Source organism: Humulus lupulus, chromosome 2, assembly GCF_963169125.1.
Source record: "Humulus lupulus chromosome 2, drHumLupu1.1, whole genome shotgun sequence".
Classification (NCBI taxonomy): Eukaryota; Viridiplantae; Streptophyta; class Magnoliopsida; order Rosales; family Cannabaceae; genus Humulus; species Humulus lupulus.
This window is the reverse complement of record NC_084794.1, coordinates 117,101,144-117,173,232: the sequence shown is the minus strand read 5'-3', so window position 1 is coordinate 117,173,232 and position 72,089 is coordinate 117,101,144. Positions and strand designations below refer to the sequence as shown.

At 36.4% G+C, this 72,089-nt stretch overlaps 1 protein-coding gene and 1 long non-coding RNA gene across 3 annotated transcripts; both read right to left on the bottom strand.

Moving 5' to 3' along the window:
* Window positions 1-42,614: 42,614 nt before the first annotated feature.
* LOC133814653 (uncharacterized) lies at window positions 42,615-48,541 on the bottom strand. The gene is made up of 6 exons (XM_062247587.1): window positions 48,269-48,541; window positions 44,062-44,329; window positions 43,872-43,968; window positions 43,665-43,789; window positions 42,841-42,967; window positions 42,615-42,760 (listed from the first exon to the last, which is right to left on the bottom strand). The coding sequence occupies exons 1-5, from the start codon at window positions 48,539-48,541 to the stop codon at window positions 42,933-42,935; spliced, it is 798 nt and encodes a 265-aa protein (XP_062103571.1). The 3' UTR covers window positions 42,615-42,760; window positions 42,841-42,932.
* A 3,330-nt stretch (window positions 48,542-51,871) lies between these two features.
* LOC133818404 (uncharacterized) lies at window positions 51,872-54,196 on the bottom strand. 2 transcript variants are annotated; one of them, XR_009885896.1, is made up of 3 exons: window positions 54,039-54,196; window positions 52,446-52,517; window positions 51,872-52,158 (listed from the first exon to the last, which is right to left on the bottom strand). It is a non-coding gene; the product is annotated as an uncharacterized LOC133818404 (long non-coding RNA). The 2 variants fall into 2 exon arrangements; XR_009885895.1 differs by having other exon boundaries at window positions 52,446-52,514; window positions 54,039-54,191.
* Window positions 54,197-72,089: the final 17,893 nt, after the last annotated feature.

Sequence of the window (72,089 nt, the reverse complement as noted above, 5' to 3'; positions counted from 1 at the left end):
GAACTCAATTAATACAATCAATTAGAATACTAACCACTCAGACTTGAGATTGAATTGACCCATGGTCAACTATATGATATGACTAGAATAGATAATAACGGTAGGTTTACTTATCCTATCTACTGTCAATATCAGTCCAGTCCGATGTAACAAATACATCCGATCTTATCTACTTTGCTTATGTTCTAGAAAGAACATAACACTACAATGTGTAAGTAGATCATATCGTAGATTGGAAAGTTAGTGTAAATCTTGTGCACTGACTAATCTTAGGACTAACTTATTTTGAACATATAATCATATTTATAATTCACTGTGATTACGTCACTATAAATAAGATTTGCTATATGCTCGGGATTTAATAGAAGTTTATATTAAACAAATAATCATTAAAATAAAACATGTGAGCAAAGTTATTGACCAAGTCAAAAATTGATTTCAATTCTTTTATTAATAATAAATGAGATTACAACCAAATTGGATTTTAATTAGGGCATAAAACCCCAACAAATAAATGTGTGAGTACATGGCCTACATGATTTATATGGTAATATGAATATATGTGCATGTTTATGTGTATTAAATATACATGTGGGCTCGTTCTTGTTAATAAGGGCATATTTGTAATTTTGACCCATTGAGGGTATAAATGTGATTTAATGTGTTATGTGATTGAGGCTGCAATATTATGTGGATATATTTGCAATAATAGGCTCGATGCGATTCTAGTGAGCGGGATAGCGGAAAAGTCAAAACGAGGTCAAATACCCGGCTCGGGTGAGCCTAGGGGTATTTTAGGAAACTTAGTATGTATTCGAGATTTTTCGGGTAATGGGTAGTTATTAAATGATTATTTGGGTATGTTGGGATTAATTGGGAATTTCTAGGACTACTCAAGGATTAGCAAGAAATGTGGCAAATGATGCTATCGCCCTTGGGGCAGTAGAGAGTAAGGCATTGAGTTAGGGGTACTTAGGTATTTTGGTGTTAAGGATAGCCTTAGGCCACCTTGAGAAACCACCAGAAACATTTAGATCACTGTAAGATCACATCTTCTCTCTCTCTCTCTCTCTCTCTCTCTCTCTCTCAAACCTTTGGAGGACTTTGATTATTTTGACGAAAAGGCTTGGGAATTGAAGCTAGGAAGTGATTAACAGCAGCACAGGGGCGTGATTCTTCATTGAGGTAAGGTTATGCTCTGTTTTTCTGATGAATTCCTACAGTGGTTTACGTTTTAAGATATGGTTGGGTTTTGATTTGGGTTTGAGATTTGGGTCAGCTTTAGAGGTCTTTGTACTGCTTATGTTGTGTTATTTAGAGTCTTGGACTCATTTGGGACCTTGGTGCAAGTTTGGGATGAGATTTGGGAGTTTTGGCTTGGAAAAAAATTGTGGAAAAATCCAATTTTTTTGGGTTCACGCAAGGGCGCTGCGGCACTATTCGTCCAAGTCTCGGCGATGGGGTGGTCTAGGGCAAGGTGGCCCTGGCTAGGGGTCGCGGGGCCTGATAGGCTGTGCCATGGCGCTAGGCCATTTTCAAGGGCCTTTGTTTTGTAAATTTTAGGGCATAGGCCCTAGGGCTCGGGGGACGATTTCACCACCTCGAGTGGGGAAATTGGAGGTCCCGAGAGCATGAGATTAGTCCCCGGGTTTAATTATGGAATTGAATGGTAGCAAGAACGTTATTTGTAGGTTTAGACTAGGTTACAACTAGGGCTCGGGAGAGGATCGTTCTCGGGAGTCGTGTTTGCTTGCACTTGGACCAAAGGTAAGAAAACGGGACCCTAGTTGTGTTCAAGGCTTGGAGCCCTGTTAGAGAGTGTGATTATGATTATATCTATATTTGAATATATCTGGTTAGGAATGCTTGTTTATCGTGCAACTGATTGCGTGTTATGCAATCTAATTGTTTTATTATACTTGATTTGAAAGTCCGGCCTAAGGGAGTCGGGGTTGGCGTTAATCGTGAGGAACGCATCTCGTCCTAAGCGTGTCGGGGTTATCCATAAGTCTAGGGGGCTCAGCCTAAGGGCGTCGAGCCTGAACATCACCAAAAAAAATAGAAGTGTCATTTGCGCTTAACTAACTCTATTGAATGCTGAGACTGAATTATGTGTTGGATTGAGCAGATTATTACTCCATAGCTCCTTGCTTATATTTTGTTGCTGGTTGAATTTATCGATCTAAGGTTACTGTTTGTATACTATTGCTCATTTGTATACTATTCCTAAGCGTGTCGGGGTCAGCCATAAGTCTAGGGGACTTAGCCTAAGGGCGTCGAGTCTTGGCTAACGTGTGCTATGTGGTGCAGGTAAGGGAAAGGAAATGTTGGACCAGCTATTAGTTGGAGAGCTTCAGGGTCGGTGTATACATATGCAACCTACTCGACCGCCACGACCGGGATAGCTTGGGAGGAACTAGGGGTTAACCCTGTTTTGCCGTTTAGGCGGCTAATTTGTATTTTACTTGTCTTTTACCAGTTTGTAAACACTTTTTGGGATCCCATGTGTAAACTTAATATTTTTAATGAAAAGTAATTACTTTGTTGACCAAATTTTATAATACCTAACCATTATTTAGTCTTTTATTACACATTTAAGTCCAAATGACTCGCTTAGCAAATTAAACATTATTTTAAACACACAGTGTAACGGTCCTGGCTAACCAGGTCGTTACTACTTGGTGTCAGAGAGGTATAGGGTTAGGGGTTCCTGAAGACTGGCTAGGCATGTACACTCACTGCTAAAGATAAGCTCGACTCACGGTTTGGTATCCAATAACGTGACTATATGTTTAATTGTGTAAATTGAACCTATGTGCCTTATCTACATGCTAGAATAAAGAGCATGATGCATATAAATGTATTTTGTGGGAGTAAAGCTTGATAATTGAAGCATGAATGTTATAGACTTGTGTCTTAATATGCATATTGTATGTGGCTATTATGTTGTTTGGCCCTGCTCGTGGTATAGTTCTTGATATGAATATCATGCCTGATAGGTTAAGCCATTGACTGCAGACAGATTTAGAAGTTATGTATCCAAGGCAGTCAATTGGACTAGGCATGGTTAATAATGGGGTTGCAGATGACAGTCAGGGCCAAACATTTCATCTGCCCCCTAGAATTGGCAGAAGATGTTTCTTGGCATGCAAGCAAGATTGCAAGAGCAAGGGGAAGAGATTAGATGGTTAAGACAGTGGGTTCCGTCAGGGAACGCTACTTCATATGTTGTTACAGCAATGGCACCAATTCCGAACCAACTTGAGGGTGGGAACAAATAGGAATTGTTGTATGAAAGATTCCATAAGCATTATCCTCCAGTTTTCGAGGGAGGCTTGGATCCGTTCAGAGCTCCATCCTTGACAATATGGGAGTGGTAGGCAATGATAGAGTGACTTGTGCCACGTACATGCTATAGGAGGATGCCAAACGTGGTGGAAAGTGGTGTCCCAGACTCGGAATGTTGTCATGATGGGTTAGGAGCAATTCAGACAGTGAGTTTATGAACTTGGTTCAGATAGTAAGACAGTGACTGAGTATGTCAAAGAATTTGATGTGTTGGCCAAATTCGCTTTTGATTTGGTACCAATAGATGTGGTCGGGATGGAATGATTCATTCAAGGACTAAACTCTGGGGTAGCAAAAAGATTTAGGATCACTCCAGTACATGAGATTTCTACCTACACTCAGGCGGTAGGGAGTGCCCTTGCTATAGAGGACACAGAGATGAGATATGGAGTGAGAGTGTCATAGGGTAGAAAGCTCAGACAATGGTACCCCCATTTGAGGGATAAGGTAGGGGCGGAGGCCCTAGTGCCAGAAATGAAAGACCCCTGATAGTTCTACTATTCCTGGTCCTAACAGGAGGGGTCAAAATACTCAGTGTGGCTACCAGGGCAGCAACAAGGTCTGGAGAAGTTACCCAGTATGCACCAGGTGCAGGAGACACCATCTGGGAGAATGACGAATGAAGACATGTTTACTATGTGGAAAAGTTGGGCACTTCACGAAGGATTTCATGAGATCGAAGAAGGGAGAATCAAGGAGTGTGGATAGCTTGACTTAGGCTCGAGTGTCTGCCTTGATGCAGTCAAAGCCCAAGGCTAGTTCCACGGAGGTGACATGTTGGCTTTCTGGTTCTCATTTTTTACATTGTGTTGATTGAGTCCCGTGCTACGTATATCTTAGTAGAGACATAAATATGTGGTACATACAATATGATTATTACGCTATGGGGCTTGAGATCTTAGTGTCTGCCAGGGACAGTTGGTAATTTCCAGGAAATGGGTCAGAGTATTATTGGTAGAAAGTTGGCATCAATAATTGATTGAGTTGATTATATAAGGATTTAGATATGATCCCGAGTATGGATTAGTTTTCCAAATAAGGGACAACCATGGACAGTAAAAAAAGATGGTAACTTCTGAGTTTAAAGGGGAAGGACCCGGTTGTGTTCACGGGATGCCTAGCTACTGTTGTAGGTACCACTAGGGTTATATTAGTTAGACCATATGAAAACTGGATCGTCCAGTGAGGTTTCATATGGGTTTATGAGGATTCGCGGGGATTGTTGTAATGTCAAGGAATTGAGTGTACTACGGAATTAAGGTAGGGATGGAACCGGTATCAGAGACACCATGAAGAATGGCACTAGCTGAGTAGGAAGAATTAAGATTTAGTTGAAGAAGTTATTTTACTTGAGGGTTGATTAGACAGAGCATCTCACCATGGGACATGTCAACACCATTTGTTAAGAAGAAGGCCAAGTCAGCGAGAATGTGTATCGCATATGGACAACCAAATAAAGTAATTGCTAAGAATAGGTGTCCATTTCCAAGGATGGATGATTTATTTGTCTAGTTGTAGGGCAGGACAATGTTCTAAAGAATTGACCATCGACCTAGTTATTATTAGCTAAGAATCAAGAGAAGTGACATTTCAAGAATTACCTCTCGCACCAAGTATGATGTGATGGATTATTAGTGAAGGCTCTTGAACTCACCAATGCTCCAGCGACCCACGTAAATTGAGCAAGTAGAGAGTACAAGAATGGTGTAGACAAGTCGTATTTGGATCGATCGAGAATGTTTTGGATTACGTCCTGTTAGGAACAGAACACGAGTAACACTTTTGCTGATACTACCGAGGCTGAGGAAGCAGGGAATTACAGTTAAGGTTCCCGAAGGGATAAGTTATGATTTCTCTAGAGGATATTCAATGTCACATTATGGGAAATGATGGGGTTGCATATGATTTAGTTAAGATATAAGCCGTAAGGAAATTTCTAAAGGAATACCTTACGGGTTGGAAGCTCGGTGAGACCGGAAAAACACATCGGCTTTTACTTGAAGCATCTTCGAGGATTACCATACCCTTGACTGAAGTAAAGTAAGAACCTAAAGTTTGTTTGAATGGATTGCCATGTAATGGAATTTTAAAAGTTAAAAGAAGGGTTGATTATCATGCCATAGGTATCAGTATAGCATGTGGTGGACTGATACAAGAGGACGATACGATGTACATTGTCCTTGCTTGAAACATGGAGTAATAGTGCGGTGCGTCAAGGACTAGAGTGCGCCCGTTTGTAGACTGAAAATATCATTATTTGTGCTTCATGGTGCATATTGGAATAGAACATAGGTTCTCTACATGGGACTTTGAGTTGACAGTAATGTCAGGTAGCCATGGTTAGGGTGAGGTGATGGCACCTATGGAAAAGAAATGCGTACACTAGCATGAACGTTAAAATGTTTTGTCACCCATAGGGTTGTTGACCATAAGACAAAGGCGCTAGTGGGAACTAGTGAAGGACTCACATTGAAATCCTTTATTACTTAGAGGAGGTTGACATCTTTAGTTAGAAAGGTATGTGCTGGTTGTATGATTCACAATGGATTACAATAAAGTCAAATGAGGTAACAATCGAGATTCATATAGAACTTGGGATAGATAAGTGGTAGATATACCTCTACGAAATATGAAATACGGAAAGAAGATCTTGTAAGACTGGTTAAGAATCCTACTATCTTACCACGGATAGGTTATGTAACACCCTGGTTACTCCAAGACCGTTACTGTGACCTTTTAACCGTACTTAACTCGCTAATCGAGTTCTTTTGTTATAAACGTGCATCTAGGTGCTATTAATAGGTTAAGGTGAAAAACTAATCAAAAAAGGATATATTTATTTAAAACATAAAACTGTTCATATGCCCATAAAAATGTTTACATGTCATTTACAATACAAAATGGTCATTATGGTACAAAAGTTACAACCCCCCGACCTAAGCGGCAAAAATAGGGTTAACCCCTAGTCCCTCTGAGAAAATCCTTGGCCGTGGTGGTCAAGCGGCCGCATATGCACACATCACAACCTAATCCCTCCACTCAAGGCTGGGTGAGCTTTTCTTTCCCTTTACCTGCACCACATAGCACCCATGAGCCAAAGCCCAGCAAGAAAACTCATTACTGCATGTATATAATATCAAATGATGATCATGATAATCATCCAGAGCTTATAGCCCCAAACAAATGAGTGACTGATGTTGTAAGTCACTAATGTGGGTTCCACACCCGTGGTAAGTGAGTGACCATGGAGTCACTAGCTTTAACTTGGTGAGTGACTGATGAGCGAGTCACTAATGTAAACCAAATGAGTGACCATGGAATCACTAGCGTGGGTTCCGTACCCTTAGCCATGTGACGATGGAGTCACTTGGGCCTTCTGGCCCTGGCTCTGAGTGACTAGTCATGGAACTAGGCAAGTGCTTTCAGTTTTCATCAAACTTGGGATCAGTCTGGCATCAATGCTCATGATGATTCATTCAATGCTGATATCGATTAGATCTAATCGTTTCACCTCGGTGTTCATGAAGCTTATGCCGCTCCTGACTCATAGGTCAATAACATGCGACCAATGCTCAGTACTACAGTCGAACTTGACTAGTAAGTCACAACTTCACAGTCAGTTCTGACACCATTGTCGATTCTGACTAATAAGTCAGTGCCATTCACAAGAAAAATTTGTTATGCATTTGATATGCAATCAATGTCCACATTTAAACACTCAACATGCCTCAATAATAACCATGCATGTCACATATGGGGTGCAGTTTTCTTACCTCTGGTTTGAGCGAGAATTAATAAAAGAACAACCCTTGAGAACGATCGACATTTTGATTCCTTAGTGGTTACCTAGGCATAACCAAATATAACCACCATTAATGAAAATCAACAATAAAAGGGTCTTGACCTAAACCTCACTCCCGGGACCCCAAATTGTACCCAAACGGTGAGTAGATTCGATCGCGAGCCTTAGGAATTGAAAAATGCCCAAAACAGGAATCTGAGGAAACAGGGCCCCAGCACCCAAGACAGACAAGAATCCACCCTGAGTAGCGCTATAGCGCTACAACCAGCCAGACTTGCCCTTAAATTTTCCCCCTTCGACTCCACCATTTCCAACCTGAACCAAAAGCTTCCAAACCTCATTTTATGTCCCAAATGTACCCTGAAACCATCTACATAAGTCCTAGGTATCACAACCCAAATAACCCTAGCCAAAAATTCCCATCAATTCCCTTTAACCAACCTAGAAATCCAAGTTGAATTCCAAATAAAAAACAGAGAAAAGCTAAAGTTTTAATGGCTAGAACCTTACCTCAAGCTCATTTTAGGATCCTCTTCAATGGTGGAACACAATCCTAAGCCCTCAAGATCCACTTCCCTAGCTTGAATCCTCAAATGAAACTCAAAAATCCAAAAGAAAAAGGAGAAGAAAAGGATGTACGGGAGGAAATGTTTATGCTCTGTTTTGGCCTAAGCTCCACAACCTTCAATGGCTTAAATATATCATAAGGTGAAAAGACCTTTTTGCCCCTAGGTCAAATAAAGTTTTCTAAAGGCTCCCAAGGGTAAAACCATCCTTTCTCGCCTGTTTCGTTAATCATAATTAACACCCTCCAATTCCCGTTATTCTCAATATTCTCAAATACCAATAATTCATATCCCATTACCCTTTACTTCCCGGCAACACTCTAATCACCAAAATACCCTGAGACTCACCTTGAGCCCCGAACTTAATCCCGTTATGGCCAAACCGCTAACTTACACTCAAAGATCATCTCATGTCGAATGGCTCGAACAAATCCATATTATAATGTGGCATCACTAATGATTCACCAACATGCATAAAATATACATTTACGCCCTCAATAGGCCAAATTACAAAAATGCCACTATGATCAAATGTGGACCCGCATGCATGCATTTAACATCATATTATAATATAATTCACATAAACATGCATATAATAATTTAATGGCATAATAAATCCATTATGGCCCTCCCGGCCTACTAATCCAACCATTAAACCACATTAGGGATTTTGGGGCATTACAACTATCCCCTCCTTACAGAAATTTCATCCTGAAAATTTACTTGAACATCTCGGGATACTGATTCTGCATATCTGACTCCAGCTCCCAGGTCGCTTCCTCGACCATGCTATTCCTCCACAATACCTTAACCAAAGGTATCGTCTTATTCCTGAGGACCTTGTCCTTCCTGTCAAGTATCTGGACTGGTTGTTCCTCATAGGAGAGATCTGCCTCAAGCTCTAGATCTTCATAGCTCAAAACATGAGTCACATCAAATACATAACTCTGAAGAGCAGAAACGTGAAACGTGTTATGCATGGCTGAAAATGTCGGAGGTAAGGCCAACCTGTAAGCCACCTAACCAATCCTTTCCAGGATCTCAAATGGACCTACAAATCTAGGGCTCAACTTTCCCTTCTTCCACAATGTACTCACCCCTTTCCATGGCGAGACTCTAAGGAAAAAATAGTCTCCCACCTGGAACTCCAATTTCCTACGCTTGGGGTCTACATAACTTTTCTGTCTGCTCTGAGAAGTGAGCATCCGAGCTCTAATCTTCTCAATGGCCTCACTGGTCCTTTGAACTGCCTCAGGACCTAAATATCTCATTTCACCTGTCTTATCCCAATGAATGGGAGACCTGCACTTCTTACCATATAGCATCTTATAAAGTGCAATCCCAATGGTAGACTAATAACTGTTGTTGTAGGAAAATTCTATCAAAGGTTGATACTTACTCCAGGATCCACCAAAGTCCTACACACATGCTCGCAGCATGTCTTCTAATATCTGGATCGTCCTATCAGATTGTCCATCTGTCTGAGGATGATAAGCAGTACTGAACTTCAAATGTGATCTCATGGCCTTCTGTAAACTCCCCAGAACTTGGAAGTAAAAGTAGGGTCCCAATCTGACACGATTGACCTCGGTACTCCATGGAGGCGCACGATCTCTCTCACATAGAGATCTGCGTACTGATCAATTATAAAAGTAGTCCTCACTGGAAAGAAGTGAGCTCACTTGGTACAGCGATCCACTATAACCCAAATAGAATCATGTTGGCTAATAGTCCTAGTTAACCCCACCACAAAATCCATCGTGATGTCCTCCCATTTCCACTCTGGGATATCAAGAGGCTGCAATAACCCTGCCGGCCTCTGATGCTCAGCCTTGACCTGTTGACATGTTCAGCACTTAGCCACATACTCCACTACATCCATCTTCATCCCTAGCCACCAATACAACGATCTCACATCCTGATACATCTTCGTGGTTCCTGGATGCAAAGAATAAGGTGTAGTATAAGATTCTTCCAGATTCTCTCGCCTTAAAGTAGTGTCTAACGAAACACATATCCGACCCTTGTATCTCAACAAGCCCAAGTTAGACACTGTCTAATCTATGGATGCTCTAGCCAAAACATCCTCTCTGATCTTGATCAGCTGTGGATCACCCAACTGACCCTCCTTGATTCTCTCCGAAAGTGTAGACTATAGCGTAATATTGGCCATCTGGCCCACCAACAATTCTATACCAGCTCTGGTCATATCGTTTGCTAATTATTTGGCTATCAGCCTCGCACTATAAATCTTCCCAGGACTTTTCTGTCTTAAAGCATCAGCTACCACGTTAGTCTTTCCTGGATGATATAAAATCTCACAGTCATAATCTTTTACTAACTCCAGCCAACACCTTTGTCTCATATTCAAGTCTTTCTTTGTGAAGAAGTATTTCAGGCTCTTGTGGTCTATATAGATCTCACACTTCTCCCCATAAAGATAATGCCTCCATACCTTTAAAGCAAAGACCACAGCCGCCAACTCTAAATCATGAGTGTGATATCTTTGTTCATACTCCTTTAGCTGACGTGAGGTATAAGCAATTACCTTCTCTGACTGCATCAGAACACAGCCCAAACCTTAATGTGAAGCATCGCAGTGAATCACAAACTTCTCCTGATTTGTTGGAAGACTCAGAACCGGAGTTGTAATCAATCTTTGCTTTAGTTCCTGGAAGCTGTTCTCACACTTGTCTGACCATACAAACTTCTGATTCTTGCGTGTCAGCTCAGTCAATGAAGTAGCAATCTTAGAGAACCCTTCCACAAAATCCCTGTAATAACCTGCCAATCCAAGGAAACTTCTAACCTCGTAAGCATTCTTTGGCCTTGGCCAATCTCTGACTGCCTCGATCTTTGCTGGATCTACCTTAATCCCCTCCTTACTGACAATATGCCCAAGAAAAGATACCTGAGATAACCAAAACTAACATTTCTCTAACTTTGCATTCAATCTGTGTTCCCCCAGTCTCTGTAGAACTAATCTCAAATGTTGTTCATGCTCTAACTCTGACTGAGAATAAACAAGGATATCATCAATGAAGATGATCACAAACTAGTCCAGATAATCCTTAAACACTCTACTCATCAGATCCATAAAAGCAGCTAGGGCATTAGTCAATCCAAAATACATGACTAAGAACTCATAATGCCTATACCTGGTGCGAAAAGCAGTCTTTGGTATGTCTCTGTAACGCCCTAAACTCCAGGGACCGTTATGGTGTGCCTTTTAAACAGTGATAAACTCGCTAATCGAGTCATTTGGCCATAATCTTGTAACTAAGTATGATTAGCAGTTTAGGGATTAAAAATTTTCGTTAAGATATAACGTTTCACTAAAACATTTACTGTATATATTGGGATCCCAAAATATAATTTAAAGGTCTATTACAAGAAAATATTTACAACCAGCCGTTCTAAGCAGGAAAACAGGGTTTAACCCTAGTTCCTCTTTCCACCTTCGGTCATGGCGGTCAAGCAGCCCCATATGTACACATCGTCACCTAAGCTCTCCAACTCAAGGATGGTCCAGCTTTCATTTTGCCTTTACCTGCACCATATAGCACCCGTGAGCCAAAGCCCAGTAATAAAACTATATATGCTCATGACCAGTCATATCATGACATTAAATCACAAAGTGCATGCCTAGCAATAACCACCTTAATCACGCATGAAAATAAGTTCACATAATGAACGAGTGACTGATCAACAAGTCACTAACAGGGGGTCTGTACCTTTAAACAAGTGACTAATCATCAAGTCACTATCAGGGGGTCTGTACCTTTAAACGAGTGACTAGTCATCAAGTCACTATCAGGGGGTCTATACCTTTCACAAATAAGTGATCATTTCACTAGCTTAAACAAGGTAAGTATCTGATGAAATAGTCATCAACATAAACCTACCGAGTGACCACAGAGTCACTAACATGGGATTCCTCTCCCTTAGCCATGTGACAAAACAGTCACCTAGGCCTTTGGCCCTGGCTCTGAGTAACTAGTCAAGCGCTTATAGTTTTCATCGAACCTAGGGTCGGTCCAACATTAATACCCCATATGAGTCATTCAATGCCAATGTCGATTAGATCTAATCTTTTATCGGCTCTGCGTTCATGACGCTTATGTCGTTTCTGACTAGTTAGTCAGTGCCACACACAGGTAAGCAATGCTACCAGGCATATATCATATGTCAAATATCCGAATACAGGGCATTCAACATGCTTACTTAACAATTTCTAGCATAATTAGGATCATGCACAAACACAGAGACTCAAGCTTTTAACAATCTCATATTCAACATTCATGGCATGCCTTAATCACATGTTTCTCGTGCGTCACATGCATCACATTTAAACATCCAACATGCATCAAGAATAACCATGCATGTCACATATGTAGGGTGTAGTTTTCTTACCTTTGGTCCAAGTACAGGTTACCAATAAACGAGCCACAAGCACGATCCTGAATCCAAGCCTCTAGTGATAACCTAGTCATAACCATAATATAAAACCTCATCAAAATGAGTAAATAAATACTTCCAAACCCAACCCCAGCCTCCGGGACGTCAAATCCCACTCAACTAGGTAGTAGGATCGATCTCAGGCCCTTAGAGTTACGTTCCCATGACAAAAACATAATTATGGCCAACTTTTTCCTTAAGGGTCGCGGCCCTCCATACACCATGTCGCGACCCGCCCCCTTGACAGAACATATCTCGACCTTCAGCAAGCTTGGGCTGCGACGCACTAGAACAAGGTCGCGGCCCAACTGCAAACCAGCCCAAAAACCCCATTTTCTCCTTTTTAAAACCTTCCAAAAACCTATCCAAACATCTCCAAACTCAAAAATCAAAGTTCCCAAACATCCCCATGATCCACAACCCATAAAACCCAAGCTTCAATTCAACCAAAAACTCATCAAAACACAAAGTCCAATTCGAGCTTAAAAACTTTAAAAACTTATAACTTAAAACTTGGATTACCTTCGATTAAGTTGTTTCCCAACTAAATCCTTCGGCTAATAAGCTGCTAATCTTTCCTAGGATCATTATGCCTTGATCCTCGCTTGAATCCGAGTCCTAGAACTCAAGTTTCCTTCGAAAATATGATCGGGAGACAAAAATGGAACTTTGAGGGAGAGAGAACGTTATGAACGTTCTTTTTTTTTCTTTCTTAAAAGGTTACTTCAAGCTTAAGTAGCCTCAAACAAATCCTAATGCTCGGGGTCCCGAAAATACCCCCAGGGTCAAAATAGTCAAAACCTCTAGAATTTCCCCCTTATCTTACTAACTCCCAATTTATCATCAAATACTTATTCCCATTACCCAATAACCCGGTAATGCACTAAATACCCCTTGATTCACTCTGAGTCAAGTATAAATCCCGTTGTGACTTTTCCACTAGCTTACCTCCTAGGATCGTCTCGTGTTGAGTAACCCTAGCATAACCAAATAATAATAAAGCACCACACACATATCACATATATGCCAAAATATGCCCGAAATTGCCAAAATATGAAAATCACCCAATTAATCAATGGGTTCACGTGCATATTTAATACACATAAACATGCATATTATCATTTACTCACATAATAAATCAATTATGGCCTTCCCGACCTCTTAATCAATGTCCTAAACCTTATTAGGAAATTTGGGGCATTACAGTCTCCTTCCTTGACCCCCAACAATGATAACCAGAACAAAGGTCTATCTTTGAGAATACCTTTTTACCTTACAACTGATCAAACAAATCATCTATCCTTGGAAGAGGATACTTGTTCTTTATTGTTAACTTATTCAGTTCTATAATCAATGCACATCCTCATAGAACCATCCTTCTTCTTCACAAACAGAACTAGCGCTCCCCAAGGTGAGAAACTAGGTCTGATAAAATCCAAATCTAATAGCTCTTGCAACTATACTTTCAATTCTTTTAACTCAGCTGGGACCATTCTGTAAGGTGCTCTAGAAATTGGCTCCATCCCTGGTGCCAGTTCTATCACAAACTCAATCTCTCTGTGTGGTGGCAACCCTGGTAAATCTTCTGGAAACACATCCAGAAATTCACAGACCAATTTGGTCTCTTCTGGTCTCACTGGCATGACCTGAGTGGTGTCAACCACAATGGCTAAGAATCCAATGCAACCTCCTTGCAATAGATCTCTAGCCCTCATAACAGAAATCATAGGTGTACGGGGTCCATGAACAGTGCCAACAAACACAAAAGGATCCTCACCTTTAGGCTCAAAGGTGACCATCTTCCTTCTGCAATCAATGGTTGCCCCATACTTCACTAACCAATCCATACCCAAAATCATGTTGAAGTCAATCATAACTAACTCTATCAAATCCATTGACAACTCTCTGCCCTCCACTATCACTGGCAAAGATCTGACCCATCTCCTAGATACTACCAACTCCCAGAGCATAATAATCACACGGTCTAGACAGTCTATCAATAATTCTACTAACAACAAAAGAATGTGTAGCACTAGAATCAATCAAAACATTTTAAGGGGTTCCAGCACTAAGAAGCTGACCTGTAACTACTGAGGGAGAAGCCTCAGCTTCTGCTTGTGTCAATGTGAACACTCGAGCTTGGGTCGAGCTGTCCGCTTTTCTCGGTTCCTCCTTTCTTGCCTTAGGGCAATCTTTCTTGAGATGACCCACTGCTCCACAAAAAAAGCAGGCCCTTGCCCTACACTCTCCCAAATGATGCCTCTTACACCTAGGGCATTTGGGTTAAGTCTTCCAGGCCTCACTACCACTCTGGCAGCCCATTTAAATACCACGGGGTCACCTATTAGGACCTGCAGCTGGGAAGGTGTCAGGAACTGTAACTCCCTGGATAGCCAAGACCGTTAAACTGTGTGTTTATAAAAGTGCAAGACTTGCTAATCAAGTTATTTAGTTAGAATCGTGTTACTGAAACTATAATTGAACTAGGGTTAAAAGATTTTGGTCACAAAAGTTGCATTTCATATAACTAAAAATTTCAGTACATGGGATCCCAGACATAGGTACATCTACTACCAGCCACTCTAAGGGCAAAACAGACATTTAGGCTTTCCCGTCCTGTATCACTCGGTCGTGGCGGCCGATCAGCCGACTATGTACATTCAGCCTCGAAGCTCTCCTACTCAGAACTGGTCCACTTTACCCTTGCCTTTACCTGCACCACATAGCACCAGTGAGCCAAGGCTCAGCAAGAAAATAGAATAACAGAGCATAATCATCAATTAAACAATCAGAGAACTCATATAGTATAATCATATACTCAACAATCCAAACTATTCATATAATAACGCATTCAGCATACCAAGCTCATCAATTAACATTAATAACCAATTCACATATAATAACCAGGGTCGACACCCTTAGGTCTCACCCTCTATTTATCCCACTGACTCCGGCCCGCTTAAACCGAGCTCAGTGAATATTAAGCTGTCCTCAGCTACTAGTGGCCGAGCTGTGCCATGTGCGCAAATATTAATTCTGGCACTCTTAGGCTGTTTATCTTGTGTCCCATGGCATAATACCATCTATGACATCATACAAATATTGGGAGCTCTTAGTCCCAACATAACCACAAAACCGGGTGCAGTTTTCTTACCTTTGATTCCCTTAGCTTTAATCAATGAAACCGACCTCCAAGCACGATCCTTTTCGAGCCCTAGTGTACACCTGGTCATAGCTGTAAGTTAGAACCATCACTAATCTTCAATTCCAAAACCTAGCCTCGGGACCAATCCCGAGCCCTCGAGAAGCCCTAATTCCATCAGACGGGATGGTGGAATCAAACCCTGAGCCTCCGGACGAAAACCCTAAGAAATAACCAGAAAACCCTCTTCTGGAAATAGGGTAGTGCTACAACACCATGAAGAGGGCGCTATAGCGCTACAAACAGAGCCAAAAAGCTCTGAAACACTCAGGCCTAGCGTTGTAGTGCCTAATGACTAGCGCTACAACGCTAGTCATGGCACAGCCAAACCCTGACTTTCTTCCTTCAATTTTCCCCGAGCCAAACCTCTCCAAACCTCAATCATACCACAAAACAAGCCTACCATCAACTATAACTCACCCCATGAGTCCCAACCATATGAAATTCAACCACATGCACCCCAAAATAAAGAAACTACCATGATTGAGCTTAAAGCTCAAAACTCAGCAGAACAACAGAAATTTCAGAACTTCAAGGCTAGAACTTCATACCTTTGATGGAGAATTTTGACCTAGGTTATCTTACACACCTGCTTAGCTTTCACTCCTAAAAAACTCAGCCTTAATTCCCTAGAATTCCCATCAAAACTCAGCTCAGAAATCCATTTCAACACCAAAAACCAGAAACTGAAAAACAACCTTGAAACTTGCCTTAATTGGATGACTAATTCCTGCTGAATCCTCAAGCTTAGTCAAGGTCCCAAGTGTGAAGCCTTAGCCTAAAGTTCCTCTAAATTTTCAGCCTCAAACTCCAGAAGAAAGGATGAGAAAATGGTAAATCGAGAGAGAGAAAAGGGTAAGCTTTTAGGTGTTCTGTTTTTCCTTCTTTCTTCCTTCTATTCCTTTCTTTCAGTTTCCCTTTTATTCTAAACTTTCCACTAAGTCATAAAGCAGACTGAATATTTATCTTTGATTTAAAGCCAAATGACCAGTTTTCCCTCCCATAAATCCTAAGCCTTTAAATCATTCTAAGGGCATTTTGGTCATTTGTTCCCAATTCCTGCTAATTCCTCGAGTGTCTCCAATATTTACAGTTCAAACCCCAACACCTATCTAATCACCAATTATATTCCTCAATATCAAATAGCCTCCAATATATTTCTTAAATTCAAATAAATACCCCCAGACTCAGTCCGAGCCAGGTATAATTCCCTGCCGTGACTTATCCGCTAAACCACTTACTAGGATCGCCTTGAGTCACAAGCTGCAAATATATCCACATAATAATGTGGTCTCAATAATTTATCACAAATATTAACATTTATGCCCTCAACGGGCCAAAATTACGAATATGCCCTTATAACCTAATCAAGGCCTAAATGCATACTAGTACACATATTCATACATCACATATATCCAAATAATCATATAAGCATGCTTATCACATAATCATGCATTTAATCATTTAAATCACACATAATCCAGTTATGCCCTCCCGACACACTAATCAAGGCCCTTAAGCCTTATTAGTAATTTTGGGTCGTTACAGAAACCTTTCTCTTCTGACCACTAGGGCCTCCACCCCTACCAGAACCCAAAAATGGAGAACCTATCCTCCTAAATTCTTTTCTGGCTGTATTGTCTCGCTAGATCTTGTTCTCTACACTCTCAGCTGTGAGTGCCTTCTTGACCACTTGTGCATAGGTAGTAACCCCTGCAACAGTGGTGATGCGAACATCCCGAGCTAATCTAGGTTGTAGCTCCTGGAGAAACCTCTCCCTTCTGGTCCTGTCACTAGTTACGAGCTCCATGGAAAAATTTTCCAATCGATCAAACTTCAGAGCATACTCAATCACTGAGAAACTCCCCTAAAGTAACCTAATAAATTCCTCAGCTTTTGCCGCCCTAATGGCATCATTATAGTACTTCTCGTTAAACAAAGTCTGATACTCTTCCCAACTCGGGGCATTGATGTTTTTGGTCTAGGATATAACCTCCCACCAAATTCGAGCATCCTCCTGAAACATACACGTGGCACAGGCCACTCTCTCATTACCAGTGACCCTCATGAAATCCAGGATGGTGGTAATCATGCTTATCCATTATTTTGCTTTATCAGGATCTGCACTACCTTCAAAAACTGGAGGTTGCTGCTTCCTAAACCTTTCATAGAGAGGCTCGCATTTATTACCAACCTCTGGCTGCTGCTCAATTGCTGGCACCGATACAGGTGGTTCCTCAGGTACACTGGCTACTACAGGAACCTGTTGTTGTCTTAGGAGGCAGAGTTCTTCTCCCTGCCTCAATACCGTAGCCTGCATATCATTAAATAATTGTTGCCAATTCTCAGGAGATGGCTGTAGAATCTGACTCTTGTCATTCTCTTGACCCTAATTATTATTCTGGCCTTGATCATCCTGGCCAGCTGATGAATCTGTCTATCTTGGAATCATTCTTATCAACTTAAACCTTGCTGCAATAGTCAATACGACCAGTCAGGCAGTGATAACTAAACGTCTTGCCGCCTCATGATCCAATAATAAGCATATAATTATCATATTCCATAGTTGTAAAAATATACAAATGGATACATGATCATAGCATTTAACATTTAACATGTATCAAATAATAATTCACAATGAACAATACAAATAAGCATGTTCTGGCAATATCAGTACTAATAAGCACGTTCTTGCTGATGATGCAGTATTCAAGGCACAACCTTATCAGGGTATCTCATGTAACCAGGTAAAGCATTTATACCATATTTAAGCAGTTTAATATATAACTACATATATAGTTACCAAACCATGAGTCGAGCTTGTCTTCAGTGGTGAGTGTACATGCCCAGCCAGTCTACAGGAACCCTAAACCTTGGCACGCTCTGATACCAAGTTGTAACGCCCTGGTTACTCCAAGACCGTTACTGTGAATTTTGAACCGTGCTTAAATTGCTTATCGAGTAATTTGGTTATAAACGTGCATCTAGGTGTTATTAATAGGTTAAGGTGAAAAACTCATCAAAAAGGAAATGATATATTTATTTAAAACATAAAACTATTCATGGGCCCATAAAAACTTTTACAAATTATTTACAATACAAAATGGTCATTACAATACAAAAGTTACAACCTCGAACTAAGCGACAAAAATAGGGTTAACCCCTAGTCCCTCTGAGAAACTCCTTGGCCATGATGGTCAAGCGTCCGCATATGTACACATCACCACCTAAGCTCTCCACTCAAGGATGGGTGAGCTTTTCTTTCCCTTTACCGGCACCACATAGCACCCATGAGCCAAAGCCAAGCAAGAAAACTCATTACTGCATGTATATAATATCAAATGATGATCATGATAATCATCCAGAGCTTATAGCCCCAAACAAATGAGTGACTGATGTTGTAAGTCACTAATGTGGGTTCCGCACCCTTGGTAAGTGAGTGACCATGGAGCCACTAGCTTTAACTAGGTGAGTGACTGATGAACGAGTCATTAATGTAAACCAAATTAGTTACCATAGAATCACTAGTGTGGGTTCCGTACCCTTAGCCATGTGACGATGGAGTCAGCTGGGCCTTCTAGCATTGTCTCTGAGTGACTAGTCATGGAACTAGGCAAGCGCTTTTAGTTTTCATCGAACTTGGGGTCGGTCCGGCATTAATGCTCATGATGAGTCATTCAATGTTGATATCAATTAGATCTAATCTTTTTGGCTCTGCGTTCATGACGCTTATGCCGCTCCTGACTCATAGGTCAACAACATACGACCAGTGCTCAGTACTACTGTCGAACTTGACTAGTAAGTCACAGCTTCACAGTCAATTCTGACACCATATCTGATTCTGACTAATAAGTCAGTGCCATTCACAAGTAAGCAAGATTTTCTATGCATTTGATATGCAATCAATGTCCACATTTAAACACTCAACATGCCTCAATAATAACCATGCATGTCACATATGGGGTGCAGTCTTCTTACCTCTGGTTCGAGCGAGAATTAATAAAAGAACGACCCTTGAGAATGATCGTCCTTTTGATTTCTTAGCAGTTACCTAGTCATAACCAAATATAACCTCCATTAATGAAAATCAACAATAAAAGGGTCTTGACCTAAACCTCACTCTCGGGACCCCGAATTGTACCCAAACAGTGAGTAGATTCGATCCCGAGCCTTAGAAATTGAAACCTCGAGCCAAAAACCCTTAAAAATCCCCAGAACAGTAATCTGAGGGAATAGGGTAGCGTTGTAGCGCTACACCCCTAGCGCCCCAACAACTAAGAAAGACAAGAATCCATCCTGAGCAGCGCTATAGCGCTACAACCAGCCAGACTTGCCCTGAAATTTTCCCCATTCGACTCCACCATTTCCAACCTAAACTAAAAGCTTCCAAGCCTCATTTTAAGTCCCAAATGAACCCAAAAAACATATACATAAGTCCTAGGAATTACAACCCAAGTAACCCTAGCCAAAAACTCCCATCAATTCCCTTTAACCAACATAGACATCCAAGCTGAATTCCAAATAAAAAACAAACCAAAGCTAGAGTTTTAATGGCTAGAACCTTAACTCTAGCTCAGTTTAGGATCCTCTTCAATGGTGGAACACAATCCTAAGCCCTCAAGATCCACTTCCCTAGCTTGAATCCTCAAATGAAACTCAAAAATCCAAAAGAAAAAGGAGAAGAAAAGGATGTATGGGAGGAAATGTTTATGCTCTATTTTGGCCTAAGTTCCATAGCCTTCAATGGATTAAATATATCATAAGGTGAAAAGACCTGTTTTCCCCTGGGTCAAATAAAGTTTTCTAAAGTCTCCCAAGGGTAAAACCATCCATTCCCGCCTATTTCGTTAATCATAATTAACATCCTCCAATTCCCGCTATTTTCAATATTCTCAAATACCAATAATTCATATCCCATTACCCTTTACTTCCAAACAACGCTCTAATCACCAAATTACCCCGAGACTCACCCCGAGCCCCGAACTTAATCCTGTTATGACCAAAGCGCTAACTTGCACTCAAAGATCGTCTCATGTCGAATGGCTCGAACAAATCCACATTATAATGTGGCCTCAACAATGATTCACCAACATGCATAAAATATACAATTACGCCTTCAACGGGCCAAATTACCAAAATGCCCCTATGATGAAATGTGGACCCACATGCATGCATTTAATATCATATTATAATATAATTCACATAAACATGCATATAATAATTTAATGGCATAATAAATCAATTATGTCCCTCCTAGCATACTAATCCAACCATTAAACCGCATTAGGGATTTTGGGGCATTACAAGTTAAGATATGAGGATCATATGAGTGATCCGATGGATGCGGCGTCGAGAGGGAGATTCTGGATGAGACATATGTTACCTCTCATAATTGTTGTATCCAGAAAGTTTGAATGGTTGTTAAGACCTAACATTTGTATATTGGGAGGCGCACAACCTAATTTCTTAGTAAGTGAGAGATGATAATCAGAAGCCAGAAAGGCTATTATGACTCTAGGGTATCTAGAGTTAGTATGGAGGGTTATAGTTGTGGACTGCAAGGGTGAACATATCAGATTGCATGTAAGATGAGTGGGTGCAAGAAGTTGTGACTCGACCTATTAAGAAAGCACACTTTTGTTTATGTGAGCGAATTATCATAGGGTTAAGTATATGTGAAAGGAGATCATACGTCTCCGTGAGTCACTGAAGTCAATAGTTTCGTATTGAGGCCCTTTATTTTTTGAGTTCTAAAAAGGGTCATAGATGTCGATGAGTGTAAGATTGGGATTTGGAACTATTGGTTACCTTTAGACAGAGTGATAACCTGATGGAACGACTAGACTTTGAGCATTTTACTTTGAATATGTAGGTTTTCAGGACATTGAGGCAAATACGTTCCCTTGATTGGATTGTCACGGTGATGAGTGTCGGTCGATGGCTAGCGTGACTTTGAATAAGATATTGTGAGATAGGGAACGAGAAGTACTCATTCTGGGGAAATGAGACGAGATACAAAAAGTATTATGGTTCAGAATTAGTTTGGAGGGTCAATGAAGCTATTAAGGATTGTTAGGGTAGGAGTTCCTACTTTATTGAAAATACATAAGAGTTCAAATTTTTAAATATGGGAATGTGGAGTTCCAAGTTTTGAGACTTTGTACTTCTCCGAGTATTGTGGACTAAAAAGATAAGCTACTTTGGGAAAGAAAGAAGAAATTTGACTCTAGTTTTGATATACTTGTGAGATCCTAATAAGGATTAGGCTAGGGGCCTATAGATTATCCTTACCCTGGCATGGGTAGAGGCTCATAAGGTGTTACTGGTGCCAATGTTGAGGAAAGAGGTGTCGAGTACTACCTCCGATTGGGTGAAGAGACCCTGGAATTTCAGTGGAACTTATTGTGTAAGGAAAAGTCAGTGGAAATCCTGGATAGAAGATATAAAGTCTTACAGAATAAGACTGTCACTTTAGTGAGGGTGTTATGAAGGAATAGAAAGGTAAAGGACTTGACTCCGAAGTTAGAGCTAGCTATGCGGGATCAGTATCCCAAGACATTTGAATAAATTTCAAGAATGAAATTTTGATAAGGAGGGGATAATTGTAATGTCCCGAATTTGCTAAGGTTGAGTGCCTTGATTAGTGTGTCGGGAGGGCATAATTGGATTTATATATGTGGAATTAATTGAATAAATGTGTGACTACGTGGCATACATTATTTATATGGTAATATGAATATATGTGATGTTTTTGTGTATTAAATATGCATGTGGGCTCGTTCTTGTTAATAAGGTCATATTTATAATTTTGACCCATTGAGGGTATAAATGTAATTAAATATGTTATATGATTGAGGCCACATTATTATGTGGATATATTTACAATAAAAAGCTCGAGGCGATCCTAGTGAGCGGGTTAGTGAAAAAGTCACAATGGGGTCAAATACCCGGCTCAGGGTGAGCCTAGGGGTATTTTTGGAAACTTAGTGGGTATTTGGGTTTTATCAGCTAATGGGTAGTTATTAAATGATTATTTGGGTATGTCAAGAATAATTGGAAATTTATAGGACTACTCGAGGTTTAGGGGGAAATGTGGCAAATGAAGTTATCTCCCTTGGGGCATTAGAGAGTAAGGCATGGAGTTAGGGGTACTTAGGTCTTTTGGTGTTAAGGATAGCCTTAGGCCACCTTGCTGTTCTTCCAAGCTACGATGCTGGGGTGGTCAAGGGCAAGGTGGCCCCGGCTTGGGGTCGCAGCGCCTGATAGGTTGTGCCACAGCGCTAGGCCATTTTTTAGGGGCCTTAGTTTTGTAAATGTTAGGGGATAGGCCCAAGGGCTCGGGGGACGATTTCACCACCCTGTGTGGGGGAAATTGGAGGACCCGAGAGCACGAGATTAGTCCCGGGGTTTAATTATGGAATCGAATGGTAACGAGAACGTTATTTGTATGTTGTGACTAGGTTACCTCTAGGGCTCGGGAGAGGATTGTTGTTGGGAGTCATGTTTGCTTGCACTTGGACCAAAGGTAAGGAAACTGCACCCTGGTTGTGATCGGGGCTCGGTCCCCTATTAGAGAATATGACTATGATTGTTTGTATTTGAATATATCTGGTAATACATGCTTGTTTATGCTGCAACTGATTGCATGTTATGCGATCTAATTGTTTGATTATACTTGATCTGAAAGTCCGGCCTAAGGTAGCCGGGGCTGACATTAAGCATATGAAACGCATCCCGACCTAAGCGTTCCAAGGTCATCCATAAGACTAGAGGACTCAGCCTAAGGGCGCCGGGCCTAAACGTCACTAAAATAAACAGAAGTGTCATTTGCACTTAACTAACTGTATTGAATGCTGAGAATGAATTATGTGTTGGATTGAGCAGATTATTATTGCCTAGCTCCTTGTTATATTTTGTTGCTGGATGAATTTATCGATCTAAGGTTACTGTTTGTATATTGTTGGTCATTTGTAGTTGTTTATTTAATTTTTCTTGTTAAGCCTTGGCTCACGGGTGCTATGTGGTGCAGGTAAGAGAAAGGGAATGTTGGACCATCCATAAGTTGGAGAGCTTCAAGGGCGGTGTGTACATATGTAACCTACTCGACCGCCACGGCCGGGATAGCTTGGGAGGAACTAAGGTTGAACCTTATTTTTTCGCTTAGGACGACTAATTTGTATTTTACTTGTCTGTTATCAGTCTGTAAACACTTTTTGGGATCTCGTGTGTAAACTTAATATTTTTAATGAAAGGTAATTACTTCGTCGGCTAAAATTTTAAATATGTAACCTTGATTTAGTCTTTATTTACACACTTAAGTCCAAATGACTCACTTAGCGAGTTACGCACTATTTTAAACACATAGTGTAAAGGTCCTGTCTAACCAGGGCGTTACACGAGGGCCCTGGCATAGCGCTCGACCCTCTTGACAACTCTAATAAAGCATCTTCCCAGTTCATAAATGCTTAGGCTAGCCTAGTGAAATTTTATAGTCGATGACAACCTTTTCTTTGCAAGTCATCCCACAGAGTAGTTTGGGGGATGATTCTTGCCTATAAGGCCATCAATTGTTGTTCGTCAACTACCCATTTTTTTCGAGCAGCTTTTTGATTGAAGTAATTGATGTATTGTATCAAGTTTTCACCAGGTCTTTGCTTTATATTGGCTAGCTTGTTAACTTTGCAGTTGACCTTTCTTGTGGCCAAAAATTGTCTTCTGAATTTTGAGGACAACATGGATTAAGACTGTATGGTCTATGCTTATACTTCTTTATACTGCTCACTTGCTGCTCCGGTGAGGGTTAACGAAAAACATGTGCATCGCACGTCCTCGGACACCTTGTGTATCGTCCTTTTCCTATTGAATATTTCCAAATGGTCAGTAGGGTCTGTGGTCCCGTCATAGAAGTCCATTATGGGTATCCTAAATCTGTAAAACATAGGCACCTTGACATAGTAGTGAGCACAAGGCTCGCCTCCATCTTTGTTGAAGTCCGAGTCCCATCCTTGGAATTTCAAGAGCTTATCCATTTGTTGTCACATTCTTCCAAGTTCATCGACAATTGGATTATCTGCCAAGTTCATTTTCCACTTGGGTTGTTGAGCCTGTCTTTGAGCATTTAAATTGTCTCGTAGATTGGGTTGCTCGGGCCTGCCACCTAGGTCATTGTTGGGCACTTCCCCGCCCTTGTGAGCGTTCAAGCCCTCTCGTAGGTCAGGCTACTCGTATGCATTTTGACTTGGTTGTCGAGCTCCTCTTCGATGAGCATTCAATCCTTCTCAAAAGTCTGGGTTTTCAGGAGGCGTGTACTATTCTTCCTCATCTAAGCTCTTGTCATACATGAATCATTGTTAACAGATATACTGATGTTTGGATTGTGTGGGGGAACTCGACCGTTTCTGTGGGCTCCTAGTCCTCGGTTTTCCCTATGCAACTGAGGACCACGTGCAGGAGGTACCCAAGCTTCTGATCGCATAATCACTGACCTCTAGGCCCTATGTTGAGGCCTTAGCGAAGGCTGAGGATTTTTGGGCTCTGAGACTGGTTCTCGGACACTTTTCTGGGCCCTTCGGGCATCAGTCCCCTTGGTACTAGGCACCGGAGGGACCACCAGGGGTACCTGTTTTGATATGGGGGCCTCCAGAGCCGAAGGATTCATGGGGACTCCTTACGCGACATGTACGGCTGGAATGGCATTTAGTTTCTCCATCACGGTTTTCATGTCGTCCCGCTGGGTTTCCAACTTTGCTTGTTGCGCTGCAACCTTGTTTTGAAGGTTAATTACTTCCTAGTCTTGAGGACGTACAATGTCGGAAACAACTTCCTTTGGAAGGTAATCTTCATCAGCTATGAAGTCATCTGCTTTCTCGTTTATGTCGCATTCATCGTCATGATAATAATCGTCTTCGGCTGGTGTTATCCCCAAAAAATCAATGTGATGACATGGAAATTTGAGGTGACAAGTGGCAATATATTTATACCAAGTGGCGCATTGATGATAAAAAATGTGCCGACTAGAGGGAGTGTGAAGGAGTAGAAAATGACCTGCTGGGCAGAGCATATAATTCATTGCTGATCAGAAGGTTACTGACTAGTGAGTGGAAGAGTGGTTGCCCCTGGTTGGGAACATGCTGACCAGAGACTTCAGAATCTCAAGAACTTGGTGACTAGTAAGTTCTCTAGCAAATGTCCAGGAACTTACTGGCTAGTAACTTCTATAGCAGAATCTCAGCAACATCTCCAACCAAAAATGTATGTAACTGCTGAAGGATTTTTCTGAAATATCCTGAAATAATAGCCCATTTTATTGTATTTTGAATTTGATTAATATTTTGAATTATTTTATTAATTAAATGTAGCTGAAATGGCTGATGATTGAGTCAAGACTTAGGGCCCATTGTGTATGATCCATGATCCTATAAATACAAGGCTCATGGCCTTGTTTGGGGGACTCTCTTTGGGACTTTTGGATTTTTAGACTTGGGAGGTGTAATTTAATTCTCTAAAGACATTCTGTCAAAATATTCCCTGCTTGCACTTTAGATACTCAGTTGGGCAAGGTTCATCTGATCTTAAGTGTAGGTTTCCATATGTAAAAACATCTAGTGGAATTGGCTATTATCAATTCTCTGGGGCTGAACCACTATAAAACTCTCGTGTCGTTTATTTTCTATTCAGTGCTATTTTAGTTTCTGTTGTTTTTTGCGTCTACTCATCGTTGGCCAAAATAATTGTCAACATTTTTGGTGCTTTCGTTGAGAGCTTGAATAGAAAAACACACCAAAATTCCCATCCTACTAGTTATGGCACCCAGAAAGCCTATTACACTGGCTATAAAACAAGTTGTTAGACCAGAGAATCCTCCTACTCCTCAAAATCCTGAGATGAGCTTAGAGTCACTCTTGAGGATATTACACCAGAGATGGAACAACTCCAGGAGGCCATGAGAGTTTTCCAGGAGGAGATGATGCAATTCAATGCATGGCAAGAGTCTTTTGCTGAAGAAATAGACAGACGGAAGGCTGAATTCGAGCAACAGAAACGAGAACATTGAAGTTCAAAACAAAGAAATCAAAATAAGGCAAGAAAAGGCTGACCGATGACATCACGAGGCTGCACTTTCCTTAGAAGTTGCTACCCAGTTGGCCTAGGCCAATGCCCAAGCCACAACATAAACAGCTGCCCAAGAAGCTCAAAATGACAATGCTGGTATGGAGCCACCTACTGGGAAGACTAACTCTAGAGAACCTGATCGAAGTCGAAGTCATTAGGCTAATCGGATGGATGATGACCTCTGCTCTAGAATCACGTCCACACAGAGAGAAAATTCCAAAACCCCTTTGGGAAGTTACCAGTTTGGAATCCCCAATCACGAAGTCACTAGTCGGGAAGTCACTGGTCAGGAAATCCGCAAGCGTAGCCAAAAAACAATCAGGCTAAGGCTCCTCAAGATAAAAAAAAAGCTTCTCGGTAGAAAGACGGACATGTTCAAGAAGGCAATAACCATAGGGAATGAGATGACCGTCTGACTCATCTTGAGAAGTTGCCTCGATACTTCGATCTGCAGCGCAAGCGAAATGAACAAGTCTCGCAGCATAAGCCTTCTAATAGGTATCGATCTGAGAGTCGACAAACTGCCCAAACGACCAAGAGTACAGTGTTTAACCAGCTAGGTGGACATTCTACCCAGAAGGATCTGCAAAATTTCATCAGCAACAAAAATAAGACCCCCCTGGTCGAAGGGCAAGGTCCTGTCCCCCCTAACGATCAAGTAGAAATACTTGACGAAAGTACGCCGGTCGGGAATGCCCGACGAGGAGGTCAAGATGCTGGAACATCATTAGTATCACTGGTTATTCAAGCTCAACTTGCTGCACTAGCGATTGCGGTGTAGAGCTTGACAAATTGACCTACCGGGTTGGACGACATTGACCATAGGATTGTCAACCCTTTCGATATACTCGAACAGTGTTCACCTGGTCAGTAAAATCGGGCAGTGTTCAACTGGTCGGTAAAATTGAGCAGTGTTCAACTGGTCACTAAAATCGGGTAGTGTTAAACTGGTCGATAAAATCGGGCAGTGTTCAACTGGTCGGTAAAATCGAGCAGTGTTCAGTTAGACGGTAAAATCGGGCAATGCTCAACTAGTCGAAAAAATCAGGCAGTGTTCAACTAGCTAGCTGTACATGAACAATTTTAAATTGGTCGCTAAAATTAAGTAGTGTTCAACTGGTCGGTATATCAAGTGGTGTTAAACTAGTTGGTATACTCGAACAGTGTTCAACTGGTTGGTATAATTGAGAAGTGGTCAACTAGTTGGTAAATCAAGTAGTATTCAACTACTCGACATACTTGAGCAGTGTTCAGCTGGTCAGTAAATTTAGTCAGTGTACAACTGGTCTTTAAAATCAGGTAGTGTTCAACTGCTCATAAATTTTCCATTTATTCCCATGTGTTTCACGAGTAATTAATCCTTGATCACTTGGGGGGCACATAGGGTATAATGGTATATAAATTATCTCAATGCTTCAATTCCAGGGTGAAAGATCAAAAGTTCCAAGAAGACTATTTGGTCCAGAGAAAGGTATTCGTCAAAAACCCAGCAGCTGGAGTGCTAGGACCATATTGGGAGGGACCTTGACCAAATCAAGTAAGTTTTGCCTCTCGACACTTACAAACTTTCTCGGCTGAATAGAGCATTGATCAAGAACTACTGGAATGATGAGCATTTGAGGATATATTATCAATAAATATCACTTTCAAAGTGGTAGCTTAGTTTCAAGTGTTCAACTTGTTAGTTAAGTTTGTTAAGGGGCTGGTCATTAGCCAACCGGTCGCCTAATTTTTGGTTAAGACTCATTGTTAGACACGTTTTGTCACTTTTATATTACAAGTAACAAAGGAGACTACGTGCAATGTGCTCGATTCTTGCTACACATATGCTTCTGTGTTAATTATCCGAACATTGTTCAACTGGTCGCTAAAATCGAACAGTGTTCAACTATTCAGTACGTTCAAGCAGTGTTCAACTACTCAGATATTTTGCTTATATTCTATGTGTTTCACGAGTAATTAACTGCTCGAACAAATTCGGTCAAGTAGTAAGTGACCAAGGATCTCTCAACCCTCAATCACTTGGGGGCACATGGGGTATACTGGTATATAATTTAACACAGGCAATAAGAGAAGGAGTTAAGGTGTTTTTTTATAGGCTGACTTGTAATTTTTTTAAATCGAAAAAATGGTCATTAAGCTAAATTGTGTGAAAAAGCTTAAGTAGGTTGACTTGTAAAATTTTTAACTCAAAACTTGCCATTAAGATGACTCATATAACAAAGCTTAAGAAACTTTGGATTTTTCTATTTTTAGAAACTTGAAGTTAGAAAAAACTTAGTCGTATGAGAAACTAAGTACTCATGCAAAAATATATGAGGCATAATTCAGGGTGACTTTTCTATACACAAAAAAACTTATAATGTTTAAAGCCTAAAAAGTCTTAGAATGTTTTATGTTAAAAAAAGAAAAGTAAAGTATAAATGCCAACAGCTCAGTCGTATGAGAAAATATAGACACTACTGAGTGTTTAGCCAAAAAAATATTTGCTTGCTGACGTGGCATGACTGGGGGGCACGTGGATAGCACGTGACTGTTTAGTGATGTCAGTCTAGTCGAACAACGACCAAAATAGAAGTTGCTCAATGGATTCAAGAAAGATGCTGAACAATATGACAAAAGATGTGCTGACTTATGCGACCAGGTCTGATCGTAGTAACGAAACCAGAGTTCAAATACAGTTATAAGTTAGATATTTCTAAGATATTTGACCCTCTTTATGTGTAATTATTACGATTTATGTTATTATTCAAATATGCTTGTAACAAAGTTTAAACACGGCCCACCGGCCCATATGTACATCCTTGAGCCTATAAATAGGATTCATGGGATTCATTTAAAGGGACGCAATAATTTGTATTTAGAGAGAAATGGTGTTTTATATACATGACTTTTGTACCCCTCTTTGGAGCTTGTGAAACTTAGTGAACCCTAGTTTGTTGATCGCAGGTTTCAGAGTACATCAATAGAAACACTAAATGGATGTAGGCCGTTACCAATCTCTGGGGCCGAATCACTATAAATCTTGGTGTTGTTAGTTCTTGCATTCAGCTTATAAATCTTTATCATTTTAGTGACTCTGTGTCGTTGGCTAAATCATCACTCAACACTGAGCAGAAATTATCTTTACAAAATGCCCTAAAGTGCCAGATATAAAAGTTACTGGTCAGGTATGTTAGTGGTTGGCTAGTCAACTCCGTCTTCATAACTTGTAACCTTTTCTGGATGAAATTACAGACCAGGAATATAAAGATAGTTACTGTTCAGGTATGTTAATGGCTGGCTGGTCAACTCCGTCTTCAGCACATGGAACCTTTTCTAGACAGAATGGCAGGGTAGGAGAAGATTGTACAACAACAACAGGAAGATCTGCCTCGTTGGCGGCCTTAACCTCGCACTTGGCGAGCTCCTCGGCCTTTTCCTCCTTAGAAAGAAAGTCACGATTGAGAGGCTTGTTCATCTTCCATATCTGATAGAAGCAGTTGAAGCAGATTTCTTCATAACATGCCAAATCAGCATCTTTATCTTATTTCAACTTTTCAATCTCTTGATTCTTCTTCTCCAGCTGATCAATTAATGTAACGCCCTAAACTCCAGGGACCGTTACGGTGTGTATTTTTAACAGTGCTAAACTCACTAATCGAGTCATTTGGCCATAATCGTGTAACTAAGTATGATTAGCGATTTAGGGTTAAAAATTTTGGTTAAGATATAACGTTTCACTAAAACGTTTACTGTATACATTGGGATCCCAAAAAAATAATTTAAAGGTTTATTACAAAAAAAAATTACAACAAGCCGACCTAAACAGCAAAATAGGGTTTAACCCTAGTTCCTCTTTCAACCCTCGGCCGTGGCAGTCGAGTAGCCGCATATGTACACATCGCCACCTAAGCTCTCCAACTCAAGGATGGTCCAGCTTTCTTTTGCCTTTACCTACACCACATAGCACTCGTGAGCCGAAGCCCAGCAAGAAAACTCAATATGCTCATGAATAGTAATAACATGCCATCAAATCATAATGTGCATGCCTAACAATAATAGCCTTAATCACGCATACAAATAAGTTCAAATAATAATGGTTGTGGGCCCTGCCTCCAGTATGGATGACTATCAAGTCATTCCTAAACAAATGAGTGATTAACACTTGAGATTCCAATAACCATGCTGGGGCTTATAGCCCTAATCAAATGAGTGACTAAGGAGTAAGTCACTAACATGGGATCTGCACCCTTAGATGAGTGACTGATAAGCAAGTCACTAACATGGGATCTGCATCCTTAGACGAGTGACTGATGAGCAAGTCACTAACTTAAACCAAATGAGTGACTAAGGAGTCACTAGTGTGGGTTCCGTACCCTTAGCCATGTGACGATACGGTCACCTAAACCTTTTGGTCCTAGCTCTGAGTAACTAGTATAGAACTAGACAAGTGCTTTTAGTTTCCATCGAACTTGAGGTCAGTCCGGCATTAATGCTCATGATGAGTCATTCAATGCAGATGTCGATTAGATCTAATCTTTTTGGCTCTGCGTTCATGATGCTTATGCTGCTCTTGACTCATAGGTCAATAACACGACCAATGCTTAGTACCGCTGTCGAACTTGACTAGTAAGTCACAACTTCACAGCTAGTTCTGACACCATTGTCGAATCTGACTAGTAAGTCAGTGCCACGCACAAGTAAGCAATGCTACCAGGCATATATCATATGTCAAATATTCGAATGTAGGGAATTCAACACGCTTACTTAACAATTGCTAGCATAATTAGGATCATGCACAAACACAGAGACTCAAGATCTGATCAATCTCATATTCAACATTCATGGCATGCCCTAACCACATGTTTCTCGTGCATCACATACTGGGTGCAGTTTTCTTACCTCTAGTTCGAGCAAGAAATACGTTAATAATGACCCTTGAGAATGATTGATCCTTGAATTCCTTAGTGGTCACCTAGTCATAACCAAATAAAATCTCCAATTAGTGAAATCAACAATAAAAGGGTCTTGACCTAAACCTCACTCCTAGGACCCCGAATTGTACCCAAACGGTGAGTAGATTCGATCCCGAGCCTTAGGAATTGAAACCCCAAGCCAAAAACCCTTAAAAACCCCCAAAACAAAAATATGAAGAAGCAGGGTAGCGCTATAGATCTACCCCCCTAGCACTCCAGCAGCCAAGACATACAAAAACCACCCTGAGTAGCGCTGTAGCGCTACACCCAGCCAGACTTGCCCTGAAACTTTTCCCCTTCGACTCCACCATTTCCAACCTGAACCAAAAGCTTCCAAACCTCATTTTAAGTCCCAATTGAACCCAAAAACCATCTACATATGTCCTAGGCATCACAACCCAAGTAACCCTAGCCAAAACTCCCATCAAATTCTCAACTTTCCAACTCAAAAACCCAACTGAAACTCAAATGAAAACAGAGCAAGAACTAAGGTTTTAATGGCCAGAAACTCACCTCCATCTCAGCTTATCACCCTCTTCAATGGTGGAACACAACCCTAGATTAGCAAAGCTTGGTTCCCTGGCTTGGTTCCTCAAGAGAAATGGAGAGGAAATGATGAACTGTTGAAGGAGGAAGTGCTCTATTTTGATTAAATTCTACAGCCATCTAATGGCTAATATATATCCTTTAGGGTGAAAAGACTAAAATACCCTTAGGTCATTTCAAATCCTCTTAAGGCCACCAAGGGCAAAATCGTCATTTCCCACCTATCTCGTTAATTATAATTAACACCCTCCAATTCCTGATACTTCCAATATTCTCAAATGATAATAAATCATATCCCATTACCCTTTAATTCTCGGCAATGTTCTAATCCTCAAATCACCCCAAGACTCACCCCGAGCCCCGAAATTACCTCGTTATGACCAGACCGAAAACTTGCATTCCATGATCGTCTAATGCCGAATGGCTCAAAAAAACCCACAAATAGTTTGGTATTATTCATAATTCACCCACATGCATGAAAATACACAATTACGCCCTCTACGGGCCAAATTACCAAAATGCTCTTATAATTTAAAATGGACCCATATGCATGCATTTATTATCATATTATAATATAATTCACATAAACATGCATATAATTATTTGATGGAATAATAAATCAATTATGGCCCTCCCGGCCTCCTAATCAAGGTCCTAAACCTTATTAGGAAATTTGGGACATTACAATTAAGGTCTTGATGACTTGGTTCTTTTTGTTGTTCTCATCAACTAAGTCCTTCAACGATTTATCCTGGTCAACAACTGTCTTCTCTGCCTTCTCAACTTTTTCTCGAAGATCTCTTTTAGACTTGACCAAGCTTTCGTTCTTTGCCCAGGCTTGCAACAGGTGATCATTCAGCACTCTGACCAGCTCCTTATAATCCACTGCTCAGCATTGAGCATGATTGATTATGATAAGTCCCCGAAAATAAAAAATTAAATGGGGTAGTTAGTATGATGCCAATCAATAGGAAAATACACATGGTTATGGTAAAATACTTACACTCATCACTTCAGCAAGGCCTCTATTGAGGACAACTTCAACACTCTGCCAAGGAAGATTGTCAAAGGTATGAATCATCCTCTCATGGTTAAGTGTTTGGTCGATAAGCTCCCTACCATACTCACCAGCAAGTCGAAGAGGTTCACTTAGGCCTTTGATGCATGTTCCTGGTCGGATAATTTTCTTTGGAGCAGGAGGCAGAATAGTTTGAGGAGTTGAGCAAGCTAAGTTGCCCTGTTTTGATAATCTTGACTGGTTGGTCGAGAAAATCTTATCGATTTTGCTCGAAGGGTTTACACTACTTCCCTCCCCAGCTTTCCTTTTTTGGGTAGAAGGAGTATTAAATTGCCTGAACATGTCTGAATCTGCAACAAAGTAAACTAACATACTAATCAGAAAAATAGAGAATAATAAGAAATAGGTTCAGCACAGAAATGTTGAACATGCCAAGAAGATGATGAACTATGGTAATCATTTGTAGGGGAACCTAAATTAAGAATTTCGTCAAGGAAATTATCATCATCTTCCGAGGAAGAGTTGACTTTCATGAGGAGTTCAATGCTTTTTCCTTTTCCATACCGAGCAGGAAGGATTGGATGGTGGGTCTCCTCGAGAAGGGGTTTCTGATAATGAGATCACCCGATCGGTGTAGTTGGGAAGACGACTTAGGGGAGAACTGGTCTGTAATTACTTCGGTGTCTTGATTTGACTAGTCAGTTATATTAACTTCGTCATTTGTACTTCCAACACCAACCTCCTAGCTTTCTTTCAACAACCCCACTGATTTAAGGTTGTCTAAGTTAAGTACCTGTTCGACATGTTTTTCATCAATTGGCATATCTGGCAAGAAACTCTGCTCGAGCATGCATTTCTCTAGTCGGGAGAGGTTGATAAAACAGTCCAGCATGAGTAAAGGCCATGTTATTAGCTTCAATATCTGAAGTAAGAAAGTACTTTGTGTAATACTTCACGGGGTTTGATTTAAAGTTCATACCATGAAGGTACTTAATCCCTTTTTGCCTATGAAAAAGGTGGAAAAAAGATGTGTTCTTATTGCTGAGGTTGGTTAACAAACAGTGCACCTCGTGAGGAGTAGGTGGAATCCATTTCTGAAGATGGTAAACTATGTACAGGGCAGAAAAAACTTGTATCCTGTTTAGAGCTATCTGGAATGGAGAAACATTGAAATAATTAGCCACCGATCGAAAGAAAGGATGCAGAGGGATGGTAGCTCCAACATGGATGTGATACCTCGACCAGGCACAATAAACTCCTCTAGGGTTGTTGGCTCTCTGTTCAGGATGCGGACATATTAGGTTCACTCCTTCAAGGCCCAAAGAATGAGAATACCTTTCGAAAATCTTAGAGTTCAACTTGGAGGCCCTGGCCACAAACTAAGAAGGCACTTGGTCTTCTTACTTTCTTAGTTTGAGAACAACAGCATTTTGAATCTCTATTGTTAATGTCAGGGCAGTCTTTTTCATTGGTCACTTAACTTTTCGCACTTGGCGGGAAAGTCTTGAAGAAGCTTAAGTCTCAACCTCTTCTACTGGTTGCTCTTCCACGTAAGGCTCCTGCTCTACTATTCTTTGTACTTCCCAGCAACCTATCTGAGGTTCTTGCTCCTAAGGCAATCGAGTAGTCTTTTTCACTCTCATCAGATGGTGTTGATTTTTTTGCTGAAGGAATTGATCCTCGTGGATGAAGTACAAGGATGATCGAGGAAGAATTTTCTTTAGACGAAGAAGTTGGTCTTCGGGAGTCCTTCTGCTCTGAGATTTTGATGAGGACAAATCACTACTTGGAAGAGTATCACTTGGCTCAGAGTGCAAGGAGTCAGAGTTTATTTTGGTGTCACCCCCTATAGTCGTAATGATTCATCTACAAAAAATAGGGGGAGGTGAGTTAACCAAACAGAGGTGTGTGCAAATTAAAAAAATAAATAAATTGATGCCCAGATTTTTTTTATGTTTTGTCTAGGTAGTATGTATATTTTCTTTCGTAAGAAAAAAATTATTGCCCAGTGAAAAACTTTAGTTTTTCCCGAGCAATATACAATTTTCTATAACAAAAACTAGCTACTTGTTGGGAAAACTTTAGTTTTACCCGAGCAGCAAGTATGGCGTCAATAAGCGAAGTTTTACCGAGCAGCATGTTTTTATAAAAAAAAAGATCTTGCTGCTCGGTGGTAGCAAAACACAATAGTCAATCCGAGGAGTGTGGTAGATGGATCAAAAAGGGCATTTCAAAGGTTTTGCAAAGATTCTCAAAGAAGCTTCAGTGTTCTCCAAAGGCTCAATAACTCGAAAGCTTAAAATTGGGATTTTGGATCATTTTTTCACAAAATTTCAACAAACCAGAGGCAAAAATGGCTAACCCAAAGCCTAGGCTACATCAAATCAACAATAAAATGATATTTACACAGATTTGTCCATGAATTTTTCAAAATTTTTGAAAAAGGGGTTTCGAATTTCAGAGGTATCTAGAAACTTTTCTTAAAATTTTTAAGCTAAACATGCTTGAAAATAAGTACAAAGTTTGAAGAACATACCCAAAAGGATGATGGGAGCCTCAGTTTTGTGAGAGATGCGTCAAAGAAGCTTGAAAAAATTTAGGGCACCTTTGATTTTGGGAAGCTCTGGCAAAATGGAGAGGTTATTTTTTGGTTCTTGAATAGAGAATGAAGTATAGATAGGGCGTGGGAGGCCCTATTTATGAGATTAAAAATCATTACCCAAGCCTATTCATCTTCTTTCTGACATTTTCCCATGATTTGGGAAACATGAAGCCATCATTTCCATGACCAAAAAATGCAACCATGGGTTATTAAAAAGGCAGGAGAATAGCAAGAGCCATATTTTGGAATTTGGAACACAAAAGGTACCAAAATTAATTGGGAGTGACCATATGGAGATTTTTTCATGAAGACTGCTACTCAGACATTCACTGCTTTTGAAAGTTGCTGGTCGGACACAGTGTTCTTGGACTACTCGAATAGTTACTGCTCAAGAAAAGGTTCATCATATGTTAAATACATATGAAAAACTTGGGGGGCAAATGTTATCCCCAAAAAATCAATGTAATGGCGTTTAAATTTGAGGTGACAAGTGGCAATATATTTATACCAGGTGGTGCATCGATGATAAAAAAATGTGTCGACCAGAGGGAGTGTAAAGGAGTAGGAAATGACCTACTGGGCAGATCTTATAATTCATTATTGGTCAGAAGGTTACTGACCATCGAGTGCAAGAGTAGTTGCCTCTGTTCGGGAACATGTCGACCAGAGACTTCAAAGCAGCATCTTAGAAACATGCCAACCAGAGACTTTAGAATCTTAGGAACTTGCTGACCAATAAGTTCCCTAGTAGCAGTTCAGGAACTTACTGACCAGTAACTTCTCTAACAAAAGTTCAGGAACTAACTGGCCAGTAACTTCTCTAGTAGAATCTCAACAACATCTCTAACCAAAAATTTATGTAACTGTCGGAGGATTTTTCTTAGATATCCCAAAATAATAGCCCATTTTTTTGTATTTTGAATTTGATTAATATTTTGAATTATTTTATTAATTAAATGTAGTTGAAATGGTTGATGACTGAGTCAATACTCAGGACTTATTGTGTACAATCCAGAGCCTATAAATACAAGGCTCGTGGCTTCATTTGGGGGACTCTCTCTTTTGGACTCTCTTTGGGACTTTTGGATTTTTAGACTTGGGATGAGTAATATAAAGACATTCTATCAAAATATTCCCTACTTGCACTTGAGAAACTCAGTTGGCCAAGGATCATCTGATCTTAAGTGTAGGTTGGCATATATAAAAATATCAAGTGGATTAGGCTATTACCGATTCTCTTGGGCTGAACCACTATAAAACTCTTGTGTCGTTTATTTTCTATTCAATGCTATTTTAGTTTCTGTTGTTTTTTGCATCTACTCGTCGTTGGCCAAAATGGTGGTCAACAGCTGGTACCTCATTCTCCTCCTCCACCAGAAGATATGCGACGGGGGGAGTTCATTTGGCCTCTCTTTTCACGAAGGCACATCAGGATTCACTCAAGACCAATTTCCCATATCCACCATAGTTGATGTCCTTCTCTAGCTTTCTAGAGCTCTCAATGAAAGCACCAAAATGTGGACCCAAAATTATGTTAACTAATAAAATTAGAAAAGAGCTAGTAAAAAGAAATGAATCACAACACACAGGTTTTTACGTGGTTTGGTCGTTAACGAACCCTAGTCCATGAGTCACTTGTATAAAGGAAAGCTTACCAGAATTACAAGCTTTTTAGACTTTACAGATTGGATAGAGGATAGTCTTGCTCCAAGGTAAAATGAGAGTCTAAAATCTAGGGTTTCGGATTCTGAAAAATTATCCTCTCATGCTCTATTTAAAGGTGGCGTGAGGGGAGCTAAAACGGTTGTCAGCCTTCAATGAAATAAAATTTTACATTCTATTCCCACATTCTTTGGGAATTATTGATTACATATTAGGTACATTGCACATGTCACCCAGCCATAGGCCTATTTGGGCGGCTCCCTACCCTAAAAAGGGGGTGGTCCAAAATTCCTAACGAAAAAGGCGCTTGGGACCACTACTTCAATATGCGGTCCCCCAAATCTCAGAAAATCTCTCTAGGCAGTTATGTGGAGTGCTCGGGCTCTTTGAGAAGTCAACGTGAAAATGCCTTCCCTAGACATGATCTCGTGGACGTCTCAAGGAGTTACGCTTTAGGGATTCATGGAGAGCCCTGAGACCCCTCCTCGGGGGATCAGTGGCTTGTACACCATTCACTTGTCACCATGTTTCGTTAGATGCTGCATGGACGGTAGGCCGAAAAAGGCCTAGAACATGCTTTAGATTTAAAATCAACATTTTATTCAAATCAAATTATCTCTTTCAAATAATAATTTAATAATTAAAATAATTCAACTTATACATTTGCTAGTGTGTAGCACTGTTGTGCTGCACAATATTTTTTTCATTAATTTATTTAATTAATAAGATAAAATATCTATGCATTAAAATAATTTATCATTGCATAAATATTATTTAATTCAAAATTAATTTTATCTTGTAAAATCTAAATAATTTATCATCAAGGAGTAAATTAATATCGTACTTTCTTAATATTCATTAACCCAATGTCAATTAATATTGAATGTTAGTTAACTACTCCTACTCATTTACCCATTTAATTTATCAAACAAAAATTAGATTTGGTTCAAGTTTAAGTGCAAGAAAAATATAAAAATGACACAATCATTTTTACATGGTTCACTCATAATTTCTCAAAACCTACTCCATGGGACCTAGTCCAGAGGTGAAGCAAATCCACTAAAATAATTAGAGTTATTACAAGTATACACAGCTGTAAAACAAATTAAAACTCCCTTCTAATAGGCTTTACAAACAATTAATCAACTCCCTATTTTGTGAAAATCTTCAAGAAACCAGCCTCCCACAGGATTTGAAATTCACTGGACTCCCTTAAGCTACTTCTCAAGCTCCATTTGACACTTAGCTTGAACTCCCTTCAAGATATGCACAAAAATCGCAAGAAGAAAGGTGAAGAATCACCAAAACGCCATGGGCAATGAACAATGAAGCACTAAATGATTCAGACCTTTTGCAGAGAATGTTTCTTGGAAAAGACACTTCTTAGCTGCTCAAAAAGATAGGGGAAGCTCGAACAAAACGAATATATATGCTAGGGCACAAAATAGGAAAGCCAGCTAAGCAAGTCATGTGCTGAAATAAAAATCACGTGCTACTGGACTTTCAGTGTGATATCATAAAAACAATGTTTAAACATGAAAACAAAATGCATGACAAAAATAGCACTTAGAAATAATTGTAAAAATCCATTCTATTTTAATAATAAAATTCTATTTTAAAAAACAAGTGGGGCCTACAAAAGTGAAAGTCACTTTTATTTTCCTTTTCTTTCTCCTCGAAACACTGCCTCTCTCTTCGTTTTTTGCTTTCTTAATTTCTCTATTTTCTCTGCTCAGCAAACTTTTGACCACCCATCACCGGACCTCCATTTCTGATACGCGTTGGAGTTGTAGCACCACCGGTCGGTGACTAAGCCACACCCCAAGTTTAATGGGAATCAGAGCTAAGATGCGCCAAAATGGAAGGTCCAAAGTTTCATCGTCAAAATTTTAAAGAGATATTCTGGCCAACTCCATCAATCGCTTTACGAGTAGTTGGTACCGTTAGAATCAGTGTCGCGAAAGGAACGTTGCCCACTATACCATTATGGTGAACTCGCCATTTTTCTTTAGCAAGATTTTTGGATCTTTGCCCTTTTAAGAGCCTTTTTCGGCAACGCCGGTGGTTGTTTGCACAAATGGGCTGCACTTCTGTGATGTACTAATCTAAAAAATCAGTTTAATATATAGAAAGTCAATTTCCATCATCATTGCAAGAGTAACGCCACCGACCACCACGAGCTACCACTGTGTGTGGTTGAGATGAGATTTTTTATTGTGCTCCGGTCAACTTGTAGTTTTTCTTTTCCAAGATTTTTGGATCTTTACCCCTTTAGGAGCGATTTTCACCGACATCGATGGTGTTTTGGAAAAATTGGATGCACTTCCTTGATGTACTCATCGAGAGAATCGGTTTGGTATATAAAAAATTAATTTTTATCACAATTGCTGGAATACTGCCACTGGCCACCGCAAACTACCATTGTGCGCAGCTAAGGTGAGATTTTTTACTGTCATTGAATGGTATCATGCTATATGGTCTAGTTTGGGAGAGCTTTTAGAAAAGCCTAAAGAATTTTTTGGAGAAGTTATGAGTAAAAATGTGTTTGGTAAAATTAAAAAAATAACTTTTTTTAAAGAATTTAGGTAAAAGTTTTAGCTTTTAGCTAAAGTTGGCCCACCTCAACTTTAGGATTTTAGCTTTTACCGGAAGCTAGATTATTAATTTAATGAATATTTTATTAGAGCAAACTACCTTCTTTCTAATCACAAAATTCCCATTATACCCATTTTAATTTTAGGGTTATTTTTTATCTCTACAAATTTCATCTATCACAAGATAATACACCCAGCCACCACACCTCTCACAGGTTTCCGATCACCACAACTGCGTACCTACCACCGAATATTCATACTCATTGCAGGTATCTGTCATATTATTTAATTTTTATGCATTGTTAACTCTGTCGTGTTTATCTTACAGGAAAAGTTTATTATATATGTATTATTTTATTCATTTGGTTTTGTCCATATCTATGTATATATAGTTTTCTTTTCCTTTATTTTTTTGTATTTTAGCCATAGATGTTCCATTCACGTTGATTTATGAAATTGTGAATTTTTTTTTAATTCCTCATCACAATGACAAGCTATTTATATATGCATTTATTTGTTGCTATCTTTGTTTTAAACATTTCTAGGAATGACGTAAATACAATTGTTTTATTCATTATATATATATATATATATATTTTTAATTACTCATGATGATGAGAGATTATGCATATATTCATTTGTTGTTATGCATATTTTTGTTTTATTCATTTCTTGCAATGACCTAAATGCATTTTTTTATTGATTATATATATACTAGTTAATAGGTGCCTTAGGCACGTAGCCGTTAAATAAAGAAAATATTAAAAATATATAAGTAGTTTATACACAAAAATGAAGAAATTACAGTAAATATGTAGATAAAAAGCATATAGAACGGTTGATATAATTGCAAAAAGCAAGAGGGTAATTTTACTGTTATATACATTCTCAAAGACTATTTGAGACAAAAATAGACATATCTAGCAACCTATCTGTAAAATTCTTTTTTGGCTAAACTTTAATTTAGACAAAATATTTTAATTGTTTAAGAAAAATCAGTAGCAAATCTCCTTGTTGATATTCGGTTTTATTAGCAATATTTTCAGCTGATTTTGTAATGTAAAAAGATCTCTAAATGTGAATATATTTGTTGCCATATTTATCTCAAATAATCTTTTTTTGGTAAAAATATATTGTGCAAATATCTTGAGAATATTTTCAGGGATTATATGGGATTATGGTTATCCTGGAAATAAAGAAAGAATCGAAAATGAACATGGTCAAGAAAAATGACCATGTTCGTTCTGCCAGATCAAACGGATTACGTTGCTGACTCATCAGTTTCCTTTTCTGTCGTCACAGAATCCATCTGGCTGGCTGTTTTCCTAAATCAAAGGAATTCGCATATTGATTTCAAAGATACCAGAAAATCATGGCCTTGGACGATTTCCCTTCCTATAAATACCTTGCCAATGCCTTTGGATTTTTCATCTCTTCTATTTTGAATATTTGTAATTGTTATGCTATTTTGAAGAGTGTGTTTTATTTGTAGAGATTAAGTTTGTTCACCTTAATCTTTGTGAGAGTGCTGAGTGTACTTGTGGATATCTATCTAGTCCATTGTATACAGATAGTGTCTATTGTGAACGTGTTCATAAGGATCTTCGGGAGAGGATTCGATCTAAGTCTCACTTCGGGAGGAAGTGAGCACTCGCTGTTCTTTGAAGGGAGTTCAAGAGAATCAGCGTTTCATCAAACCAGATTCGTAGAGAAGAGTACAACAAGATTGCGGCAATAGTTTAAGAGGGAGTCTTACATTGTTTAAGTCAATGCTTTTGTACACTTTGTTTCTTTACTAATTGGTTTATTCTCTGGGCGTGGCCTCAAGGAGTAGGATATCCGAAAGGGTTTCTGAACCTTGTAAAAATTCACTGTGTTCTTTAATTTTTGCACTGTTTAATTTTTGTGTTCAGTTCTGTCGTGACAAGTTCGGATTCTGTCCCGACAGAATTGCTTTCTGTGTAAACATCTAATTACCAATTATTAAAAACGGAATTTCACTATCTTACAATCCAATCCAAAATCTATACAATCCAAAAACTATCTTACAGTGGAGTGATACATAAAGTCAAAAAAGTCATATATACAGTAGCAAGCTAATTGTTAACTTCACTGCATGAAGTTCTTGAAATACTATCCAAAGAAGTAGCTGATGTATCAAAAAACTCGTTATGCTCTTCAGAAGAACTTTCTTTAACAGTTGAGCATTCACTGATTGGTTTTGCTTCTTCTTTATCAGTTGTTTTGATTTCTCCTTCAGTAGCTGATTTTGTTTCCTCTGTTGATATTGGTAGGAATGTAGTCACAATATACTGCACATCTGATTTATTACTAACCACAGATTTCATTGTTCTCAGATATATGCAATATTTTGTGTTGGTTAACACATGATTTATTTTGTGTAAGAGGTTTGTTGTTAACTGCATGTTAAGAATTACATAATGTAAAATGTCTTTATATAAATAAAAGAATATAATTGAAGATAATGGTCACTATGTGATACGTGTATGGTGTAATTCATCAAAGTGCTTGCAGAAAAGGTTAGGAAGATTTCAGCATTTTTACCAAACATAATGGCTTCTAAAGTTCTTGTTTGATCACGAAGTTCAACCATAATTTGAGCCCTAGAAATATACAAATCATTTAGAATAACATGTAGGACTAATATTTATAGTATTAGAAAATAGATTATGTAATTGATTGAAGAAGTAGAAAAGTAAAGATAATGAACCTTGGTTCAGCCAAGCATTCTTTTTTCAAGCAAATATTACAAGTGAAAGGTTGATTTGCATCAGCGCCTGTGAATTTTTTACATTTATTACAAATCATGTACCATAGTGTTTGCTTTGGCTTTATGATTGTAACTGATGTTGTAACCCAATATGCTCTTTCCTGAAATGTTTTTGATATTTATTAGTATAATATTTTGTATTTGTGTATATTAAAAGTAATAAATATGATAGAAAGATTACCTCTGTTGGTGTAACAGCATCTATTGTTGTCATAAGATTTAGTGGAGGCTCGGTGATAATAGAGGATGATTGTATATGTGATTTTTGATTGATCAGGTCCTCAAGATAGGCCTCATTTTTATTGCACCTGAAACAAGTGTAAAAATAATTATTTTTTATTAAATATATTGACAAATAAAATAATAAATACATTAATATTGAAATTGAAATTATAAATTTAGTAGTATATATTTTACCAATCACATAAAATTTGCACCTCAGGTACATTAGGGTTGATCATGAGGGAAGTACCTATTTTTGTTGATAATGATATTTCTGATATTATAATAAATATTGCATAAGATCAATATTTATTATGTTCAATAATGTAATATCATAGTATAATAAATTTGATAAATACATTTTAGTGATATAAGAGCAATAAATAAAAATAATATGCTATAGCTATTTCATCAATAAAACTTTAAAATTATATTTTAAGTTTGTAATGCAATAATTATGAAGGAATAACTATGAGAATAGAAAAAATATATCTTCATTAAAGATAAAGCTTGGGAAAAAATATTTGTTTTCTATTTTCAAATATATTAATTCAATTTCTGCTAAGCTAGGATGCAGTTTTTAATTTCTAGTAAGCTAAGATGTATTTTTTAAAGTAAATAGATATTGTGCTTTTTATTTATGTGTTAGATATTGTGCTATTAAAGTAAATAGATATTGTGGTATTATATATGCAATTTTTAAAGTAAAAAGACATTGTGATATTGAAGTAAATAGATATGTGCCATTATATATGACAATAAGTTAATGTGAAAATCACTGACCATTGAAGGATGTAACTTTCACACGCATTGCAAGAATGATAGGTTTGGTGCTGATTATATCTTCAATTGCAGCATAGTCAACTGTGGCAAATTGATCCCAGCATGTCAGTAATATTGGCTTCTCCCTGTTGGTGAATAATTATTAGTTATTTGTAGAATTAAATGAAGGAAATATTTCTATCAGTAATATAATTATAATTCTCTTACTCTTGATTAACAAGTATTATTTCTTGTATTTCCTGTAAATTGTTCCTGATGTATACTTGTTTTTTGGGATTGAGGATTATTGCAACTGCCAAAAGATCTAGAGTAAAAGAAATTTAAAATAATTCATTGTTGTTTATATTAGGAAAATATAATATAAATAAAGAGAAAATAGAAAAATGATTCATTTTACCAATTGAGGTCATTTGATCCATATGGCGGGGCAAATCACGAAAAGGAGTGAAATTGTAATATGTCATTGTGTGCATTATGTTGTCTTCAACTTCTTCAAGCAAAGTTTGTCTACTAATCACCCATTCATATTGATTGTCTACAACTCGGTATTGCGCCTTGCTTTCTTTCACTTGTACGTTTGATATGTAATATTTGTTGAAGGTGATCAGTCTGTTCTCAAATGTATCGATCTCTCTATCATAGATAGTTACCTGTACTCTTGTACCCTATAGAAATAAAGAAAATTATGAGTTAAAATATTTGAGAATGAGAAAGCAGAAAATTAAAGAAAGAGGAAACAAATGGCCTGTTTGGCTTTGTTTTCTGTTTTCTGTTTTCAAAGTTGTGTTATCAGAATTGAGAATAGAAAACAGTTTTTGTAGTTTTTAAAAAACATGAGGTGTTTGGTTAATGTTTTCTAAAAACAATTTTTTAGTTTTTTTTTAATTCTTAAATAAAAAATCAACAAATATATTTACAAAGATAAAAATCTTTTAAAAGTTTGTAATAAATAATCAGATAAAATAATTTGAAAGAAAAATGATGAAAAATAAGGAGTGAGAAAGTAAGGAGAGAAAATTTGAAGAAATAGAAATTGAGAAGAGAGAAATTGATCAATGCAAGAAAAAATAAGAGAGAATGTAATGAGAAAGAAAGTGAAGAGAAAGAAATGAGTAGAGAGAGAGGAAATGGCGAGAGAGAAAAAATGATGAGAGAGAAAATAAAGAAATATTAAGTGATGAGAGAGAAAGTGAGGATATAGTAAATGATGCAAGAGAAAATAAGGAGATAGAAAATGATGAAAAAGAAAATAGCAAGAGAGAAAGTGAAGAGAGAAAATGTAAGAAGAGAGAAAGTGATGAGAGAAAAAATAAGGAGACAGAAAGTGATGAGAGAGAAAGTGAAGAGAGAGAAACTAATGAGAGAGAAAATGATATGACAATAAATTATGTTAGATAAAAATAATTAAAAAAAGTTATGTGAGAAAAAAAAAATATAGACAAAAAAAATTTGAGAACAACAGAAAACAACTTTTTGTTGTTCTCAAAATTTTCTGTTTTTTGTAACTTTATTTTTAAAAATTGTTTTATGAAAACAACGCCAAACACCCCAACTTGTTTTCAAAAAACAGTTTTTAGCTTTTAAAAACAAAAAACAGTTTTTAGTTAAGGAGCCAAACACCCTCAAAAATTTTCATATAATTAAATTGTTTAACTTACCTATGAATCGCAGAAAATTAAATTCATGTATTTTTTGCTAATATACCGAGCAGTTTTCCGCATTCCTTTCTCTATAACAATCACTTTAGCTTTCCATTTTGTGTCGGTTGGTAAAATATCTTTGATGAATTTCTCTTGTATTGCCATTGAAGCCTAAGAGTGGTGGCTGATATGTTTATTATAATAATATTATTTAAAGATTTAAACATATGCAAGAGACCATGTATTTAGTAATGTGAACAAAAAAAGGCAGAAGAAAACAAAGGTATATTGCATCAGAGATGAGAATTCAATCATACAATTGGAATAATAGAAGTAACAAAAGAAAAATATATTCTAACACATGCAGAAGGTTGTGAAATTAAAATGTTTAATGATTGTTTGGAGACAACTTCATATTAGAAATAATTAGAAAATAATAAGCATAATTTATAAATTTTTCTCTGATTTTGTTTTCATTAGAATTCTGATTAAAACAACTAATACAAAATGCATCAAGGGCATGCTTTATAATCAGTATCCAAATGAATTATAAAAGGTAATGATTTACGAAGATGTAAGGAACTCAAAAATTGGGCCTTTCCTTTTCAACGCAACTTTTTTTTAATAAAAAAAAAGCTATCAAATATCTCTTACAACAATATCGTCTTAATAATTTAAGACAACAGTTGCTGATATCAATTTAAGTGTATAGCAATTTCAGTATCGTCTTAATGAAATTTGTAAATCAAATATCTCTTGCAACAGTTTCTGATAAACTAAAATGAAAAATCTATCTCTACAAAAATAATATTTACTGTCAAACCCCAAACTATAAAGCTATTTTTCAGCAAAAAAAAATATCCTATACATATCGTATTTTATAGAATAAAATAAATATAAATAAATTAGGATATTAATTAAAAAATTGAATAGAAATCTTACTTCTCACAGATCTTCAACTGAAGCTCAGTTGCTGAAATGCACAGAATCCTACAAAAATATATAGAACAAATACTTATTAAAGAGAATAAAGAAGCAAAATGAAAATCCTACAAAAATATATAGAACAAATACGTAGTAAAGAGAATAAAGAGGTAAAATAAAATAAAGAGGTAAAGAACAAAGCCACTATTTTTTTTACTCTGTTTATTCAAATACAAGAGAAGCATTTCATGGAAAATATGAAATAAAATTGACGGAGCCCTAAAATGACCTTTTATCTTCAGCTGAGAAAAAGTTTTGAAATGCGAAGAAGAAGAAGGAGTAAATACAGATAAAGAGGAAAGATAAAAAAGATATATAAAATGAATAGTTTAAAGAAATTAAATCGTGTCAAAATTTGCTATAGTGAAAATAATGATAAGTAAAGGGTACTGTGTATATGTTCGACACGTTTTCTTCAGTTTTTTTTTTCACCAAACGTTTCTATATGCTTCATTACTAAGAAATTAATATTTTAATAATATATAATAGGATATATATATATATACGTTTTCATTGTCAGTAAGAAAGTAATACTTTACTAATTTATAATAAAATATACATATACGTTTTCATTTTCTAAACTAATATTTTAATAATTTATAATAGAAAATATATATATGTATATATTAAAAGAAGAAAAGAAAAGTATACATTTATGATTCATTTTTAAGTTTGACAAAATGTAGGTTGAATAATTTAAAAAAAAATACTAAAAGGGAATTGGAAAAACGTACCATTTATGTTTTTCCTTCGTAATTGAATTTTTTTATATTCTTTGATATGTATTTTAGAGCTCAACTGGAAAATAATCTCTTAATTAAATAATCTTTTAATTTGTAGTTGCTGACAAATTATTAGGAGAATTGTCGTCAATTGTAAGTATTAAATAAATATTAATTTTGTGTATATGTTGTTGTGGACTTAAAAAGAAATTGACCAATTCAATATAAAATATTCATTTATGGTAAATGTACTTTATAGTTTGTATGTTTCAATTTATATGCAATAATATTTCTTTATAAACTATGTTTTTTGTGTGTGTGATATTTGTTGAATTCATTGTATCAGGTTTAATGAGAATTTTAAGGCATTCAGATGTTTTTGCTCTAGATAATGCAACATATAATTGACCGTGTGAAAACACAGGCTCGGGAAGATAGAAACCAACAAAATCTAAAGTTTGTCCTTGGGCTTTATTTATAGTCTTTGTGAAACTTAATCGAATAGGAAATTGAGTTCTTTTGAAAGGAAATGGATATTTTTTATTTTCAATTGGTATAAAAGGTATTCGTGGTAAAAATACTCTTTTTCCAGTATAATAACCGCTAATGATTTCAGCATCAATTATATTTGGTTCCAAATGTCGACAAATTAAACGTGTACCATTACATAATCCTTCAGAAGAATTAAGATTACGAATTAAAATAATAGGACAATTTGATTTTAAAATTAATTCATGAGGAGGAATTCCATTTGGTGTTAAACTGTTGAGAAAGTCTTCTTGAAAAGATTGCGCAGTTGTATCTAATGTTTCATCAAAACTATAATATTTAACAGGATCTCCTGCAAATTGATTAATTAATAAGTTGTTTATTTCGTCCACATAATCATTTTTCGGAGTTAAAATAACTCTATTAATCATGAAGGGTAAATTATTGTGGCATAAATTTATATTTGGAAATACAATATTTATTAATTTTTGAAGTGACAAGATATCTTCTTCATATGGTATTATCATATTAGATGGTAATTTGATGTCGTCATTTTTATCATGTTGTTCTTTTCCTTCACCAATATTTAAAAGAAACTTTGAAAATATAGGATCATTGTTTGCTCTCATATTGATTGTTAAATGTATTTTAATAAATGATGGCCATAAATAAGATTTTGGTAAACTTGCATTTATTATTTCTTCTTTTGTTCCTCCTAGAATAACAGGAAGAACTTGACGAAAATCTCCACCAAGTACTATTATTTTACCCCAAAAGGTAAATTACTATCATTTATATCTTTTAATGCAACATCTAAAGCTTCTATTGCATATTTACTTATCATTGGAGCTTCATCCCATATTATGAGTCTTGTTATTTGTAATAATTTAGCTAAACCTGATTGTTTGCTAATATTACATGAAATGTTGTTGTCTATTTGAAGAGGAAATTTAAATCTTGAATGAGCAGTTCGTCCACCAGGCAATATTTCTGCAGCAACTCTAGAAGAAGCTGTTGCCAATGCTATTATATTTTTAGACATTAGCAAGTATAGCACGATATAAATATGTTTTACCTGTTCCTCCTGGTCCATCAATAAAAAATATTGCTGATTCATTTGTAAATACTTTAGATAAAATTAAATTATATGCATATTTTTGTTCTTCATTTAAACGTGTGGTAGCTAATATATCTTCTTCAGCTAGGGATGTAAATGGGGCAGGTCTGCCCCGCCCCGCTTCCGCCCCGCCTCGCCCCGATTAGTTTCTTGGAACGGGGCGGGTCGCCCTGCCCCAGCTTAATCGGGGCGGGTCTGCCCCGTCCCATTTAACTTTTTTTTTTAAGAAACATTAAATTATAATTTTAGAATTTTTCCCAAGCCTAAATATTATTTTTTATTGTAATCTTTATATTTTACACTTGGTATCAACTACACCATCAAATATTATATTTTGTTTTTTATTTTAACATTTACAAAATAAATACAAGAATAAGGATGAATTATATAAAACATATTTTTCAATATTTATAATTCTTTCTAGTCTATATAGAATTAAAAATATTCTAAATCATATATAAAATGTCAATTTTACGTACTATGTATATAAGTAGCATGAGAGAATTGAGTTAGAGTATAAAACAAAAAAAAAAAATTGAGGCGGGGCTGTCCCGCCCCGCTTAAATGCCTAGCGGGTCGGGGTTGCCCCGCCCCGCTTAAATTCATAGCGCGGCGGGGCAGGGCGGGGCTGAATTCCGCCCCGTTTTTACCGGGGCAAAGATGCCCCGTCGGGTCGGGGCCTCGCCCCGCCCCGGCCCCCCCCCCCCCCCCCCCCCCCCCATTTTGCCATCCTTGTCTTCAGCAACAATAATTGTTGATTCTTCATCTATTTCTTTATTCAGTATTTTTTCTTCAGATAAGTCTAATTTATAATCTGTTAAATGATAATCATTTATATTTTTTCCCATAGATTCAAACATATAATTTAGCTGTTCTAATACTTTGTTTTCTACTTCAATAAAGTTACTATTTATTTTGTGAAAATCTTCACACATTGCATTTTAAAATTTTTCCCATATTGCTTTGGGATTATTTGGTTCACAATGTACTATTATTATTGCAAATAATCGGCGTAAACTATATGGTAATTGATACAATGTAGCTTCTTCAAGACTTAAACATATATAATTGTCCCCTTTTAGTAATCCATGTAATAGAGCGGCCTCACGAAATGATGTTGTCACAATATTATTAACAATTTTTAAATATTCAAAAGAAGTTGCACCTTTTATATGATTTAAAAGTAATCGTAAATAATATCTTTCTCCTTCAGTTGGATTTACTGTAACAATTCTTCCAATAACTTTCGCTTTTTTTCTTGGGTACCAATATTTATCTCTACTATTCCAAACAAAATACTCAGGGAATTGTCTATATAATAATGTTTTTGCTATTTCGTTAGTTTTATTCATAGTAAAATATTCTGTAAGCATAGTGTTTGATGCGAAATCATAGTTAATCATTTTAGTAAGATCATCTATTTTTCTAAATGTTATAAATTTTTTATTTTCACGATGTAATTGTAAAGTAATTACTGCAGGGTAAATTTCATTTAATAAAAAACCAAAAATTCTCCATGTTGCTTCAGGTGGAGATACCCATCTAGCTGATTGAAAGTTTTTAATTTCATCAATATTATTTTCACCCTCATTTATATTGATATGAATTGCAATTTTATCATGACCTTTATATATATACTTGTATAGATATTTAACAGCTTTAATAGAAGAACAAATTTCTACATTTATATGACAATCAAATTTTGCAAGTAAATAAGGATTGTATGGAACAACCATTGATTATTTAATTGATGACCTCTAACTTTAACAGTTTGACTATTATTTCTTCTTATATATTTTGGATATTCATTTTGCCCAAGATAAGTTTTTGGTGAATATGCTTTTGGAAAATGATTTTTACTTTTGCCGTTTTTCATACAAATATTAGTTGGATTTAAATCGCCACATGGCCCATGCATCATATGTTTAACAACCATTGAATATAGATGTACATTTTTATTCATATCTGGTAATTCAGCAGATACAATTTTATCAAAACTTAATGAACTAACCAATTTTGAATTAGATTTTAAAATAATTAAAAAATGAGCATGTGGAATACCTCTTTTTTGAAATTCAATAACATAAACATATGCTGCTACACTATCGAATATTTTTTTTTTCAAAATTTCATATTTTAATTCCTCTAATTTTGCTCGAAATATACGTGTTGTTAAATCAGGTCTATTTTGAGCAATCTCATATGTTTGCAATTCTTCTTTTATTTCACACCAATTAGGATTGCATGTTATTGTTAAAAATATATCTGGTTTGCCAAATCGTTGTACCAGTGTCATTGCATCCATATATCTTTTTCTCATATTTCTTGGACCACCAATAAAAGAAGTTGGTAAAACAATTCTTCTTCCAATTTTCGAACCATGTTTTTTTCCAATTTCAATACTATCAATAATTCCCTGATATAAATCAGCACGGATGTCCTCTTGTTTATTTCTAATAAAATCTAATCTTTGAGTTTCAAGCTTTACATACATGTCAACAACATATTGCTGAAAAAGTCGGCCAGATTGTAATAATAAAGATTTATCTGTCGATCTTATTTGTAATTTATAACAATAATATTTACGACAAGAAACTATATTTTTTTTCTTAGTTTTCGAAACTGCAGGACAAAAAAAAGAGAGAGAAAAACATCAGCATGATATATTACAATATTTATGGAAAATATAATTAACAAACAATAAAGTAGAAAGAGCTCAATTACACTTGCCTTTAGTTTCATTTTCTATTAATGCATCAAGACCGTTAATATTTTCTAAATTAGATAATCGTTCGTTTATTAAACTGTCTAATTTTTTTATTTTATTTATTCTCAAAATTTGTCGATGCCAACCACTATCTCCATATGGAAATAATAAAGGGTATTGTAATGGATCATAACAACCAAAATAATATTGTATTCTGTAACTATATCCTGAATGAGAGTAAACAAGTATCAAGTAAACAAGTATCTCACGATTTTGATATTCTCTTGCAGAGTTGTCATCTAACCAAATTGCAGCAACTTGAGAAACTGAAGGAGAATTATACACTCTTTGATCTAAACAAGGGTCACATTTAATACGTATTTGATGATTTTGTAAGTTTTGTATATCTTTAAGAGATCGTAAGAAAGAACAATATGGGTTGACTTTTAATATATCAATTAATGCTTCTAAAATATTTTTATTAAGTTTTGAAAAATTATGCAATGAAGTAAATTTTTACATAAATTTTTATCATATTTAACACCAAATGAAGTAAAAGCAAAAGTGTTATTGTAAGTCCGAACATACATTTGAAATTCTAATGCATCATTTGAAGATGATGTATATAAGTTATGTAAAATTATAGGAGCAATATTGGTGGTTATGAAGATCTCTCCATTAGAACAACAAAAATATTGACTCTCGTGAGGAATTTTTTTTGCATTGCAATGCTTACAAAAAGTTGGTGCTTTTAATTTCGTAGATGTATCAGGAACATTTTCGATTGTACAATTATTTGTCTTCTTTCTCCCTCGCTTTCTTGGTGGACTGTGATCTAAAGAGGGAAGAAACCAATGAAATTGTATTAAAAATAATAGTTAAATATTAAAATATATAACGTTTTTTTATTATTACAAATTACTAAATTTATATAATAGGCACATTAGGAATTTAAACGTCATTAAGAAAGCTTTTTTATTCTTTTTTTTAAAAAAAAAAAATAGCTGTATACATATAAATTATTTAACCTGGAAGTCGAATACAATTGAGAAACCAATTTATTAATTATTTATAATTAATTTGAAAATAGCTTTATACACAAAAAGAAGTAAATTATCTAACCTGTTTGAGAAATATTGTCTTGATCCAAAGAAAGAGAACAATTCAATGATGGTGAACCTGCATGATTAACTGCTGCAATATTTACTCTTTCAATAAATTAACAATAAATGTACACATAAAGAGGAAATTTTTTATAAGATATAATACCAGAATAAAAAAATAAATGACTTATATACCTTTTGAATATACATTTTCATCAGATGGTATATTACTCATTTGATCTATTGAAGAATTATCAATATTTTGTATATCAGCATCGTAAAAGTTTTTTTCATTTTGAGAAATACTTGAAATTATGTTTCTTTCTGTAGTATTTCCTTTTTCCATGATTTTTTTTTTTCGCAGCATAATATTGTCTTTGTTTATTACGCACAAGTTCTTTTTCTGCCTCACTCATTTTTTGTCTTTTTTTTATATGCTTCGCTATTATATTTTTTCTTATCAGTTATTGAATGTAATATAATAGCTTCTTTTTTTTTTTATATGCTTCGCTATGAGATTTTTTTTTCTCAGAATAATATTGTCTTTGTTTTTTTCGGACAAAATCTTTTTCTACCTCACTCATATTTTCCCTTTTTCTTTCATATGCCTCTTTATTATATTTTTTTTTATCATTTTTTGAATGTGGTGTATTTTTATTATGAGTCTCTTCTTTTGGCACATATAATTCAAGTTGATGTGGACAATTGTTTTAAATATGTGCATTGTCATGTTGATCATCACAAGACAGCATAGAATTAAGATGCTATACTATATTTAGAAAGATTATTATATCAAATCCACTGAAATTGGGATTTATTTCTGTCAAAATTTAAACGAAACATAATTAGTAATTCATTCAATTGTATTAATTAATAAATATATGTATATATATCAGGAAATGCCTATACAACATATAACAGGTCTTTTCTTTTAAAACCTAACAATTAAAATTCTAAAAGAACCATTAACAATCATTATTCTATATATAAGCAATAAAAAATACAAAGCGTTAATAAATACTTACGAATTAAGGAAAGTCAGCAAAAGTCAGCAAAACAGATAAAAAGATGTTATAAAGTGTACAATGTATTTTAAATGAAGACATTATTATTAAAAGATCCCAAACTAAAAACAAATAAGGTAATGAACTCAGATCTACAGCATATACTCTCAAACATCTTATAGCCCACAAATAAATGTGAAGGTGTTTTTAAGAATTACGAAAACGACAAAGTAAATCAACAGCATCCACTTTTTCTATAAAAATCAAAGCTTTAAAACATCATGTTGCAAACAAAAGCGATGGATCTGGAAAACCCAGTTTTTCTTGCAATCGTTAATTAAAAAATCATTCCAACAAAGAGGTACTATTGCCTAACCACAACCCAGTTTAGCATTTTCATTCTACCCAAAACCCAATAAGCCTCCAAAAAAATCACCAACAACAGTAATCAAACCATAAAAGGAAAAAATCAGGGGTATTTGCTGTCAAAACCCAAATTATAAAGCTATTTTTCAGCAAAAAAGTATTTTATACGTGTAGTATTTTATAGAATAAAATAAATATGTATAAATTAGGATATTAATTAAAAGATTCAATAGAAATCTTACTTCTCACATATCGTCAACTGAAGCTTCGTTTCATTTTTTTCATGGCTGGATTTTGTGCTTTCTGCAATGAAAAAACAACCTCTTTCCGTTGGAGGCGGCAGACAAAAGCAGAAGAAGAACAAAAAATAGAATTCAATATAAATATATATTAAACCTATTATATATATGAATGAGAATGGGCTTTTAAAACCGTTGGAGGCGGCAGACAAAAGAACAAAAAATAGAATTTACTATAAATATATATATATATTAAACCTATTATATATATAGATGGGAATGGGCTTTTAAAATTCTGTAGAAAAAGACAAAAACATTATATAGATGGGAATGGGCTTTTAAAATTCTGTAGAAGAAGACAAAAGTATAAGGAATATTCTTACTATAGGGAATATTTTGGCTATATTGAAGATCACCGCTTATATATTATACTATATATATATATATTCATAAGAATTTAGTGCTCTTACAATTTTGATAAAAAAAAACATCGACATTGTAATGACATAAGTTATATGATAAGTCTTCAAAATCAAAGGCTTCAAAATGAATTATAATATAAATATATATATATATATATATATAATGTAAACTCTAAGAACAACATGAATTGTAAAGATGATAAAATACTCTCTGGCCTAGGATTTGACAAGAAAAATTGTAAGGCGGGATTAAAATGATTAATTGACAAGTTAAGTACATGTATCATGCCTCATTATTTTAGTTAAGTATTGCTTTGAATTATATAATCTTTTATTTATGAAATTGGAATAAAAGATACAGTTAAGTACATATTATGACTTATTATTTTACTTTAATTAGATGGAGAGTGAAAAAAAATACTTGTATTCAAAATGAGAGTGACGTACCACGATGTAAAGCAATGTAGGGTCCTGAGGCTGTGAATTTTTTCTTGGAATTTTGCATCAAAGAAGTTGATGATGGACATCGTCCTACTACTTATTTAAATAAAATTGAATATGTAAACTTGATAACAAATATGAAGAATACTACTGGAAGAGTTTATACAAAAGCCCAACTAAAAAATATGTGGGATTGATGAAACATAAATAACAAAACAATTGATGCATCTGAAGATTGGTGGAATATTAAATTACAAGTACATATGTAAATCTTGTCAAATTCAAATATTATTTTATTAATTTTACATGTAATTAACAAAATTATTTTTGTAGAGTCATCCCAATGGTGCGAAGTTTTGCATTTGGGGAATTGAACCAAAGTTAGAGCAAAAGTTAGAAATGATTTTCATGAACACTGTTGTTACAGCAGAGTATGCTTCAACACCTTCATCTAGAATAATTCCATCTGAGTCTGAAAAACTATTAACGATAGCGAGACCTTATATGAACAACTTGATAGTAGTGATGGTGAGTCAGGGATGTTTAATATTGATAGATTGCCTGAAGAGAGAAATAACAAGACACTACTACAAAAAATGTATTTTAGGATTAGCATTGCGAGTCCTAAAAAATCGGGTTGAGTGCCTTTAAGTAATTTTTTAGGACTTGCAATTCGAGTCCTAAAAAATCGGGTTGAGTGCCTTTAAGTAGTTGCGAGTCCTAAAAGAATGTGTCGGGTTGAGTGCCTTTAAGTAAGTTTTTAGGACTCGCGCTTTGAGTGTCTTTAAATTAAGATTTTAGGACTCGCTTTGCATGTCCTTAAAAGTATTTTTTTTTTTAAAAAAATGCAGCTACAATTTTCATTTTGATTTAAAAAAATATATCCCTTTGAGTGTCGAAAATGTATTAAGAGAAATTTGAAAAGAAAATACTAAAAAAACGGCAAAAAAAAATTTGCGAAGGAAATTTAAATTTCTCAACATGTATTGTAATAAGCTAGCTATAACATCATTCATTTTTCTCTAACGAATTGTAAAAATGACATTGCCCATTCTTCTCAAACTTCGTCAATTTCTTGAGTAGTATATGGTTTGTCAGAGGTGAACTGAAAAAAACAAAGAAACAAAACTTTAATTAGAATTATATTAGTGGTAATAAATTCAAAGCATATACAAAAATTATACTAGATTAAAATTTTGTATAGTTGTATATTGTTTGTTACCTGTTTCGACAAGAAAGGTTTGATACGAGGGACATTGATAAGTATATTATTCATCATCCTCATAATGTAATATCCGCAATCGATATTGTTTGGTTGTTTACGACACTATATAAAGATTTGTAATACATGTACAATTCTTAGTATTAAATAACTTAAACATCTTTACAATGCATAAACTCATATACAAATAGAAAAATACCGTAGGTTGGAAATACATTACTCCTAATGGGCGTTTGTTGATCTTTTGACGTGCTTTCATTCTTTCCGTGAAATACATCTCAAATGCATCATGGATGGTTTCCTTGATGGCTTTCCTGTTATCTAATGGTGCATTGAGAGGGTCGAGAAAATAACAATAATGCCAATTGGGATATAATAAAAATAACATCCAATGCTCCCTGTTGAATGTACAAGTATTACAAAGTTTTTAACTTTAGATTCGATTTTTTTGTATCAATGAAAAGCATATTAATTAAACTTACCCATGATTATAAAGCATAACTACCCAATCATGCTTTTGAGACGTGCAATATAACATCATATCACATAAAGCTTGAGCACGACTATCTGTACGAGTCACGGAAGTAGAAACCTTATTCAGATTCATAAACAACAACGATCTTCTCTTTTCCTCGTCTAATAATAGTGTCTGGTACAAAACCCTACCAACAAATATCATTAATTAAAAAGAAAACTAAATAGCTGATGAAAGAAAATCCTTACAATAAATCCTTCATGTAGAGCATACCTCATGTAGAGCATACCTCATGTAGAAGACAATGCATGATTGTCCAATCATCTCCTTTCAACAAAATTCAAGTATTTGATCACGAAACAGAGCAAAGTATTCACAAGCATGGCCAAACACATCAAAGTCAATGGACACTTCAACGACATAATCATGTTTAGGCCAATCATTGACGATTTCAAATACTTGTCTTAACTTAGGTGACAATGGAGATGGTTGTTGCACCTCTTGTGACAATGACGCCTTAGGCGCTCGTTTTGGAACTAGTTTTGAGTTTGTGGTGCTAATGAGCACATATTGCATGCCTAATGAGCACATAGTTTTCTTAGCCTCATAAAATGATACCGGCATCTCATTCTCTTTAGGTAGTAAATCTTTCAGAAAAACTAACAATTCCGTGAAACTCTTATCACTCCATCCATTTTTGGCTTTCATATTGTACAATCTAAGAAGGGCTGACAACATTGTAAATTTAGTGCATCCAGGGTAAATCGGCTTTTCAGCGTCACTAAGAAGATTTTCAAACTTAACAAGATCTACCTCTAATTCATAATATGCATCATCATAGGAGGGTCCGGAGTAACATGAACCAATTTCTTATAATTTAGAACTTCATTCATCATAGGAGGGTCCGGAGTAACATGAACCTCTTCACCATGCCAATACCATATTTTATAACTTTTGTCTATCCCGTGGAAATATAAGTGCTCTTTTATCGTTGTGGCAGTCATCTTTTTCATATTTCCACACTTACTACAAGGACAACAATTATAGTTTGGATCTTTGGCATGATCCAAACTAAATTTAAGAAACTCATCGATCCCTTTTATATATTCTACTGACAACCTATCAACTGACATCCATTCTTTTTCCATATTGCGCCTATTTGTTTTAATAAAAAATTAAAATTGAGAAAATAAAATAAAATAAACATACAAAAAAAACTAAGTACAAGGAAATTTATAGAAAATTGGACAGCATATCCCCTAATTTACTAGCCTAGCTATCTGTCACAATCAACATCAACATGTCAAACAAATCAAACAACACACATGTTTTCATCTATATATCACCGCAACATACAAATTATTATTGGTAGGGGCTCATTAAAGGAAGATTATACTGTTGGCAATCTGTGCTAGGGGATTGTTAAATGTAGGTAATTTTAATAGGAACTAAATTCATTTGAACATTGGTGTAGCGCCTTGAGGTACTGAGTCAGTTAATGAGGATTTGTCTTGAAGTCCCTTCTCACCAACGACCTCTAGTGTTGAAATTGGACTGTTTAATGTTTATTCTTTGTTTTAGTGTTAGTTCTATGTAATTTTATTAATAGCATTTGCACACTTACCGTGGAACATTTTATATGGTGGGCTGTAAATAAACTCTCAATTACACTTGATTATGTATATTATAACAACTATTGTTCAGTTGCGTGGTGCTTAGTCAGTGTGACCTTATATGAACATTGTGATTCCTCTGTTCGGATCATCTATCTGATTCCCTCAATAATCTTGAATTATTCCTTTTGTATAATAATCATCTATTGTACAAACATATACGTATGTAAATATTAGTGTAATTATTGCTGGTTTTCTTGTTATGGCTTTATCTAAGTATTTGAGTGCAATTGGATTTGAATTTCAGGCCCCTGTGAGTCTTGGATTATTTTTTAGGACATTTACTGTGGCCCTTGTGTTTTTAATATGCATGAATTTCTTGCTACTTTACAACTACTTACTGTTTGAATAAATTAATTTGTGTACTATAAAGGAAGATTATTTTCCTTAAATCAATTACTTACTAATATAAATTGGCTAACATTGTACATATAGGATAACTTGCTTAGATATATTAGTGATTTTATATAATATGGAGGATTTTACTTTTTGAGGCCACTACAAATAAACTATTTTAATATAGCAATCTTAAAAGAAAAAAAGAGTGCATAAATTAATTCAAATGTCAATCATAATTTAGTCCTAATATATCATATCAATCTCCCCTTAATAAATATACCATAGTGCAGATTTTTATTGCCTTTTCCCTTTGCAAATTGCATTCAAATCAAATAGTTTTGACTAAATTAAGCATCTTTTAAGAGACCCTTTTAATCATAATCCACCTCTTAATCTCTAATTTCTTTAAAAATTTAATGCCGGCTTATTATTTATTATGATGTTATGGTTCAAGTGGGAAGGAGCTTAAGTGATAATACATTAGCACTACTTAATTACTTGATTAATTAAGAAAGAAACATCACTAATTATAATCATTTCTTGGATGTATAGTGGGTTTCAACAAAACAAATTTTTTTTAGCCTATTCTAGTAATTAAAAATTTATCTCAGATCTAAGTATGTATTTAAAATTCTATAATCCACTTAATTATTAATTAGACCGTCAAATGTTAAATATCCATATCACAAATTTATCATTGTGGCAGTCATCTTTTTCATATTTCCACACAAAACTAAGTACAAAAAAATCTATAGAAAATCGGACAGCATATCCCCTAATTTACTAGCCTAGCCATCTGTCACAATCAACACCAACATGTCAAACAAATAAAAAAAAACATACAGGTTTTCATCCATATATCACCACAGCACACAAATTTCTCAGAACCTACTTCACTAAGACATGCAAGTTTTCAATCTTCCGTTATCACCGTAGCACACAGAATTCCCATAACCTACTTCACTACGGATGAATATCTAAGATATTCAAACTCCACTAAAGTAATACAGTTATCATTTAAATTTATAAAATATTGAAATTTTTTAAAACTAAATCAAATACAACATACCTCTTGCAATTAGCTACTAATCCAATGCTTCAAGACCAATCAAAATCCCCAAATGTGTGTCGTCGAGTGTCGTTTACCTAGCAGCCGCCGTTCAAAGAAAACCAGCCCAAAATGGTGTGATTGAATAAATCCCCAAATGTGTAGTGCTAATGGGTTTTCTCTTGTGTTTTAACCCTATAATTTTGAAAAAATGATAGTTTTTTAAGTGTTTTACTTAACAATTTTAAGGACTTGCTTTGGGAGTCCTTAATACTCATTAAGTCCTAAATAATGTCTTAAATGCCAATTTCATCACATCCGAAACTAAGGTTTTTTTTAGTGGAGTGTAGGTTGAATACAAAATAAATTACAAGAAAATGCATCTCGGTTTGAAACTTTCACATATAAAAGTCTTGTTATAATAGAACCATAAATAATCTGTTTATGAGGGTTTTGAATCTTCTTCAGAAATATTACAACAAGGCCCATTATGCAGTGATATCTTCACCAGATATTATTTTTGATAAGACATAAGTAAATTAGAGAAACTTTGAATGACTGAATACCTTGCCACCCAAAAATGCGTAAGTGTCAGCTGCAATGATGCTACTGATAGAGATTAAGGTTGCAACAAGGCCAATTGTCCAGTGAGTTGGCCCACCAAGAAGAGTAGGCCATGACGCTCCTATTGCTGCCAAAAAGTGATAAGGAATTTTGGTTATACAATACAAGTAAATGATGAAAAGCGCAATACTAAACTATTCACTAGGCCACATATGAATTAACATATACACAAAACATACATTACTTGCACAATTCCAAACCATTAATCTTTGCTTAATCCACTATGCATATAAAGTCAAGATAGTGACAAGATAAAAGCTAGAAAAGGCATGGTCTATATGATGAGTCAGCCGAATTTCAAAGTAAGTGCATATATTAAACCCTTTACTAGTGTTTAAGGTTGGCACTGCCAGACCGCATCGAAGCTTGACCCAGAAACAAGGAAGATATCCACAATAAAATAGACCAAACATGGTACTACTAAGCTGTGAAAAACGAGGATTTCCTCTCTGTAAAAGTAGTGCCATAGCCACAATAAAGGCAGCTAATGTCACAAAAGCATCAATATGACCATATATATTTATATATGCATTGTATATTTGAACTATACCACGCCTAGTTACATATATATATACCACGCCCAGCTACATATATATATATATTTACAGAGATCTCAAAGCAAAAAATATATACCCAAATATCATTTTGAACCTAGATATTTAAAAAAAAAAAAGCTGAGGAAAAAACTTACCTGTTCGACCTCTTTAATACAGATACAGTCGACCCTCGCCTGCGTCGTTCAAACCCTCGCCTGCATCGTTCAAGCCCTCACCATTAGAGCTCTGCACCATTCAAGCCCTCGCATGCACCATTCAAGCCCTTGCCACAGCTGAGAGAGGATGACAGATTGAGAGCCAATGGCGGTGCCAAACCAGGAAGGGAGAGAGAGAGAGTGACGGCAATGGGAATGGCCAAACTAGAAAGGGAGAGAGAGAGTGATGACAAAGGGAGAGAGAGACTGAGATTGAGTCGTGAAAGAGGAGGACTTAATTTCGTTTGGTGAGAGTGAACAAAAAAAATGACGGTGGTAGACCAAGATTTTACCCAAACCTAATTAAATCCCCAATTTTTGAAGAAATGAAGTATTATGTGTCTCTTTTACTAACAATTTTAAGGACTTGCTTTGGGAGTCCTTAATACTCTTTTAGGACTCCCAAAGCAAGTCCTTAAAATTGTTAAGTAAATGAGCATATAAAAAATACTTATTTTCTAGTTTAGATTTTTTTAGGACTCGCATTTTTTTTAGGACTCGCTAATGACTCTCAAAGCAAGTCCTTAAAATTGTTAAGTAAAATAGCATATTTTTAGCTCAGATTTTTTTAGGACTCGCATATTTTTTTAGGACACTCATTGCGAGTCCTAAATTGTGTTTTTTCAGGACTCTCAATGAGTGTCCTAAAAACTCCATAAACATTTTTAAGGACTTGCATTTAGGTGCGTGTCCTAAAAAGTGTCCCGTAAAGGGTATTTTGTAGTAGTGAGAGATCAACCGAGCCGTTTGAGAAACAAAATAAAAAGGGGGGAAAATAAATAAAAATGAAGAAGGGATGGTCGACAATGATATTTGAACAAATTGATCACCTTGTTGATGTAATGGAGACTGGAAGTAAAAATATTGAAATAACTAATATGAGTATTATAGTAGAAGTTATGAAAGTGTTAGATTATTTTCCTAGAATTGAGGTTGGGAGCGACTTATATTTCTTTGCCACTCGCTTGTTTATAGTGAAAGAGAAGTTAGAGATTTTTGTTTCATTGAAAGTACATGAGTTCAAGCTTAAATGGATCAAGTATGAGCATGATATTGTCACTCTAGTATAAGTATGATGCTTAAACAACTCAGGCTTGTAGTATTTTCTTTCAATACTTTGTGTTGTGACTATTTAATATATGTTTGTTGTTTTATTTATTTTACTTGTATTTGCTCTCAAAACTTTGTTATGACTATTTTATTTATCTTTGTCGTATTATTTCTTTTACTTGCATTTTCTTTCTAGACTTTGAGTTATGACTTTTTTTATATGTATTGATGATTAAATTAATATTGACATGTTTGTTTTAAACTAATGATAATGATAGATACCGATGAAGAGATCGAGTTACAATCGGTATATGTAACCACGTGTCTTATTCAACACTATTATACTACATACATTGAAAAGACTCCTTGTATGAATTCTTCTCAAACTGGTCATATGTGGTTGATTGAAATATTACAAGGAAATGAAAGTAGATGTTATATGATGTTTAGGATCGAAAAAGATGTTTTCATTAAATTATGCAATGAATTGGAAACTAATTATGGATTTAAGGGCTCAAAGAGAATGTGTACTCTTGATATATTAGGCATGTTTTTATTCACATTAGGTCATGGTGCTGGAAAACGGTTATCACAAGAACGATTTCAACACTCAGGGGGGCAGTTAGTCGATATTTCAACAAGATTTTAGATGGTTTATGTCATATGAGTGTAGATGTACTAGAAGTACCAGACCTAGAATTTAAAGATGTTCCCAAACATATATTGAATGATTCAAAATATATGCCTCATTTTAAGGTAAGTGATACTTCCAAATTATACCTTTTTTTTATACAAAGTATAATGTTTATATTTTGATTTTTTTTCCTATAACTGTATTGGAGCAATAGACGGTGTGCATGTGAATGCCATAACTGCTCCTGAAAATTAAGTACCGTTTATTGGTAGAAAAGGGGTACCGACTCATAATAGTATGGCAATATGCAATATTCATATGCAATTTGTATATGCATATGCTGGGTGGGAAGGATTTGCTCATGATACAAGAATTTTCTTCTCAACTTTACATGATCCAACTTCAAATTTTCCACCCCCCCCCCCCCCCCCCCCAAGGTTATAATTTACACACATTTATCAATCATTAACATCTTGATTTTTTTTAATTATGTTTTTATATTGTATTTGACAAGGAAGTATTATTTAGTGGATGCGGAATATCCACAAATTGAAGGATTTTTAGGACCATATAAAGGTCAAAGGTACCATCGTCCACATTTTCAACAAGGTAGCAAACCTACTGGCTATAAAGAGATATTCAACCAGGCACATTCTTCTCTTCGAAGTGTTATTGAACGAACTTTTGGAGTATGGAAGAAAATATGGAAAATATTAAGAGATATGCCTAGTAATCCATACACAAAGCAAGTTAAAATAGTAATTGTGTCAATGACCTTGCATAATTACAGTAGAAGGCATGCTAAACGTGATCGTCATTTTGAGAAAATTAGAGATAATCCAGATTGCTATGAAAATGATCAAACAACTAATGTTGAAGATGAAGATGAAGCAACTAGAACTTCAAATTCAAATGAAATGGATTATCTTATCAAAGTTATCATATTGTGTCATACTTATTTGATTAAACTTTAGATTATATGTTCAAAACTTTTTTTGATTTTTATTTGAAAAAAAAATCTTACTAATTATTTTTTATATAATTTTTTTAAAAAAATTATCAAAAGAAAACTAATAAATTTGATCAATTATTTTAATAATGTAAAAAAATGTATATAGTTATGTTTAGTATGTATGAATTTATTTTAATAAAATAGAATAAATAAATATGATTTATATTTTAGTCTTTTTATATTTAAAAGTTATCCAATCATCTAGTTTCCCAAACACTCTAATACAGTTTTTCCAACTCACAGCTATTCAAAATTTATAATCTACCAAACAGTTAACAATTTTTCTCCCACAACATAGCTACAACTACTTTTTCCCACGCACAGCTACAGCTACTTCTCCCCACAGCATAGTTGTACCAAATTGGCCCTATGTCATTGGACTTAGTTTGAGGAGTACATTACGATGATGATAATTGATTGTTAAATTAAGGATTGTAGGACAAAGTAACTTTAGAGTGAACTAAGCTACTTGGAACCTAGGAATATGGCTTGGAAGTATCTTTTTCGACAGATGATAATGATCGTAAGGTGGTAGGAACTCAACTTGATTCTATGTGGTTAATAACATTAGACATATTCCATTTTATGATTTAAAAAGTTTGAAAAATAAGAAACTTATTCTGCATGCTTTTCTAGACTATTATGAAGGCACTAAGTGTCAAATATATTTTTATATACTACCTTATGCAGGTTATGATTTTTGGTTTAAATCACATGTAGTCGTTATGCTACACAATTTTCTAAAATAAGGAACAGATGTTCTTTTTTTATTCTATTTGCATGAATTTGGTTATACTGATGACATATTAATCATGATTTGTGCATATTGTTGTTTTATGAATTAGTCTCTGTGTCATCGTAGGTAAGTCAGGTGTTCACTCATATATAGGTGTAAAGACCTAGAATATGTATAGGATGTCATTTTTCTATGGTGTGTATCAAGAACTAGGGATCTAGTGGATGGTATGATGTGCACGTGTAGTTTGCCTCTTGTGATTATTTGTGGCCTCTCTTTATTTTTTTGTTACGTGATGATAATATATTTTATTTTAAAAGCTAATCATGTAGGGGTTTTATGAAACTTTTGGTTCCATTATATTAGTTATTTTCATACTGGGCTTTTTAAGCTCACCCCTATATCTATCACCTTCTAGGAACCTAGTTTTATGTGAATGGGTGATAAAGTGATCCATTGATGAAGCCAATGTGATTTAGATATTAGTTCTATTTCTTGTTATAGTCCTATCTTTCAAAAACTATTTATGTACTTAATATGGAACCTTATGATCTGTATCTCTTAATTAGAAATGTAATAGTTATGAATGAGGAATGTTGGATGCTAAGTATTATTATGGTATTTTCTAACATATGAAATCTAACTGTTTGGTGATTACATAACTGTGAGAATATTATTGTTCTATGTGTAATAATAGATGATCCTACTTTTATCACTAATATTTTCTATATAATTATAGGAGTTATTCCATTCGTTTGGACTTATGAATTATAGTATTATATGGTATAAACTAAAGGATCATTTATAAGAATGTCAAAGTTTTACCTTTCACCACACAAGTTATGGATATTACATATCTGCCACAACCTAGGGCGAAGGTCGTAACAGAAAAATGGTATCAGTGCCTGGGTTTAAATACATCAGAGTGTGTCACAAGATAGATTAGATTTATGTAGAAAGCACCTATTCATCACTAATTATTTATTTTTTTATTCTCAAACATAAGATAATGCCTCCAAAAAGAAAGAGAACGAGGAGAAGGCCTGCAGATGATGTCCTTATGAACGCCATTCTCGAGGCTTTAAGAGGCATTCCCGTCCAACAGATGGATCCAACCACTGTTAGAGTCATCATTTCCAAATCTTTCATCAATTCCAAATGCTTGAGTAGGAAGGTGGACAAGATCCCATGGTGACTAAAAGGTGGTTGGGGTAGATAAAGAAAAATTTCAACAATATGGGGCCAATTGAAGAGTATGATGTGACATTTGTTCTATCCAAGTTGGAAGGTCACTATAAGAAATTAGTCTTTTTATTACGCTTTATTAATAACATTCAGGAACCTACGTTATAAAACATTTTAAAAAATAAAATTAAAACCTCGAGAAATGAAAAAAATAAAAACACCTACTTATTTCACTTTCCCTCTCTCTATAAACATTTCAACTTCATTTTTTCTTCCCGCTTCGGTTTTGCACACTCTCTCCCTTTTTTTTTTTCTTAAGTTCAAGTTTTTCCAATTGTCAAAGATCTATACTTTGCTTTTCCTACTATTTTCTTTCTTTCCTCTCTTCTAATGGAAGGTTCAACCTTTTTATTCTCTGTCGATGGTAAGTTCTTTCCATCTTCCATATTCTTATTATCTTATAATTTTTTCTTCCCACAGTTTATAACTGTGTTTTTAAAATCTATGTATTATTTCAAGAACTCAAACCCTACATTTTTTTATTTCTTATGGAATTGGGGTCACTCATGATTTCTATCTTGTGGTCCACAACAAAGGTCAGCCCCTCTTCTCTACAAAGTTCAATTTTTTCAGCTATTCTCCTTTTTTTATTTGTTATATTGTTGTTGATTTTGGTAGACTCTAATATTTATCTTCATTCTTATCTTATTTATTCTCAATCTATTTCAGTTTGTGATTGGTGGATCGATTTTCTTTTCAATTCTAGAGTTGTTTTCTTAATGGGTTTTTTTCGAACTATTTAATGTGGCTTTGGATTGGGGATTTACCTAAGGGCCAAACAAGGACCACCATCTTTCACTGTATCTTTCTTTTCATGCTCATTATCAGAAATAAAGACAAAGGTAGTTTTTTATTCACTTGTCTTTGTTCTACTATTATATATTTTTAATGGGTTTTTCTCCTTCTCATTTTTTAGGATTGGATATCCATTTCGTTTTTGTGTGTGTGCATGTTTGTAATGCCCTGGATAGCCAAGACCCTTACACTGTGTATTTTAAATAGTGCAAGACTTGTTAATCAAGTCATTTGGACATAAACGTGTTACTAAGGTCAATTAACGAATTAGGGTGAAAAGATTTTGATCATAAAATATATTTTTTCATTAAAAAGTAAGAGTTTGTACACGGGATCCCAAAAAGGTGTTTACAAGGCAATTACAACCCTCAAAATAATTACAACTAAAGCCAACCTAAGCAGCAAAATCAAAATTGGCTCTAGTCCCTCTTGCTCCCTCGGCCGTGGCAGTGGAGCAGCTGCAAATGTGCACACCGCCCCTAAAGCTCTCCAACTCACGGCTGATGTAGCTTTCCTTGTCCCTTACCTACACAACATAGCACCTGTGGGCTAAGGCTCAGCAAGAAAACATAACTCACAACACAAATGAACAATAGTATAAAAACAGTAAACTAAAATCGTTCAACTTAGTATTAACAGATCATAATCAATCAGCTAGGTAGAAATAATCTGCTCAATTCAACATATAATTCAATCAAAGCGGTAAGTGCCAACGACACCTCTATTTACTTTGTAACGTTCAAGCTCGACAACCTTAGGCCAAGTCCTCTGGTTGTATAGCTAACCCTGGCTCGCTTAGGCCAGGCTGCGTTCCACACGCTTAATGTCAGTCCTAGCTCACTTAGGTCAGAAGATCAAATCAAACATAAAGAAACAGATAGATTGCAGATCACGCAATCAGTTGCAACATAAACTAGCGTTCCTATCACACATTCTCAACTATAAATATAATCACAACCCCGCATATATATTTATCTATACTCGCTAACAGGGGTCTAAGCCGTAATTATAACCCGGATGCAGTTTTCTTACCTCGAGTCCCGAGCTGAAGGTGTAAAATGGTCCTGAGCATGATCCCTAATGCTGAGCCTCAACGGTAAACCTTGATCACAATTTCGGGCCCTGAGCTGATCCTTAAGTAATCCTTACTTCAATCCTTGGATTTCCTGGCCAATTCCTCAAGAACTTTGAAATCCTCCAAAGCACCAAGAAGGGAAGAGAAAAATGAGAGAGAGAGAGAGAGAGATAGAGCTGAGAGATTGCTGAGAGTATGCTAAGTGGTTTCTAGTGGTTTTCCCCTAACAGTTAAGTCTGACAAAGGCCTTAATAAATGACCAAAATACCTTATACTTATCATTAGCCCCTTATTGCCTTTAAGGGAAAACCCATCATTTACTGCATTTCCCGCTAATCCTCAAGTGGTCTTATAAATTCCCAATTAATCCCAACGTGTCCAACTAATCAACAAACAATTACCTGTTACCCAGTAAATCCAAAATATATGCTAAGTTCCAAAAATACCCCTAGGCTCACCTCGAGCCGAGCATTTGACCCCGTTGTGACTATTCCGCTAATTTTCTCCCTAGGATCTCCTCAAGCCGAATACTACAAATATATCCACATAATAATGTGGTCTCAATCATTTAACACATATAATCACACAACGGGTCAAAATTACAAATATGCCCTTATTAACAAGAATGGGCCTACATGCATATTTAATTCACATAAACATGAACCTATATTAATATTACCATAAAAATCATGTATGTCACGTAGTCACACATTTAATCAATTAATTTCACAAATATATATATATCTAATTATGTCCTCTCGGCACACTAATCAAGGAGATAAGCCTTATTATCTATTTTGGGATGTTACAACTATCCCCTCCTACTAAAAATTTTATCCTCAAAATTTACCTAAATAACTCGGGATGCTGATCCCGCATAACCGACTTTAGCTCCCAAGTCGCTTCCTCGACCTTCCTATTCCACAAGACTTTAATTAGAGGAATTGTCATGTTCCTTAGAACCTTGTCCTTTCTGTCTATGATCTGAACTGGTCGCTCCTTATAAGATAAGTTCGTCTGTAGTTCCAGATCCTCATATCCCAATACATGGGTTGTATCTGACACATACTTCCATAGCATTGAGATGTGAAACACATCATGAACTCCTGATAACGACGAGGGTAGTGCCAATTTATAGGCCACCTGCCCGACCCTCTCCAAGATCTCAAAAGGTCCTATGAATCTAGGGCTCAGCTTGCCCTTCTTCCCAAATCTCCTTACTCCCCGCAATGGCAAAAATCGCATAAATATGTGGTCCCCTACCTGAAACTCCACGTCTCTATGCTTAGGGTCAGCGTAGCTTTTCTGTCTGCTCTGTGAAGCGAGAATTTGAGCTAGGATTTTCTCAATAGCTTCATTAGTCTTATGAACTATCTCTGGCCCCAAATACTTCATTTCCCCCATCTCATCCCAATGAATGGGCGACCTACATTTCCTTCCATACATCATCTTGCATGGGGCTACTCCAATCATTGACTGATAACTGTTATTGTATGAGAATTCAATCAACGGGAGGAACTTACTCTAAGACCCCTCAAATTCTAGCACACATGCTCTAAGCATGTCTTCCAATATATGAATTGTCCTCTCAAAATGCCAGTCTGTCTAAGGAGGAAAGGTTTTACTGAACTTCAGCTGAGTCCCCATAGCCTTCTGCAAACCACCCGAAACTTGGAAGAAAATATGAGATCCTGATCTAATACTATAAACTTTGGAATCCCATGGAGACGTACGATCTCCCTCACATACAACTCTGCATACTAGTCCACAGTATAGCTTGTCCTCACCAGCAGAAAGTGAGCTGACTTGGTATATATGTCTACTATCACCCATACTGATTCATGTTACCCCACTGTCCTAGGCAAGCCTCCTACAAAGTCTATGGTAATGTCTTCCCACTTCCATTCAAGAATACATAAAGGCTATAACAACCCCGCTGGGCGTTGGTGTTCAGCCTTCACCTGCTAATAGGTTAAACACTTCACTACGTAATCGATCACGTTCTTCTTCATCCCATGCCACCAGTACAACGAGCGTAGATCTTGATACATCTTTATGGTGCCTGGATGTAATGATTATGGTTTGTATGAGATTCATTGAGGATCTCTTGTTTGATACCCATGTCCATCGGAACACAGATTCGATCCTTATATCTCAGCAAACCCGCCTCTGAGATGGAATAATCCTTAGCTACTCCAGCTAGGACATTCCCTCTAATCTCCTTCAACCATGTATCACTCATCTAGCCCTCTTTTATTCTCTTCAAGAGGGTAGAATCCAAGGTAATATTGGCCAACTGGCCCACTACAAACTCTATCCTTGCTCTGGTCATATCTTCTACCAACTCCTTCGTTATCTGTTTTGAGCTAAACAACTGTCCTGGGCCCCTTCGGCTCAAAGCATTTGCAACTACCAGCTCTAGCCAAAGTCTCTGTCTCATATTTAGGTCCTTCTGGGTGAAGAAATACTTCAAACTCTTGTGATCGGTGTATATCTCGCACTTCTCTCCATACAAATAGTGTCACCACACTTTCAGTGCGAATACCACCGCTGCTAGCAAAAAATCATGGATAGGGTATTGTTTCTCATATTCCTTCAACTACCGCAATGCGTAGGAAATAACCTTCCCACTCTGCATCAACATACATCTAACCCCAATCTCGATGCATTGCAATACACCACAAATTTGTCCCCATCTGAAGGAAGACTCAGCATTGGAGTAGTAATCAATCGTCGCTTCAGCTCCTGGAAACTACCCTCATAGTTCTCTGACCATGCAAACTTTAGATTCTTCCATGTCAACTCAGTTAATGGTGTTGCAATATTCAAAAACTCTTCCATGAACTGCATATAATATCATGCCAACCCAAGGAAGCTCCTAACCTCCAAGGCATTCCTTGGCCTCGGGAAATCTCTAATTGCTTCAACCATGGCCGGATCTACTATAATCTCGTCTTCGCTGACAGTATGACCAAGGAATGTCACTTGCGGTAACCAAAACTTGCACTTTTTAAATATAGCATATAACCAGTGCTCTCTTAACCTCTGCAATACCAATCAGAGATGTTGATCATGCTACGCCTCCGAACGAGAGTAAACCAGGATGTCATCAATGAATACAATCATGAATTGATCCAGATAATACTTGAACACCCTGTTTATCAAATCCATAAATGATGTTAGGGCATTGGTCAACCCAAACAACATGACCAGAAACTCGTAATGCTCGTACCTCGTGCAAAAGGTCTTCTTCAAGAGATCCTCGTTCTTGATCCTTAACTGGTGATAACTAGATCGAAGATCAATCTTCAAGAATACTATCCTACCCTGCAACTGATCGAAGAGGGAGTCTATTCTCGGTAGTGGGTACTTGTTCTTGACAGTTAAATTGTTCAACTCTCTATAGTCTTTACACATCCTCCAGCTCCCATCCTTCTTCTTCACAAACAAAAATGGAGCACCCCATGGTGAGAAACTAGGTCAAATAACTCCTATAATTGTACCTTCAACTCCTTCAACTTTATCGAAGCCATTCTGTATGGTTCCCTCGAACCTGGTTCTATACCTGGCGCTAACTCAATGACGAATTCAATCTCCTGGTGCGGTGGCAGTCCCAGTAAGTCCTCGGGGAACACATCCAAGAACTCACATACCAGTCTGGTCTCCCCTAGTCCTACTGTCATGACCCTAGTGGTATCCACCACATAGGATAGAAAACCATCACAACCTCCTTGTAACAGGTCTCTAGCACTCAACGCTCATATCATGAAAATGCGTGGTCCATGCACAGTACCAACAAAAATGAAGGGGTCCTTACTGTAATGCCCTACTTCCTTAGAGCCGTTACTAAGTGAGTTTAAAAATGTGCTTTCAACTCGCTAATCGAGGTTTTAGATCAAACAGTGTGATTAAGCTATAAACAAAAGAAAAACTTTAGAAATTAATAATTTCCATAGAAAATCATAAAAGCTTTACACTTGGGATCCCAAAATACAGTTTAGAAATATTTACAACATATAAACTGAACCAAGTCGACTAAACGACAAAATCTAGGTTTATTTACAAGCATCTCCCAAAACTCTCTAGCCGTGGCAGCCAGGCTGGCCAAACATGTACACGCCGCCTCACGCCTGCTGTATTCATGGTTGGTTGACCTTCTCTTTACCCTTACCTACACCACAGAGCATCTATGAGCCGAAGCCCAGCAAGAAAACCCACAACCAGACAACATATGCAACACATATAACATGCATATAAACAGGCCACCAATGGGCTAAACACATACGACCTAGCCATCCCAGGCGTTTACCAAGCCCTGGGTTCGCGGACCATGCCTTGAGGATATCCCAGGTATCCTTTTAGGGACTCGCCCTGGAAACTCGCACCCCACGTGCGCTGCTCCCGGCCCTTTGCCGTTCTCGGCCTTGCACTCAACGTGCCTAACGCCGTTCGTGGCCCTTCGCCATTCTCGGTCTACACTGTTCTCGGCTCTTGCCGATCACTCACATCATA

Coding starts and splice junctions, on each gene's coding strand:
- LOC133814653 (XM_062247587.1), bottom strand. CDS start 48,541: ATGTCTAAAAATATAATAGCATTGGCAACAGCTTCTTCTAGAGTTGCT. Junction 44,330..48,268: donor ATAGTAATTTACCTTTTGGG/GTAAAATAATAG, acceptor TTATTTCTATAG/GGTACAAGAGTACAGGTAAC. Junction 43,790..43,871: donor ATAATACTTGTTAATCAAGA/GTAAGAGAATTA, acceptor ATTCACCAACAG/GGAGAAGCCAATATTACTGA.